Source organism: Caloenas nicobarica, chromosome 22 (assembly GCF_036013445.1).
Source record: "Caloenas nicobarica isolate bCalNic1 chromosome 22, bCalNic1.hap1, whole genome shotgun sequence".
NCBI classification, from domain to species: Eukaryota; Metazoa; Chordata; class Aves; order Columbiformes; family Columbidae; genus Caloenas; species Caloenas nicobarica.
Genome location: NC_088266.1, coordinates 777,300 through 847,275, shown reverse-complemented (window position 1 = coordinate 847,275; position 69,976 = coordinate 777,300). Strand labels below are relative to the sequence as shown.

The 69,976-nt window shown below is 50.9% G+C and overlaps 1 protein-coding gene across 4 annotated transcripts; it reads left to right on the top strand.

Annotated features, from left to right (window-relative positions):
* Positions 1-19,308: 19,308 nt before the first annotated feature.
* On the top strand, positions 19,309-63,459 carry ZBTB40 (zinc finger and BTB domain containing 40). 4 transcript variants are annotated; one of them, XM_065650189.1, is made up of 18 exons: positions 19,309-19,395; positions 27,804-28,592; positions 29,224-29,354; positions 36,577-36,757; positions 37,276-37,418; positions 43,765-43,957; positions 46,561-46,697; positions 47,135-47,324; positions 48,595-48,728; positions 49,699-49,867; positions 55,222-55,629; positions 56,049-56,255; positions 56,993-57,157; positions 57,621-57,835; positions 58,705-58,867; positions 59,631-59,717; positions 60,179-60,399; positions 61,122-63,459. In XM_065650189.1, the coding sequence occupies exons 2-18, from the start codon at positions 27,863-27,865 to the stop codon at positions 61,311-61,313; spliced, it is 3,666 nt and encodes a 1,221-aa protein (XP_065506261.1). In that variant the 5' UTR covers positions 19,309-19,395; positions 27,804-27,862; the 3' UTR covers positions 61,314-63,459. The 4 variants fall into 4 exon arrangements, with proteins under 4 accessions (XP_065506261.1, XP_065506260.1, XP_065506262.1 ...); XM_065650188.1 differs by having other exon boundaries at positions 29,221-29,354; XM_065650190.1 differs by lacking the exon at positions 60,179-60,399 and having other exon boundaries at positions 29,221-29,354; positions 61,122-61,253.
* Positions 63,460-69,976: the final 6,517 nt, after the last annotated feature.

Sequence of the window (69,976 nt, the reverse complement as noted above, 5' to 3'; positions counted from 1 at the left end):
TAGCATGCTGTAAAATGTAGCTTGTCTAGATGGCAACCCAGGGAAAATGTGACAGTAACTGTCAGCAGGAATGTGATGGGTATGAACACCAGGAGAAACATGCTTTCAGAGCGCCCCATGGGAGCATCAGCAGGAGTAATGGGATGTATGTGAGCAACAGCATATTTAGGCAGAATATCAGGAAACATTTCCATCTCAGCTATTAGTTTTATTAGGAAAAGTCTCCCGTGGGAAACTGGAAGCTGCATCACTTGAGTCACTCCGAGCTAAGCACTAGATAACATGAAGCAGAGAACAGGCGTGTATTGGCGGGGGCAGATGGCCCAGATGACCTAATGGTCTTTTTCATCACTACGATTACAATCTAGCCTGGGTAGAGGCTCCTCGCTCATCTCCATCTGACTCAGGGTAATGACAGGCTGGAGAATAACATGTGAGATTGTTCCAGTGTTATTTTCCAGTTTCTTCATTTGAGGTCCATGGGTAAAAGATGGGCTGCAAAGTGACCTCAGCTGAAGTGACAATATTTCCCAGTCCTCTTGCCAGGTTCTCCTTCTCATGGGGTTCGTGTGTGCTGGTGTGGGGGCTGCAGGGTGGCAGGGGCCCCAAGGGCCAGGCCCTGGTTCAGAAACGGGTGCTTAGCAAAGGAGTGGAGGAAATACAAAAACTAAAGCCATCCAGAAAAGCTTCTAGCCTCTCACCAGCTTTGGCCATTTGAGACATAGCTGCTCCAGAGTTGGTTATTGCCTTTTCTCGGTGGTTGCTGGTTTCCTGCGAAGGGATGTTGGGAGGAGTGGTAGATGCAGGATGTGTTGGTGCAGCCAAACAACGAGAAGGGGCTGAGCCCATCTTCCCAGCGCACAGCTCTGCTGGGATGGGGCCAGGAGAGGCCCAGGGATTCATCTCATCCCCAGAGGGAGCCCTCCGAGGAAGGCCGTTCCTCTGAAAGCAAAGCTTTTCTCAGCTCTGCAGACCTCCTGCCGTGGTCCCAGCTGGCCCGGGGTGTGCAGACTGCCACCTGCTTGGCTGACACCCCTGTGCGACCCACGCTGCGTCCTCCTCTCTCCCCCGCAGTGGAGATCTGGGCTTACGCTGGAGAGGGGACCTTCAAACCTGTGGTAGTTCCTCGTTCTGTTATCCTTAACATCTGGGAGATATATACTCCTTCTCAGCTGACTTCACTCTCCCTCCCTCAAATCCCATTTTTAAACTATTCCACCAGAAATACAGCAGCGCATCCCCTTGCAGCCTGCCCAGGCTGTCCCTCGGAGGGCACAGGGCACAGACTGCTCTATGTTGCGCAAAGCTCAGACGAAGCAAGCTGGCGATCTACAAAATGGTTTGCACAGTCTCAGTACACCCTCCCCGCCACATGCGGAGCCAAGGGAGACGTGCAGGTGGACAGAGAACGGTGCTGGGATCACGCTGGTGGCTTTGGAGCCCACCCAGCTCTGCTAAGGCCTCCCAGGTGGCCTCTGGCTTCACAGGGCTTGGGTTTGATATGGCCCTTCGGCAATACAGCTCAAACAGGTACCACCAAGCTGACTTTTCTGTGCTTTTCCCACGACAAAGTACTTCACTGAAGTTCACCTCTTAACATCAAAGATGTTTTAAAGTGCTTTATTAAGGGGCACCATAACCTTTTAAATACTTTGTTAACGAAGAGCCTTGACAGCTAGATGGGAAGTGTTCCCTTGAGATGTGCAGTGAGGGTGAGACCCCAATATCTGCTGCGGGGTAAGGGCAGCGCTCGCCGGAGCCGTTCCCGCGGTGCAGAGCATGGGACACGTGGGGACGTTTCCCCGGCTGCCGTCCATTCCGGGGGGGGTGAGCATCCTGAGCTCGGCTAAGAGGCACATGCATGGATGCTGGAGCAAAAATTTGGGGGGATTTCGATGCTGCATCTCATTGACTCTTGCTGGCTATTGGAAAAATGGGACTTGAACTCTCATTGTCATTAGGCTTTGTGTCACTTTGCTGTCTGGTCTAGGAGCTGCCTGGGATTCTCTACAGCTGGAGAAGAAAGGTGGATCCCTCCAAACGGCATGTCCTGTCAGTATTTCAGACACTTTTCAGCATGGGATGCACTGTCTCTGTCACCCCCCTGATACCTTGCCCAGAACGCAAACTTGGGACTGCTTGTGATGCTTCCTAAAAGTTCTCATTTTAGAAACACCTGACGTCATGCTAGAGAAATCAACTGGAATGGTCTGTACTGTGCAAAGTGATGGCGAAGATTTTCTTTCCCTGTTGGAAGCAACTGGTGTGCTGCAAGCACATGGGAAAAGCTCATTTATGGGATTAATGACGGCACAGAGCGGTTGCCTGGGATGGGATGAAAACTTATCTAAAGAAAAACACAAATGGATACTTGGCGGCATAGGAAGAAATCAAGTTGGAGGGATAAGGGATTCATAGGTACCGGAATACAGAAAACCAGGGACACTTCAGTCCACATTTGATGATTGCTCGATATGAGATGTGCAGGCCACTTCTGACCAGGGAAAACAGGGACTCTGGAGAGGGTTTAGGCCTGAGAACAGAAACTCCCACTGCTGTTGCAAGGCTGAATATGATCTTGAAATGCATGAGTAGGGAATATCACGGAGGTGGCATTACTCCTGCATGTGATTTTAGTGACATCATCACCAAAATGGCACATCCAGGTCTAGTGCTTACACTTGAGAGTGACACTGAAAACTTGGAAAGGACTCAGGAAAGAACTAGAAAATTATCCCAGGGCTAGAAATCATTTTCAGCGAGAGACTAATGGAACATAATCTGTTTAGTTTATCTAGTTTTTAAGACGTGATTTAACCATGGTCTGTGAGAACTGATGTGGGGGAATACTTTGAGTGCAAAGGGCTCTTTAGGAGGGCAGACAAAGACGGAAAAAGATCCAGGGATTGGAAAGAAAAGCTGGTGGTTGTCGGGCTTGAGATAAAGTAACTATTTATAACAGTGGGAATAACTGACCATTAGAACAAGGAGCCCAGAGACGTGGTAAACTCTCCATCCAGTACAGCCTTGAAACAGACCGGCCACTCTTCTGTGAGCATGTGAACTGAAACACAACCTGTTGGTCTTGGTCGACTTAGAAATGTGAATTTTCAGCTAAGAGAACCTGAAATGACCCATGGTGGCAAAGAAGAATACTCTGTCACGTGCTGGCATGGTGGTAGGGCCAGGCTTAGCTCTTCTTGACATTTGCAAAGGCAGCAATCACAAAGCCGAGCTTGCTTTGTGTAAAGTCTTACCTGAGACAGCAAAACTGCTATTTGAACCTCTCTTTTCTGGTACATTCACCCATGTTGATCCTTTCTTCTTTTGTATCAATGCAATGCTCATGGCAGCTCATTCTGGACCTGGCAAATGTGAAAGAATACCTTTCTGCATTTGACTGATATTTTGAAAATACCTTTTGGAAATGCATTTTCATGAGGAGAAAGCTCCTAGGAAGTTATATAGAACAAAACTTCCTGAAACAGGAGTGTTGCGGCTGGGTCTTGCGGCAGTTCAGTTGCTCCTTCTCACATTCAGCACAGCTCACAGCGTCTCCATCATGAATTGGCTGTAGCACTTCTCAGCCCAGCCTGACAAGGTATGGAGGGCAGGATTTCAAGAATGTGCAGATTGTCACCTTTGGTGAGGACCCTGGCTGGTGACCCTTGGAGAGGGGTCTCCCCTTTTTCCTCAGCATGCAATAAAATTCAAATCTCCAAGCACTGCTGGGAGGGAGTCCTCAGGTCTCATTATTCCCAAACTCATTTGGTTCCGCATATGGAAATGTATGTAATCCCCCTACGACGCAGATCTAGAACAACAGCAGAAACAAATTTTATTCTAGAAAAGAAAAAAGTTAAGACTTTCAGGACAAAATTGAAAATAAACTAGCTCAAAGAAAACATGAAACGAGGAAAACCCATGTCTGAACTTCTCCTGACAATGCTCCAGGGTCAGCAGAGGGGACACTGGGTCGTGCAGGTACAGATGCACAGCTCAGGTCTGCATCCCTGCCCAAACGCGGTTTGCTCAGGAACTCCCCAGTCACACTTCAGGGTCAGCAGATACACTCAGACACGTTTTGGGAGCTCGCCCTCCTGCTTCTATCAAGGTTGAATATCATATAGTATCTTTCATGGCTGTGCTGATGAGAACCGTGCTGCACTGCGGCTGGAGCAGCAGCCCAGTCTTTCACCCAGGAGTTAGTGGACTCACCACTTCTCCAGGCGTCTTCTGTGACATCACAACAACCTGTGGTTTCCGAATTAAGGAGAATGTCACTCCTGGGACACACTGCAGGGGCTCCCAGGGCATTGCTGGATTGTCTTACAACAATTACAGCACATAAATAATGTAGCTTTGTTCTGTGGGTATGGGGCCCTCCTCCGTGTCTCACGAGTAGAAGAAGGTCACAGCACTGCCAGGGCAAGATATCTTCTGGCCAGTCAGATGGAGCTTTGCACCCCAAACATCCTTTCTCTGCTGTGAAAGGGCTCAGACAGGTGTTGTGGCAGGAAGGTTGCGTTTGACACTGACGTGACTTGAATTGCAGGCTCCCCACACGGCAGCCAAGCTGACCACCCCGCTGGTCGCCTGCCCAGCAGGAAGGCTGATACAAATAGCAGCTGTGGATGCTGGCACTTGCTGGAGGACAACTCAAACATGCGTCTGTGCTGTTTGCCGGATGCTATTCAGCATCCACCTTCCTTCTGTTTGTAAAGTGTTGGGTCCATCCAATCCATGACTAGAAGCCACCATGTGTGGCCAAGCAGACCACTCAGGCATCTTGGTGAATGAACAACATATAAGCAAAAAATATTCTGAAAATAGTTTGAGGCTAAATACTGTTTGTTCAAGTTATTTGACCGAGACTCCTGAATGAGGAAGTCACTGTCAGGAACTGAGATCACCCTAGGAAGGATTCAGAAGAGAGTGAAATTCATCGGCTCCTTTGTCTCACTGGACAATTGCACCTTTCATCCTTGACCAGTTGCATTTCAAAACGTGTCTCATGCTTAAAGCCAGAGTGGATGTTTTGGTCACACTATTCATCACACTGAAGTCCTGGGCTTAAACTGGACCAGTCAGCTCATCGCTGCAGACAAGGTTTATCCAAGCATGTTACGAAGATTGTGAAGAGTCCTGGATCCTGATACAGATGTGAAGAAACACAGCTGCATGCTTACACACCTGTTTCTGGGCCCTGGGAAGGATTGAGATTTTCTAAATAGCTTCTCTGTGAAACTATGAATGCACTGGGAACTGAGAGATGGAGCCTTCTTCCTAACCCAGAGCAACTTATTTTACCCATCCCTAGTTTTTTCCTACATATCTTTAACGAGCACTACCTTGCAATGGGGTATTCGCAGTAAGATCTGTATCAGTTGGCTGGGAAGACGGTTCATCAATATGATGTTCTAGGTCTGCCTGAACTTCACAACATGCCTCCTATTCAGGTGGGATTCATTTGTAAAGCAGTCTTGATAATTTAGGGGAAATATGTTGGAAAAGGCAGATGGGTCATTTGTGTCTGCAAAGACCCTGAGGAGAAAGAGCTAAAACTGAACAGCCTGCGTGCATCTCTGTATGGCATGCGGTACACAACCTCTGTGATAGGTGTACAGGATTCGTTGACACCGGTGAGTCCCCGCTGGACCTGTGCTGGGACAGGATGTGTCTTCTTGCCCCTGGACCAGGACAGTTCCATCCAGTGCCTGCATTTTCTGTTTGAGGAGGTGTTTGGAGCTGTGACCCACACCTGGGCTGCATCTCCAGCACAGAGAGACACTGCAAGACACAGCACAGGCCACCGGCACTTCAGGGCTGTGCAGGCAAAGATCCAGCTGCCAAGGGTGTTACATGTTTGTAGCTGGATGTGGATGGACTCAGTGCCTGGACATGGACACGGCACACACTTCACCATGTGTCTCCTCCCTGTCAGTAAGATCTTGCCCTCCCAATGGTGAGGGTGGAGGTTATCCTCATGGGCACATCTCTTCCTCCCACTGCTGAGATGCCCCATTAGCTGAGTGCCAACAGATAAAAAAATCCTACACAAGAAAACTGGAACAGGAGAGGGAACAGGAATATAAGAGACACTTCACTGGGTCAGAGCTGCAGCCCGTCTAACCTGCATCTAGCAGGAGCAACAGGAGATGCTGTTCTGGATGAGCCTTCTGCAGCTTGAGCACCTCACGCTTGAGCATCCACAGTCGCTGGGCTTGGGTCAGCAGAAGGCATATCCCAGCCAGTTCCCTCTGACGTTCCCTTCTGGACCTGCTGTCCATTAGCTGCTCTAACCCCTTTCTGACCGTGCTGACAGCATCTCCCTCCACAGCCTCTTGTGGCAGCAAATTCCTGAGGTTTTACTCACTGCATGAAGAAATCTTTCCTCTTCTCTGTTTCACAGTGATATCCTACCAGTTCTACTGCGTGTCCCCAGTTCTTGTCCTTGGGATTTGATTTCATGTTCACTTCGGGATTTTGTAAGCTACAGTCACATTCCCCCCCAGTTTTTTCCTCTCCAAAATGATGAATCCCAAACTTTTCAGTGACTATGGGGAAAACCCGTGTCTGAACTTCTCCTGACAATGCTCCAGGGTCAGCAGAGGGGACACTGGGTCCTGCAGATACAGATGCACAGCTCAGGTCTGCATCCCTCCCCAAACACGGTTTGCTCAGGAACTCCCCAGTCACACTTCAGGGTGACAGACAGACAGACAGACAGACAACTGCTTCAGCCCTTTGCTCACTTTAATTTTTAATTGAATTGCCCTTCCTGTACCAAAGCTAAAGCCCCCAGAATTGTTCCTATCCTCTGTTTAGCTCTGGAGAAGATCTGGACGATCTTCTCTAGCAGCTGTAATTGTGGTGAGTGAACATTCAGCTGCTTGGAAATATATCCTAAAAATACCAAATGCCTTTTTCGTGGTGTTGGCTGTAGTCCTTCAGGATTTATAGTTTCTTTATAAGGTACTGCTCTTGCTCCAGCAACCTGTATTGGCAGTTGAAGAGATAAGTGACCTACTGCTAAAGAAAATCTCAGGAACTCTCTCAGCTCTGCAGAAAGAAAAGGCTGTTGTGGTTTAACCTCAGGCTGAGGAATGGCAAAATTGTGAAGACAACCTCAGATTGAGGTCAAAAATCTCAAGGCCGATGTCCCTGGTGGCTTACCATAAACATGCATTTATTCAATGCTGGGTTGCATGTGGTCCTGGAACATTTGCAGGAGAACAGTTGATGTGTCTTGCTCTGCTTCCAGAGCTGTCTGGAGATCCCAAGTCTTTGCTCTGCAGAAGCACAACTGTGCTTAAGAATCTCTTCTCAAGGCTCACTGCAAAGGTTAAGCTGCATCAAAGGAAGTTGTTTTTCCAGAGTCAGGGTTGAAGGACAGAGCTCTGGTACACAAGCAGGCAGTTTGTGTGGTTGCAATGGTTCATCAGCCCATCCAAAGGGCTTTGGGACAGAGAAAGCAGATATTTATTTGTAAAATTTCTGGTCTCCTGAAATGCTTACTGATGAGTGAATGAATAAAAACCAACTCTCTGCCATGTTTCATCTGCTTCAGCTTCTGCAAAAGCATAGATCTCAGGCACAGCTGAATGGGGTAAGTTCATCTTGAGCACAACATCAAGCTAAGCATCTCCCCAACTTTTATGTTCATCCCACATCTCCTGCTCCTTCCTGCCCCACGTTTTTATGTCCCCACCCTCAGAAAGACCAGGTGGAGCTTGCCTGGGGCTCTTGAGCCTGGTGTCCTGGTGGCAGGACACAGCTCCTGTCCACTGCAATCAGCACAGAGCGTGCAGCAGGCCACAGGGCAGGACGGGGCAGCAGTAGCATGCAGGTCCCTGCTCTCTGCAGCAAACCAGGTGTGCCAGCAGCAGAGGGAAACCACTCCAGAGTGCAGGACCGTGGCACAGGAGCTGCTGTGAAGGGACTCGCCCGACCAGCTGCTGCTCTCTCCTGCAGGCTGAACCATGGCAGGCAAGCACAAAGCACAGACCTGGGGGTCTCTCCTCCCAGGGAAGGAGGTGACCTGCTGACCAGGATCACAACTCGTGCAGAGTCCATTTGCCATGGGCGCAGACCCCAGGGAGCAGCGGGCGGTGGGCGAGGAGATGCCCGTCTGCCCTGTTCCACTGCTCCAAGACCCCTGCACAGATGCAGGTGCAGATGCAGGCCTGTCCCCACGCAGACCCTGTGCAGCATGAGCAGGACACTGACCTCTCCCTGCATAAGGCTGGACACCACGGTCTGTGCTTTGGGACCTGCTGACTCATGTGTCTGACTCACACGAAGGCTGAATTTCCATTGCCCCAAGTTACTGCTCTTTGTCAGCCCCTAAGTCCCCCCACCCACGGGGATCTCTCTGTGGCAGGGAGGCTCTCAGCCCCGCGGCAGGAGAGCAGCAGCTTTACTGAGAGCCAAAAAGTGGCTGAGAAATGACCAAGGGGTTCACAGTTTGGCTGCAGCATGTGCGGAACAGAGCCCTTGCACATGCCTGTTGCCTCTACTCGCTGGGGCAGCGCAGGGGAGCTCGGGAGGCCAATTCCAGCCTCCAGCGTCAGCATCCAGCAGGAGGTTGCCCAGAACAAGCACAGTCTGACTGCACCCACCTGCAGGTACATGGCCCCAGCCCAGGGCTCTGGCCCTGCAGCCACCCAAGGACCAGCCCCACGTGTGCTCTGCTCCGAGCTGGCCATGTGCATCACCCGTGGAGCACCTGGCTGGTGCTGCCCCGTGCTGCAACGCAGCCTTTCTGCTTTCTCCTCTGGAATGGGGCTCATGGGGACACACGGAGCAGCCTGTCTCCCTCCTCAGGAAGGGATGTGGAGCCTTGCCCAGGTGGGAAAAGGGGCTGTGAGATGCAGAGCTCAGGAGGAGAGACAAGAACAAGACTGTGCCAGCTCAGAGCTCACTCTGGCTGCCTGGGAAGAGTGGCTCATCTCGCCTCATGATTTCTAATGCACTCTGTGCTTCAAAACCCAAGTGCAAGAAGAGGATCCACCCCAGGGGCACAGAGAGCAGGACTGGCCCTTCATTTGTCCCTGTTGGTCCCAGGAACAGGGTCTCCTCAGCCCAGCTTTGCTCCCAGCCTGTGCTGCGGCACTGCTGGAGCAGCAAACCCACTGTGTTGAGGAGGGCAGGCTGGTGCACATCCAGATGGTTTGAATTAAGTGGTGGGGATCTCTGGGACACTTCTTGTCCCCAGAACCTCCCGTGCCTGCCGCAGCACCTGCCTGTCCATGCTTCCTTGCAGTTTTCTGGCCAAAATTCCCACCAGATCCCACTAAGATGGAGTTCCGTTCTGTCCCCAGGGCTTGGCCCAGGCTGGGGGCTCTCCTGGGAGGATGACCAAATGCTCGCCAGCCATCTGGTCTGTTGCCCCCACTCCTGCCCTCCCCTAGAGAATGTCACTCTCAGGAAGAAATGTCCACACCTGCCAGGTCAGGGCAAACAGCAAAAGGTCTCCAAACTCCTATAGAGGGGAAGGCTCCTGGTTCACAACTCCCTCCGCAGGCGACCCAGATCAACAAGCATGGGTTTCAGCTGCTTCTGCTAACTCGCTATGGTCACCTCTGTCTTATCTGTACTATCTCCCAGCCAGGCCAGTCTTATCCACACAAACATTGGAGCAGTTGTTGCTACAGAGATGTCCAGCGCTGCTCCCTGAGGGATTACATGGCCCTTAGGGTCTGGCAGCCTGGCAAGATCATGGTAGGATATCCCTTTAGCTCCAAATAAGAGCCCTCCTCTTCATGGATGGGGAGTTTGGATAGTACAGTCGAATGTAAAACCACTTACCATGAGTCAACCACTTTCTTTTTCTGGAGGTTCTCCATCCCAGAAGATCAGGCCAGATCAAGGTCCCTCGTTTCCACCCAGATGTGTCTACCCAGTGACCCTCCACATACAAGAGTGTCCCAGCCCACCAGAACACGTGCCATGCTTCAACCTTTGCTGCTGGAGTAAAAGACCTCCCAAGATTGATTAGAAATGCTATCTCAGTCATATAACCCTCCAACAAACTTTCTGGAGCTTTTCAGGGCACTGGAAATGTTTTGCCAGCCTATTTCCGAGGCTGTCCTCCACTTCTGGATGGTGCAGATACCTGGGAGGCACAGAGGAGGTGCTGGTGGTGGATTCCCACATGGTGACTGTTGGTAGAACAGTGCACACCGTACAGCCAGTGCAGTGTCATTGCTGCCCTGAGCCAGCTCTGCAGCTGCACAACCTGTCCCCAGTGTGTGGAGAGAGGGCTAAAACAGTCAGAGGGCTAAAACCCTTTCCTTGCAAAGAGCTCTGTGACAGACAGACCTTTTCCAGGTCTGCCCTGTCCAGAGAGACCCCAAAATAAATATCCCCGAGGCACTGAGCCCCAGGAGAGAGAGGAGCAGTGAGCAGGACCAGGCTAGTGCTCAGCCCTGCGCACAGGGCAGCCACACAGACCCACGCTGTTGACAGAGCCAAAAATAACTCCAGCATCTCTATTTAATGCTCTTTAGAAAAACCTCCCTCTCTGAAATGGCGAGCTTCCCCAAAGACAGGATTGATATTTATAAATGCTGGGACTTCCGTGACCCAGTGATTTATAGGGGAGCCTGTCAGGCAGGGCTGCAGCCTCGGCCGGGTCTGTGTGCGTTAATAGTGTCATTTCTGCCACTCCCAGGAGGTCTGGGCTGTGCAGGGAGGCTACAGAGCAGGGGCAGCTCACCCAGAGGCTGAATTTTCTGCCCACGTGGAAACACGAATTTTTGAGGAAATTTGGTGCCAGTGCTGACCCAGTCGGGTTGCTGTTGATTGGTGGTACAGCTGCTTTCCCACGTCAGAAAGGGCTGGGGGGTCCTCTGTGGAACCAGAGGGAGCGTTGGGCACCCCTGGACACAGATGTCTCCATCCTCCCGTGCCCAGGATTCAGATCAGCTTTCCTCTTCCAGGAGCCCGTCCTGCCCACATAGAGAAGAGTCTGGAGGCCAGTGCCTCAGCTTTCATGGACATCACCAAAGTTTGAGCCAATAAGGAAAACTGCAAAGAAATAACCATTCTGGGTCAATGTGAACTGTGTTTGCCAGATTGCAACTTTCCAGGACACGAATCAGCCAGTGAACACAATACTCGCCCAGTCTGATCAGATGGCTGTCCCATCCCTCCAGACTGGCTGGCAGGCCCCCTACCCCTCTCACCACAGACGGAGCAATACAGCATGTTTTCCTGGGTGACAAAGACAATTTTTATAACTTCCTTTCCCTCATGCCTTCCCATCCCCTCTAGTGTTCCTATCCAGCTGACTGTGGACTGCTGTAAAAAGCAGATGGGGGTTACATTTAACCCCCAAGACATCTCCATGGCTCGATCTTTGGCACAAACAAACGTCTCAGCAGATGGCAGGGACAACAAGCTGCGGCATGAGGATGGAGAGATGATTGCCAGCAACACCATAACTTGATTTTCCCTGATAAGAAAGCCTCCTCTGCAACACCGCTTCCCAAAATGTCCTTCCTGGCGTTTGGACTGGGATATCCAAGGGATGGCATACGGGCTGCAGGTTGCCTGCATCAGCTAGGGATAGGTCCCACCTTGCCAGATGCCACCCATCAAGACCTCTCCTACTCTGTCTTCATTGATCCCATCACAGGACAGGTCCCAGTCCCTGAGAAAGGACCCTTTTGAAGTGTTTGGGACACTATTCTTCTGTGACAGAAGCCTGGAATCTTCCTATGCAGGTGCAGAGGGCACAGATTTACCTGCGTGGTGAGTGATGGGAGAACATCAAGCCCTCCTCTGTTCTGCAGCTCAACCCTGCTGCCTGGAAGCAGCTCACGATTCAAACCATGGCACTACCTGGGGGGACTGCAGGAGTTTCTGTCCCTTGCTCCTCCAGCAGAAAATGCAAAGCACGGTGGGGGGAAAGCCGAGCTTGCTTTCCGCTCCCAGCCAGCAGCAGGCACAGGTGGGCAGCTGCCTGAGTGCGCTGAGCACCAAAACGGGGCCTGGCAGGAGTCTCTGCCCCAGCAGGAACATGGTCCATGCAGCAACTGGGCTGGGACGTGCAGAGGGACACATGCCACAGAGGACAGTTTGGAGGGAGAGCAGCTAAATCATCAGGCAAGCGCATGGCTGGAGCCCCGCCAGCACCTGCCACCTCTGGAAATAGCTCTTACAGAGAACCAGGTGACAGGCGTGGAGTCCCCTGCCCTGGCGTGATTACGCAGCACACGATACACGAACATGTTGGCAGCAGTCAGTCTAGGGAGAGTTGCAGCAAGGGAGGGAGTGAGATTAATAGGAAAACAAATCAGCACCTAGAAACAGAGCAAACGGACAACATGGAGGGACACAGACCACCGGGGATGCTGGATTGCAGACAAACGCATGCACATGCATGGAGGAAAAATGGGCTGTGAGCAGAGCTGACCACCGGGAGCAGAGACAGGAAAATGAAAGGAAACCCCTTTATTATCTAAATGGGGATACAATTTCTGGAAGAACAGACTCTTCAGCCCAGGAATGGTGTTTGAAGCACTACAACAGCTGAGAGAGGTGTTGATGGGTGCCGTCACCAGAAAAAATGAGAGTATGGAGATACTGCTTTTTACCTAAAGCCAAGACATGGAGAAGAAATAGATACTTGATTCTGGAGCATGGAACTCTGCATCAGCGTGGACCTGTGGAGGTAGTAAAGCGGAACATGTAGGGTAGATGCTGTGAGAAGCAGATCTAACACAGAAGAAAACGATCGATAACGAGTGGTAGCTGCTGGTGTCTGACACGCTGGCCGAGAGCGATGTACAAAGGACACAACGGGACAGGGCAGACAGGAACACGTGTGGCTCTGGGCAGCAGTGGAGGAACAGCTCTGTGCTCGGTGCCCAGTGCAGCCTGCAGCGTGCACATCCTGCAGCAGGGATCCTGCCGAGACAGCAGCTCAGTGCTTTGCCCACAGAGCATCGCTGGACAGGAAGGAGGCTGCACTCAGAAAAGGAGCTGCTGACTGTGTCCTCTGGAAGGGTAGGAACTCACCAGCTCACTGCAGTGCACATGCTGAGCGATCCCCGGTCACCATGATGAAGCCCCTACTGAGATGCTTTGGAAATCAACTCTGAGAAAAAAAAAAAAGAGTTCAAGTTGAGCTGGGCTCAGCTTGCACTGCACATGCTGATGGATCCGCAGCCTTTTAGCTTGTTACAGCACTGGCACAGCTCAAGAGATGTTACAAAGATCCCAACAGAAGCGGGTACTGAGACAGGACAATAATTTGTACAGCAAGGTTGGTGAGATCACAGAAAATCAATGTGACACATGCCAGCAGCTCTTACCAGCAGGTGAGGGGTGACTTCTGGGCCACATTTAGGGTGGGATTTTGCTTAAAAGAGGCCAGGCACTAATACCAGGGGACTGAGGAGCTGACATCATGGACAGATGCCTGGGCATGCTGAGTCGAGGATGAAGGCATGCCTGGAGCACTGCCACGGCTGGATAGTGACGCTCAGCTGAAGGCTGTGCCCCATCCTGAAAGAAATCTCTGCTGCCTCCTGAAACTCCAACCTGTCTGTGGAAACACTGGGAGAAACCTGATCACATTTAGTAACAGATCACAGATATGCGATCGCTGCAATAGCAACCACAGAGTCCAGGAATTAGACTTTCTAGAAGCCAGTGAAGTCAGAATCTGATGGAGAAGGTGAAGACGCACTTTGGGAAGCCTGATGTTCTCAACATGTTCTGCTCAGACACTGAGCCACCACACTCAGCAAGAGTGGACACCGTCTGGCATCCCGTGGGAACCCAGACACAAGAAATCTTTCCCCACACACCACACAGAAGGGAGCAGGAATGGCAAATATCTAGATGGTCTCCCTTGGGAATTGTTGCAATAAAAAGTAACAACGTCAATCGCCAAGGAAGCTGGTGAGACAGAAACCAGAAGTGAGCACTAGGAACTAAGTGTGGGTGCCAGTGGGTCACCTCTTGACTGAAAATTGAGTTTGGCTGGAGAAACACAGCAGTGAAATACTCCAAACCCACTTACAATTCTTGCTTCTCAGTGTGAATGTCCCCTTCTCCTAAAGACCTCACCAGACTCAGTTTTGAGAACAATTTACTTGTAATAACAGGGCAACTCACAGTCTCTGAGTACAACCCTGGAATGTCCTGGCAAAGGCAAGAGGATACGGCAAGAGAGGGGACTGAGACTCCTCTGCCATGACACAGCTGCTCCGCGGGGAGGAGGGGGAAGGTCTGAGGTGGGAGGAAATCTGGAGTTTGGTACATGGAGCGAGCACTTTGCTTGGTAACTCCCAGCGTCTCCTCTGGGACAGCTTGGAGGGGTTGTGCATGGTGTTCCACTCCATTAGTAATTACTTTATGCCAGCACATGTAAATAATTATTCTGGCACTGTTTCCCAGCTGAATGCTGTGCGCAGTCCTTCTGAGCCGCTGTAGCATTGACCCCGGAGCACAGCCGGCTCTGCTGACGCCCGTGGAGGCCGAAAGCAGGAGCGATGAGGTTTGTGTTCACACATGGACAGGCTGCAAGCCCCTGTATCAACAGCACTTTGGAAACTTACAGTATACGTGCAAGGTGAAGTTTATTTCCATGTGATCAAACTCACCGCTTCTCCTCAAGAACTGTCTGTGCAGCCCACCCCTCTCCCTGAAATCAGACACTTAAGAGAAAAGCTTTGGGGTTAAAAAGATGGAAGGGAGAAATGCTTACAAAGGAAGATAAAAGAAGTCTCCATCATTTGATGTTTTCTGCAAAAGATTTTGCCTGAGAGGAGGCGTTCATGTCAAAGTTGTAAACCCCTGTGAACAGTGTCCTTGCAAACTGAAGTGCCTCTGCATCGTATGACAGGAAACAAATCATTCACTCCAGAAATCTGCCATTTTCCAAACTGCAACAGTGCCCTCAAGTGCTCACAGGAGAAGCCGCAAGCCAGGGATGGAGCTTGCTACCAGCCGGGCAGCAGAGCAGAGCAGAGATTATGAACAAGGAGGGGACAGATGTGTTTCTGCGGCCTTGACCTTGGCTCACTGCTGTCCCTGCCTGTGCAAATCTGCCTTACTTCTGTTCCCCTGCGTGGACAGATCTGCACCATGTGATGGTGCGGCTGTCACCAAGAGATGCTCCAAGAGCATCCAAAGCAGATCTGTGGTCTGCGTTGCCCGGAAAAGACGCACACATCAAAAGCTTGTGAAAACAGTGTGGTTTGTGAGCACTGCAGTGATCCCACCCAGCCAGATGCCCCACAGCCGTCCCTCCAGAAGATGTGACCTCCTCTGGGGAGGAGAGGACAGAGTCTTGGTGTTTTGGCTTCGCAGGGGAGGTTCTGTTTCGCCCCCATCTCCTCCCCTGCCATGAGCTTTCCAGGCTGCATGGAGACAGTTTTGGCAGAGCAAGGCAGGACAATCCTTTTTTCTTCAGTGGGCTGCGTCTGAGCAAGAGGGGCTCTTTCAGGGAACAAGAGCTAAGGCCTTTCAGTGTCTGCGGGTCCTCTGCCTACTCCCAGTGTGACAGTGGAGCTGGAGCCACTGTACATGCTCACCTGGGCTCCTCTGTGTGACACACAAGTGACTCCTGGCACAATGATGTACACAGAAACAGCTCACCTCGCTCAGGTCTTCTCCTGTGGGTTGCCTGGAGAGTCACCCGGTAGAGCTTTATCCTACAGTCCTACACTCTGGGGAAACAAAACACTCAGATGGTACATCTCTGCTCACAGGACGTGCTATATGAGAATGAAGATGTTTCCAAGGGACAGCAGGGTGTTACTGTGATGGGAATTGACAAAGGTGTATTGAGACACTGTTCTTGTCCCCTATTTCCTCACCCTTTTCTTATTTGGGGATGCTATTCATAGTCTGGATCATGGCATTGGTTTGATTTACATTGCGTGGCCCCAAGACCTGTTGAGTTAAGCAGCAGAGTGGATACAAACAGGCAGATGGGGAAGGGAACTTCTGGTTTTGCCCCTGTCACCAGAATATCATGGGACTGTCCCCTCTGGCCACTGTACCTTCAGTCCTTGGAGGAAAGCCTGCCTGGCTTCTCTGAAGGCATGTTTGTTGTCCTCTTCCATCACTTCTCATCATGCTGCTGTTCTGTTGTCTCCATACACCACTGTCCATCCCCTCCAAGGCAGGAGACGCAGCTGCTCTCTCAGCCGGCTGCCATTGGCCCCTCAGCCCACCTCAAACCACAGACGCTGCCAAGCAACCATGATTTTGTCTCCAGAGCTGGTTTCAGCAAAAAGCCACCCCCCCATCACCTCTTCCTGCACTACCTTGATCTGGGCAGCAATGGGCATTCAGCTTTTTCCTCTCTCTAGTCCTGGTAAAAAGCTGCTGTCACAGGTGCCTGCTCCAGGTGTTGCTGGAAGTACCACAACACAAAGCCAAAGCTGACACTACACAGGCAGGATCACAAACATGGAACCAAAACCTCATACCCCACTAGACCCCTTTTAGCACCAGAGCCGCAAGTTGCTTCCCCAAGGACCAATTCTCAAGATACCAGAGTCATCAGGACTCTTCTCTGCCATCCTAGACTTTGCAGGAAAGGTTTTGCTGCTCCAGAGAAGGCACCAACTGCAATGCAGAGCTCCTGCACTGCTGTGGGTCATCACTGCCTCAGGCAGCAGGAGACGACGCTGGCAGCAAGTGCAGGTCTGACTGTGGTGAGGGTGGTCTTTCTGGTGTTGCGGGCAGCACTCACTGCCCTTTGTCTCACCGAAGCTCCTTGGCAAGTGCCAGCCTTTCCCCGCGGCTGATGTGGAACAGGTTTTCCATCTGACACAGCCTGGTCATAATCTTCAGGTGCCACAGAGCAACACACACCAGGGCCTTATCAGGGCTTCGGCATCAACTTGCTTTGATCATCGCTGGCCTGGGGATAAAAACAACCAGATCTGGGTTGAGTGCTTTTTCATGGGGGTCTCTTCAGCACACAGAGGAGCTCTCATGAGAAAACTGGTGGAGTGGGAACTGACAGCCATAACAGAGACAACCAGCTACAGAAAACCAGCAAAGAACCACAATCTGAACAGGTTGCCCAGGAACCTCTCTCCACAGCCCCACAAGAAAATGGCCTGTCCCGTTTTTCTCGCTTTCACCAAAAGTGACCTTGAAACCTGCTGCTGCGTTGCCATTTCTGTTCTAACAGCCAGAATAGCTGATGGAGCTGCTCACAGCCGAGGATCCCAGCCAAAAGTCATTTTCCTGGCAAAGGCAGAGGCCCCAGAGCAGTGCAGGTCTCATCGTGATGTTGCGGGTTTCTAATTAACACTCGTTTGCAAGCTGATCTGCCCGACCACATGCCGGCCCCAGCATTTCATAAGCAGCCCTGTGGAGAGGGCTCAACAGTCACCAGGACCCTCAGTCCCAGGCCCTGCCGGCCTGATGCTACCAGCTCACAAACAGCCCGGTCTCAAAGCTACATAGCCGAGGATATTATTGTCCCTATCTCCATGCATTTATCCCGAAATTAGCACTTGTTCATGCAAATGAGTCAGCCCATTAGGCCTCTCCCTCAATCCATCAGTAGATGGCAGCAGACAGCGCCCTGCCAAGCCTGGGAATACAAACGTCAGTGCCCGAATCTGCTGCTTCCCAGCGATTTTTTTTTTTTTCATGCAAAATATGGCCAAAATCTTTCTGCTTCCACAATGACAGGAATCAGACGAAACTTCCCCAGAGCTGTGGGCAGAGGAAGCAGCAGCTTTGAGGTGTTTACGTTGGCCCAACTGTTCAGCTATGAATGCAGAGAACGCCTGGCCGATGTAGCACAGGGGAGGGATCACATCTTCGCTGGCCAGGGTATGATCGCAACAGAGCCAGAGCCAGGCCAGCAGGGACACGCGGTGGCCTGGCTGTTCAACGGCAGGGGCAGTGCCGCTCACTGGGGCCATCTGGAAGCTCCCAGTGCCCCCTGAAACAAAATGCACACAGAGACCCTCTCGGAGTGATGGGCTGGGTCAGATTAATGACAGAGCAAGGTCTGGCTGGGGAAGAACACCACGTGCCCCTGCTATGCCAGTGTGTGTCCAAAGAGAAATACAAACTGGGGTCTCATCGCCTCAGCCCCAGAGCAGGTTGGCCTGTTCCTGCCACACACACGCTAATGCACAGCATACACGCATGGGTCCATGAACAGCACAGTGCCCTTCAGCACCTGGTGGCTCCTTTGCCACTTGCATTTCCTGGGACCAGCCAGACAGCCCAGGGGACCCTGCTGGGACTGCCTGCGGACCCCCAATTCATCTTCTAGGCCTGGTGGCCCTGGTGGGCTCCCCAGCCTGGGGTGCTGGGCTGCAGGTGAGGCTGCCTCGCAGGGGACAACAATGGTGACAGGGCTGCCAGGACAGAGCGGACATCATGCCAGCAGCTGCTGTGCTGCCAAGGGCCAGTGACTGGGTAAGCGCCTGAAGGGGCAGAAGATCAGAACGCACTGCCAGGACCGCGCTATAGAATCATACCATAGAATCATAGAAACATTTTGGTTGGAAAAGACCCTTGAGTCCAACCATAACCTAACTCTAGCACTAAACCATGTCCCCAAGAACCTCATCTATACATCTTCTAAACACCTCCAGGGATGGTGACTCCAGCACTGCCCTGGGCAGCCTGTTCCAATGCCCCACAGCCCTTTGGGGAAGAAATTGTTCCCCAGATCCAACCTCAACCTCCCCTGGCGCAACTTGAGGCCGTTTCCTCTGGTCCTGGCGCTTGTTCCTGGGGAGCAGAGCCCGACCCCCCCTGGCTCCAAGCTCCTTTCAGGCAGGTCAGAGATCAGAAGGTCTCCCCTCAGCTCCTGTTCTCCAGCTGAACCCCCAGCTCCCTCAGCCGCTCCCATCACCCTTGTGCTCCAGCCCCTCACCAGCTCCGTTCCCTTCTCTCAACTCGCTCCAGCACCTCAAAGTCCATCTGCCCCAATCCCCCCCGGGCAGCACCTCCCTCGCCCAGCCCACGGGCGGGTTGATCCAGCAGCTCCCTCACCGGGCTGCCCACCCACGGCCCCGCCCGGCCACCGCCGCCTCCTCAAGGAACGGGCCCCGGCTGTGCCCCGCGAGGGTGACGGCTGACTGACCGCGGGGGCCCGCGGAGGAGCCGCCGTGACCGGCCGCTCCCTCAGGGCGGCCCCGGGGGGAGTCGCGCGTCGGGAGGGCGCGCGCCAGAACTGCGCATGCGCGCGAGGGGGGGGGGGGCGGCGGCACTTTGCGCCTCCGTCACGTGACGCGGGAGCCGGCCCGCTGCGGCTTCAAGATGGCGGCGCGCGGCGCAGAGCGCTGAGGGGGGCGGAGCGGAGGGGCGGCCGTTGTTGAAGCTTTATTGTTCCCGCGGCGGGGGCTGCGGCCGCCGCGCGCCGTGTCCGCCGCGCCGCTCCCAATAAAGGTAACCATGGCGACGGGGGCGCCGGCCGGGCCTGGGCCGCGCTCGGGCCCTTCGCTGCGGCCCTTCGCTGCGGCCTGGGGGGGCTCGGCGGGCAGCTCCCGCTCCCACCCCGCCGGGCTGGGCCCATCTGCCGCCTCCCCCGCCGGGCCCGGCCTCGCTTCCCCACCTCGGGGCCAAACCCGCGCGGGCGGGCCCGGCTGGGCCCGGGCGCTGTTTGTGTCGTCCCGGGGGCAGCGGGACGGGAGCGGCTGTTCCCGCCCGCCGGGAGGGACCGGGCGGACAGGGAGGCTGGAGGGAGCCTGAGGGCGGCCCGCGGCTGCGGCTTGGCCGGGAGGTGGAACCCACGGGACTGCTGTGGGAAATCAGGGGGTGCTCGATGGCTGCACCACGGGCGGCCAGAAATTGCAGGGTTGTTTAAAAACCACGGCGTGTGTCACTTCTGCCAAGGGGAGCTGGGTGATGGCATCGCTGGCAGGGATCTTACGTGACCAAAGGTGCTTCCACCTGAATTTTGGCTCTACCTGTGAGCCAGAGCTGGTGAGCTGGGTACCTCTGACCCCCCAAGGCCGTTTGTCATGGGATGTGCTTTAGGGGCTCTTTGATCTGCATCCCCTTGGGCAGAAGCTGTGAACCTCTCCAGAAAGCTTTTTTAAAGGTAGGCAGGGAAGGGAATTATCTTGTTCTAGAAGGACAAGGAATTACTGGAGAGAGTCCAGTGAGAGCTACAAAGATGCTGAGGGGTCTGGAGCATCTTTGTGCTGAGGAGAGACTGAGAGAGCTGGGGCTGTTGAGCTGGAGAAGAGAAGCTGAGAGGGATCTGATCAATGGGATCAATATCTCAGGGGGGGTGTCAGAGGATGGAGCAGACTCTGTTCAGTGGTGCCCAACGCCAGGGTGAGGGGCAACGGGCACAGACTGAAACACAGGAGGGTCCATGTGAACATGAGGAGAAACTTCTTTGCTGGGAGGTGCCAGAGCCTGGACCAGGCTGCCCAGAGCGGTTGTGGAGTCTACTTCTCTGAGACATTCAAACCCACCTGGACCGACCTGTGTGATCTGCTCTGGTGACCCTGCGTGAGCAGCGCTGGGCTGGGGGATCTCCAGAGTCCTGCAGCCCAACCAGGCTGGGATTGTGTGATTTTTGTTTTGTTTTGTTCTTCCATGGCTTTTGCCACAGCAGATTCCTCTCCTTTCTTTGGACTGCTAATTACATCTCCTCATTGAGATCATCGGTTGGAAGACTGACCCATCAAAAAGCAAATAAATATTTTTTGTTTGCATTGTGGCAAGAAATCAGTGGTATGTTCCATTTTCTTGTGTGATCACCAGCTCAATAGAGGAGGAGGGAGGAGCAGGGCTGCTCCGTTCAGTAGCAGCCTGTTCCCAGGTCGCATTAGACTTAATATGGTAATTTGCCGAGGTGGGTCTGGGTCAATAAAACCCACTCCTCCCCAGAGACAGGCTTGTAGGTGAACCTTGAGGGTAATTTCTTCTAGTGTGGTGGAAAGGAAGGCTGGCACACCTGATTTATTGGCTCAGATAGGACGTAGGGCAGCATGATTCTCTAGGTTTTTGGTTGAGATACCAAGTGTCTTGCATTTGAGGAGGAATCTGGGTTTCAAACCCCAGTCCAAGGACAGGGTGATGCAGGAACAGCGTGTTGGAGTACGGACCAGACCGAGGTCCTCTCCCAGCTGACCACCCCACCTCTGTGCCTGTGCATTCGCTCTTGTTTAATCTCTCCAGTATGTTTTGAGTTGACTGCCGTGACATACTGCTTAAAGAAGGTGCTGAAAATGTTGTTGCCCAGACCAGAGCTCAGTGGTTACAGAAGTCTTCCAGGAGATGAAGGAAGCGAGTTGGCTTCCTGGGTTAAGTGCTGTTAGGCTTTTACATCACTGCATCCTTCCCTGTCTGTGTTATGAAAGCAGCTGCACTCGTGTTTGAAGAGCTGTCGGTCCTTTGGTGTTAATGGAGTTCTGGGGCTGTGGAAGTGTCTCTCTGATGGCCTGAAGCAAGAGGGGACAGCGCTGGAAGTCCAGGTGCCTCCTGGCTTGCTGTCTCAATTGAGCTCAGAGGAATTCTGTGTATTTCACTAACAAGTCTGGGGAATTGGTCCCTGTCTTGGGCTGACCAGGTTTGAAAAGCGTCATTTTAAAGCTTTTTTTTTTCCCCCCTTCGTGTTTGGATCCTTTGTGCCTTTGGATCAAGGCACTTTATGGGTGCATTGTCCCTTGCCTGCGATCGTGTGTAGGGACAAATGTCTTCCACACTTCTGCTGACAGCAAAATAGACTGCAAAAGCTGGTTGAAGTAGTGGTGGATTTTGTTTGTTTTAAAAGGTACTAATAAATTAAAACATGCAATCTTCTCTGATGTAAACCGGCCTGACAAACAAGAGTTTGGATGTCCAGCTTTTGATTTTGAGGATGTTATTAGAACCTGCAAAATACAATTAGCACTTTCAGTGCACTTGGGCACAGTGAGACATGGATGAGCAGCGGCTGGAGCAAACTTCGGCTGCTGCTTTGGGTTTGTGCTGGTTTTCCACTGCGCGATTTTGTTCTCTTGTTGGGGCAGCCCCATTCCAGGGGGGACAGGCAGCAGCCCTTGCTTTGAAGAGTAACAGAAAACTTAGTGTTCAGAGTTGGAGCACACCTATTCATTTTTCAATCTGTTATATTTCCATTTGGAGCATCAGTGCAGACAGACAGCCAAAGCGTTTAGTGGTTTTTGAGTGGTATATTCTGCCTTTAGAGACCGTGGAGCGCTGAATTTAGTCAAAGTGTTGCTTATTTTCCTCTGTTATCTGTCTGCACTGATGTTGTGAACTGAAATAAAATAGATTGAAAAACAAATTGGTGTGCGCTGGCTTCTCATACTGGATTTTACATTATCCTCTGGGAGTGCTGCCTGCTCTGGCCCTTTGGAACACCCCAGAGAAAGGTAATGACTCCTCAGCCTCTTTCAACACTTCAAAAAGTGAATTGCTTTTGGTGGGAGAGGTAAGAAAATTGAATTGCAGTACATGATTTTCTCGCTTTCCAATAGCCCTCTTTGTAAGGTCATCATCTTAGGAACAAGAAAACAGGAAACTGGTAAACACACACAAAAAGTATTCAGATTCTGATTTATGGCTGTCACTGTCCTTAACTCCTCAGAGCTAATGGCAGAGAGCTGCCTGTCGCTTGGAGGCAGCTGTGGTACCCGAGGGACCGCAGGGCCGAGGAACATGAGAGAATGAACCTCGGCTTTGTGTCCTGCTGTGGTTACCGATTTACACAAGTCTTTTGAAACAAGCCTTTGAATAAGTGCAGAGTGGGTGGTGATGGGGGAAGCTCCTCTCACAGGGACAGGGACCCGTCTTGGGCTGGGACCTGCACTTGTCAGTGACCGCTGCAGATTTTAGCTTGAGCAGAAAGGCAAGAGTGCAGGAACAGGAGAGTCGGGCTGCTCCTGTGGGACTCTCCATCAACTCAGACAGAACTGGCATTTACTTAAGACAGAAAAGTCAGTTTCTTCCATTTTGCTTAGTGCCTGCTGTCCACTTATTTTTTTTTCCCTGCCTGCTTTGTTTCAGCTTTTTAGAGCTTGCCCAGACATCGCTTTCTGCTGGTTTTGCAGCAGGTATGCAGGTTGCTTTTGGCGAGCTCAGTTTTCTGGCTGTGCGTTGGGTTGTGCTATGCTGGCAGCAGAGGGAGCACAAGGCTGTGGGTTGATGCCTTTAAAAAGCCCTATGATGGTGTTCCTTTATTTCTTGGCAGCACTGCAATATTTTCTTTTTTAACATTTTCTTTTAAAGCTAAAAAAAGCCTGCCCCTTGTGCATCCTAAGGGAGAATTTCAGGCATGGAACGCTCTCAACCTGGCCACTGAGACACTACTAATCAATGCAGGAAGAGCCTTTGGGCGTTATTTTATTAATGCCAGCAGGTGTGTTGGCCAGCACCTTGGAAAAGCCCTTAATTATGCCAGTGAGGGACGTATAGAATCCTTTTGCTGAGGCCACGATGGCATTAAAAATTCTTTCTGTGCCTTGTGCTGGGCTCTCTGATGGCGTGAGGTGTGCACAGCCCTGGAGCTGCAGGGAAGGGACGGTCTCCTCGGAGCATCTTTGGAGCACCTGTCTCGGTGACGTCTAATTGCTAAAGTGCTCGGTCCTAAATTTCAATTATCTTTTGGTGAACCTAGCGACGTGGATGGCTTTTGAATCTGTTGAATCTGGATCAAAGTAACTCTGTGAAAAATGAAGGGAAATAATTCAATTTGGAAACTGCTTTTCAGTTATGTAGGTAGAATTGGGTGTTTCTCTTTCCTCCTCTGTGAAGAAGCCTTGTGGCTATCAACACATCCTTTTCCTGTTCTAATGTAGCTTAAATAAAAAGATGTGATCCCCTCAAACTGGGGGTATGAGAGGGGAGAAATACGTAGGGAAAAAGAAGAAATAGCTGGAATTGGACAGTGCAGGATAGCGTTTGCTGCAGACCTGTTTTGGTTCTCCCGTCTTGGGCAGTTCAGAATAAGAAGGGGTTTCTTTGCTGCGGTGGGTGTCCTGAGAGCAGTCACAGGTGATAACTGCTGCGTGAGGACAACAGGGGGACGTTTATCTACACCTGGTCAAGCAGGGCCTTGGGAATTTTAGGCACTTTTGAAAATTTGGCTCAAATGGATTGGCTTTGCAGTCTCGCTGGAAGTCTGTGGAATGCAAACTCCTGAGCCGCCTTGGTGTTCTTCCTGGGAAGCTGGCAGGACGAGGCTTAAGATGACCCCTGATGTTCCTCGAAAGATTCATTCTGCAAAGCCTGTTCCCTGTACAGCTCAGAGAACCAAATATCTCTGTCCCCTCTTCTGACTCCAGTGGGCTGATATTTTGGAAGAAGGTGGCGCTCATGTGGTTCAGGTGTCAGAGGCTCCAGAAGAAGCCACTTAAACCATGTTTTGCTTCAAATTTGAAATTCATAAAAAGTCCCCAGTGCATCTGGCTCCAAAGAGGATGCAGAGAAGCAGCTTTAAGCTGAAAAAGTAACAAATGGCTTTTTCTGACCGGTGGTGCTGGCAGAGGCAGGTGGCTCGTGCTCCGTGAGCACTCGGCGCTGCTCAGGTGTTCGTTACCTGCTCTCAGAGATCCCCAGTTCAGCCCCGTCCCCCAGCCAAATCTCCCCAAAGCCATCTAGAAGGTGTCTGTGAGATGGAGCCAGACAAATTCAGGTAAGAAGCAAGGCATGTCATTTAGCCGTTAGGATAACTGTGGCAGTGGAGGGTCCTCCTGCTAAAAATTGGTTCTTATCATGACTGGGCCCCTTGCTGGAAGAGAAGCTTTAGCTGAACCCAAGTTACTGAGTCTGGAGATCCAGGAGGCAGCGACGAATCAGAAATCAGATTGCTGGTGGTCGTCCCTTCTGGCCGTAAGCTTTGAATAAAAACCTGAATTGTGTTCCAAGTAGGGGGCAATTGCCTTGAGGATGGTCTTGGGCATCCACTCGTTAGAAAATGTCTGTTCTCTTTGGCAGATCTTTGGCTCCCTATAATTAAAGAGGTAAAATGTATTTAAACAAATATGTCTGGTCTAATTGCTCAGGACACATTTTCTGAGTTGCTCTAATATGGGAGGTGCTGGTAAGCTGCTTGGGGCTTTACTGTGTTGAGCTGTCATGGGCAAAGATATCTTCTCTCTTCTTGCCAGGAATAGAGGGAGCAGACGGTGCTGCTGCTGCTTCCAGCTTGCCACAGTGGAAGCGATGGGTTTTCTGCAGAAGGCTATTCATGGCAAAGTGAGCAGACATCTCTTCCAGAACATCGATGTTTCCTGCTTGTCCTTTTGTAGGAAGAGCCACAGCTATTATTATTTAACCAGCAGACGCAGTTTCATCTCAGATACTGGAAGTCCTTCAGCTCCAGGGAAGGAGTGGGTGGACTAAAACTGCTGTTACATGGAGCCTGGCAAAAGAAATGGGTCTTTCTTCTCCCACGACCAGCAGCAACTCTGCTGATGGCAGCTCGGTTACTTGTGGTTTTCAGCGGCATGGGAGGAAAGCAGAGCCCACGTGTTCAGTGGGCTGGAAGTGCAGGTGGCCCTGTGCACGGGTGAGGGGTGGATCTGGTACTTGCAGAGCAGCAGAGATGAGCTGCAGAGCACACGGCCTTTGGCAGCGATGCACCCGGGGATGCTGTGGCTCCTTGAAGCAGGATGGGGGGTATCAGCGACTGCTTTGGTTTCCCTGCCTTCCAGAAAAGGACCTGCCTACCCTGTACTCTCACTTTGAAGGTTTTCAGTGGGAGAACATGACACCTCTGCCTTGAGGTGATGTCAAAATCATCTGTGATCTGATGATTGAAAAGCGAGTTCCATAGTACTTTGTCTTTCAAGCACGGGGGAGCTCTTGGCTAAGCAGGAGAGGTCTTGTGCATGGGTGGTATCATCCACTGGCCAGGTGCTCCGTGTCTGCAGCTCTGGTATGAAGCGACGTCTCCTGGCCTCTCCTCCCTTCCCGCAGCCACCGCAGGCAGTGCCGCGCAGGAGGACAGCTGAGATCCCGTTTCCCACGACGTCTGAACTCCAGAGGGGTTGACGTCTTGCGGGACAGAGACACTAGCTCAACCTGCACGCAGCGTCTGCTCACACCTTGCAATTTGGTGCAAGCTGGGAGTTGCTCCGAGCCCTCTTTTGCGCAAGGCAGAACTTCAAGGTGGCGTATGAGCATCGACTCATTAAAGCTCGTGCCCTGATGATAGACAACATTACTTCCGTTCTCTATGAGAGAGTAGGAACCTGGGTGCAAAGATGTTAAGCAGTTGAAGGTCATGTAAATCGTGTCCATCCAGGTGTTCTCCCTCTAATGCTCATGCTGTTTTGTTTTGGCATGATTGCCAGCACCAGTGTTGGGCATCCTAGTGTGTACAAGGCAGTAACATCTTTATCTTGTCTAGCTTAGATAAAAACTCCAGATATCCTGCTGATAAAAATTCTGTTGGCAGATGGCCTATCTGTTCTCCCTCCTGCACCGGGGGAGGGAGGGGAGAGGAGTTAAAAAGAGGCTCTGGTAGATGGGATTAGGGCTGTGGACTTCTGCAAAAAATTACAGTTAGGGGCAAAAGACTTGTAAATTGATGAGTTAGGATGGTGATGTGCTGGGGAGGGAGGTGCCGAAGGCCCTGGGCTGCAAGCAGATCTCTGTCTCCAATGCTTTTGTGCCCCTGCTGATTTAACAGTGATGTCAGGAGAAAACTAATGGATCTCAAACCACTTAGTGCTTTACAGGTAAAACCCAACACCTCAGATTCTGCTCTGTGTTTGGTAGCTGGTCCGAATGGGTCTTCTGCACTGCATCCTCACCTGCCCTTTCGTAACCAGCTGCTGAATTCAGCATCGGTGGCTGATTTCAAGAGTGTTCACACCTCCTTGAACTCTACTAGGGGCACATCAGGGAGTTTCTTCTCCCTTTTTATAACTCCGGGGACTCAGTGCTCATTTCCAAGCTCTTTCTGAAGTGTTAAGGTTTGAACAGTATCTAGACCCTTCAGCTCTATTGCTGAATTTGGAGACTGCATGTTCAGAAGGTTCCGTCTGAATATAAGGAAACCATGGCAAGGACCTTTCCTTTTGTAACCTACACTTAAAAGCAAAGATGCTTCCACCAGTATTTTGGCCCTACTACCTATGAGCCAAAGCCTGTCAGCTGGATACCACTGACCCCCCAAAGCTGTTTCTCATGGGATGTGCTTTAGGGGCTCTTTGATCTGTGTCCCCTTGGGCAGAAGCTGTGAACCTCTCCAGAAAGTCTTTTAAAGGTAGGCAGGGAACAGAATTACCGTGTTCTAGAAGGACAAGGAATTACTGGAGAGAGTCCAGTGAGAGCTACAAAGAAGCTGAGGGGTCTGGAGCATCTTTGTGCTGAGGAGAGACTGAGAGAGCTGGGGCTGTTGAGCTGGAGAAGAGAAGCTGAGAGGGATCTGATCAATGGGATCAATATCTCAGGGGGGGTGTCAGAGGACGGAGCAGACTCTGTTCAGTGGTGCCCAACGCCAGGGTGAGGGGCAACGGGCACAGACTGAAACACAGGAGGGTCCATGTGAACATGAGGAGAAACTTCTTTGCTGGGAGGTGCCAGAGCCTGGACCAGGCTGCCCAGAGCGGGTGTGGAGTCTCCTTCTCTGAGACATTCCAACCCGCCTGGACCGACCTGTGTGATCTGCTCTGGTGACCCTGCGTGAGCAGCGCTGGGCTGGGGGATCTCCAGAGTCCTGCAGCCCAACCAGGCTGGGGTTCTGTGATTCTTTTTGCTGTAACCGCTGATCTCCAGCATAGTAAGCTGCTAAGAGGTGTAAAAACTGGAAAGTAATTTTTGCTTACTCTTTCTGTCTTGTTACTGTCTGAGCAAAGTGCTAACAGGATCCTTTGTTTTTTCGCTAGCTGGGCTTTGTGAAAGGTGTGCAGACCACGGCGAGGGGAGGCCAGTGGGCCCTGGTGCCATGGAGCTTCCCGGTTACAGCCGGCAGCTGCTGCAGCAGCTGTACACGCTCTGCAGAGAGCAGCAGTTCTGCGACTGCGCCATCTTCATTGGGAATGTTCGTTTTGGAGCACACAAGGTGGTTCTGGCTGCTGCCAGCCTGCTTTTTAAATCCTTGTTGGACAGCGCAGACACCATCTCCATCGACGCCTCTGTGGTGACCCCCGAGGATTTTGCGCTCTTGCTGGAGATGATGTACAGTGGCAAACTCCCCCTGGGGAAACACAACTTCACCAAGGTAATCTCCGTGGCAGATAGTCTGCAGATGTTTGATGTGGCTGTTAGTTGCAAAAACTTCCTCAGGGACCTCATCAGCTGCTCATCTCAGGACCAGGTAGTGAGAGAAGTCTCCAGCCAGGCAGCAGACTCATCTGGAAACCCTGCTGAGACTAATAACCTGCCCCAGTCGGAAAAACCTGCTGAAGGAAGAACAGATACCCTCCTCCTTCAGAGAGTTTCCTCTTCTCCTGGACCTGCAGAAGCAGAAATAGAAGCAGATGTTTCTCCTACTGGCCAGGAACTTACCATGGGTCCCACCTGGGTTCACCAGGGTGCAATGGCCAGTGACTCCAGATCCCTCCGGGAGGATTCGGGGTCTCGTTCTGCTCAGCCTGCCCATGCTGAGCAGGGTGACAGTGCAGGAGAGGAGCCTGATGAGCGTCTGGAGGAGAAAGGAGGAGCGAGGGATTTAGGTGAGACTTTACAGGGCTCGGCACAGTGTTGCCTCTTATTTGTAACTGTGTTGACTTGCGTTTTCCTGTGATGGGGAATCTTTTCCGCTATGTTCGTTCTTTTTTGTTTGCCCTGGGTTGGGAGCAGCACCAACACGCATCCCTTTTCTGCAGGGACTTTCTTCCTTTGGCACTGTGCAATACTCTCCTGTGGCCTTTGCAGTTGCTTCACTCCCACCACTTCACCAGAGCCGTAGTGAGCAAAACTTTTTTACCCACCCATGTGGTTGCATGTGCTGTACAGTGGGATCTGTGTTAGTACAAGACTTGAGGTTGATAAAGCAAAATCTGTATGACAGTAAGTGAACAGAGTTGCCTGCTAATGCTACCTTATCCTTTAGACTCCTGTTCAGCATGGGAGGAAAACAGGGGCTGTACTGGGTTTAAAATAAATGTTCCATTTATAACTGGTGTTGAATAAACTGTTGGTTTTCCCTCCAGGCTGCATGATCCTTTAGAAGGGATTTGTGAGTCACAGTTTGCCTATTATAGCCAATGTGCTGGTTACAAACTGATGCCTTTCAATCACATCACGCTTTCTGTGAATCCCTTCAATTAGCAAATAACTAATCTTGTTTCTATCACACAGCAGCAGAGAGCAAAAGCTGTAAACTGGATTTCTTTCTTCGATATGAAAGCGTTTTCTCTGAGGCCCTTTCTGATGCCCGAGCTGTGCTGAAGAGACTAGAAGAGTGCAGAGAAATTGATGCCTCTCAAAAGGAGGTAGGTGTGTTTACTTGGGTAAATGATACAAGATTTTTGTTCACCCTGCTGAGGACTAGAATAGTTTGTGTCCTGTGTAGGAAAGTGTTTCGTGGGAAACAGGGGCTCTGGTGCCTGGTTGTTTGAAGGGCAACACATGCTCACCCGAACAACAGCCAGGAGAGAAGCTTCTACAAGAGCAAGCGGCTCGTATGTGTAGGTAAAGACGTATATGTCCTGCCCTGAAGACATCTTTGTTGTGTTGTAGAAAGCTCCAGCACTGATTTCTCTTCTCCTGTTTTATGGGCTTTTGCTTCAGGAACTGTGTTGATTTGTAAACAACTGGCATATGAGATCCCAAAATAAAGTTCCCGAGCGCTCAGCGAGGCCTTGCTGCTCCATCTGCTCCGCTCTGCGTGCGCCAGGCTGCTCGTGGGGAATGTGATGGGTTCACGGGTGCTGCCCCGCGGCGCTTCTCCGGGCGATGCGCTGCTTTAAAAGCTGTTGTCGCTGTGGAATGGTGCTCGAGTTCCCGTTGGAGGGGAAACCGGAGTCTGGTGCGTGGTCAGTGCTGAAGGATACCCTGGGTTCTGAACGACAGTAGCCAGATCCCAGCTGTTGTACCAGCTCAAAGCTGCTGCAGAAGCAGCAGGTGACACCTGTGTTGGTGCAGGAGGACACGGAACTCGGAGGCGATTGCAGCAGGTCTGGGTGGCATCGTGCTGGCTGCAAACTGCTGTGTGATTGCAGGGCCTGCGAAAAAAGCAGAGTGAGGATGGGACTGTGCTTGCTCCCCTCACCCCGGCTGTTTCTGCTGCACGAACTGCCCTGTGTACCTTTTCTGTACGTGGAAAAATAAGAATGCAACTGTTTTATTGCTGGCTCCTTGGTGGCTCTGTGGTTTTCTGACCTTTGGAAGCTGAGAAATGCTGTTCCGTAGGTTGGGGCTGCGATGCTTTCTAGGTTCCCGTGTGCCTGCTGGCTGGGAAGCTGGCTGGGTTTGAGTCACTTGGTCCCTCCAGTACCCCTGTGACCATGGGACATGGCACATTTTGGCTGTGATGGCATTTTGCTTTTAAAAATGCGAGGCAGCATGTTTATTAGAAAAAACAAAAACAAACCAAAAAACCACAAACAAACCCCAAAAACCAAAAAACCAACACACCAAAACTGTATGACGGCAGGGAGGAGAATTGTCTTGAGTCAGGGAGTGCAGGTTTCTGTTGAGCCTGTAAATGTTTCCGGAGGAAAGCCTGTGTTCCCTTAGCTACTGACCCTACTGATGGTGTTGAATGTAACATCTCTGGGGCTTTGGGAAGGAGATGTGGCTCCTTATTAGTGTTTGCAGCATCAAGCCCAAACCTGGCCGGGCTGACAATTATCCGTGAGTTTGTTGCTCTCAGCAGGACTGTGCGCCCCAAGAAGGATTAGGTTTTTGTAAGTTTGTTCATTGTCTTAATCGGAAGAATATGCCAGGTTTAAGGTTTTACCTATTCTGCACCTTGGCAATTGGAGCAGAGCTGGGAACGGTGTTGTGTGATGTGGATGGGCACTGCCAGGAGGGGTTTGGCAGCTCCACGCACGTGTGCCGGCACAAGCGCCCGAGCACCCCTGCCTTCCCTTGTCCTCTTGTGCTGCCCGCACGGTCGCGGGGCAGAACAGCACCTGCAAAGTGTCCGGGCAAGCGTGCTGCCTCGCATCTGCTCTGCGTAACAGCCCCATTTTCTGTTGCTTTGCAGTAACTGTTGTTTCGTGTTTCTTCAGCACCTCCAGGACCCAGCAGGTGAGGTTCGCAGACCCACGTCTGGCCCTTTGCGCTCCCAAATGAGCTGCTGCAGCAGGAGCCAAGGGAGAGGTTGTGGAGCTCAGAGTCAGTTTGGGTGCCTGACTGCAAAACGGCAGCTGGACAATTTTTCTGCAGCTATAAATAAACGTTGAATAAATGAGAAATGGATTTTCTTTAAGCCTTCGCGAAAAATCACTTCTCAGCTGTGACAAGCATGAAAAGTGTCAGTGCCAGGGCAGCGGGGGGACAGACCACAGCCTCTCGTGAGCCGGGCTCAGCCGGGTCTGTCCCTCTCCGAGCTCCCCGTGGGGCGAGCGGGACCTGTGGGCACCAGCGCCGAACCTGGCTCTGTTTCCAGCAGGTGCAGTGGCTTTTTCTCACAAGGGCCCAGTGTTTTCTTTGGGGGAAACACAGCAGTGTGTTTTTAAAGTCAGGCTTAAAGTGCAAGTTAAGCTTCAAAGAGCCCAGCTTGGGATATCTAATTAAGGCAGAGGTTGTGCCAGTGGTAGATGTCAATAGATTTTTTTTTTTTTTTTTTTTTTTTTCCCCCTGCCCCGTCTCCCTCTGCTTTTTGTATCATATTTTGCCAATCATTTGCTTGAAGTCTCTGAGGTGCCTCGGGGCAAGCGACAGTGGGTCTGGAAGCCGGTGAGATGCCGTTTCCCTGCGCCGAGCAGCCTTGCCGGGTGCGCCTGCCATGCCGCGGGGAGGTCTCCTGCCCCTCTGCACGTCCTTCTGCTCGGGAGCCTTTGCTGGTGGTTTATCTCTATCGACAAGCGGTGATGTGTTTGAGACGGCAAAGCATGGGCAGTGTGGGGGTGTTTGCGGGGGTTTTGTAAACCTGCCGGTTGACACTGAGGCTGTCCTGGTGTTTGGGCTCCTCTGGTTTCACTGGCAATTTGCCTTGGACGTAGCCCCTGTATTTCTGTTCCTTTGCTCATGTGCTGGTCCCTGCACAGGTGCCTTGTTCCCCGTGGTGCTCCTGGCCGCTTCCCGCCGGCGTTGCTGCCTTATGTCCTGCTACCTCCAGTGGAGACTTGTTAGGTCATGAGGTTTTTCCCCAAGGAGATCTGTGATTCAGGGCTTGCTTTGGTGAGAATTGTTGCTTCTTTCGAAGTTTGATGTTATGTTCTGCTCCCTGGGCTGACAAATGTGGCTGCATTGCTTTTCTGTTCAAGGAGATGTGATTTTTGGGGTTGTTTTTGTTTTAGAGTCTCTCTGTGTATCTCACATAAACTATTCCTATCTAATTTGGTTCTGGCCTGGATGAAACCAGCTTGGAAATGAGAACAAGACTGAAATTGCAGTAATTTGGAGAAGCGTAGAAGAGCTTTGCTGGTGTCAAGTCTTATCTTCCTGTGCTCTCTTAGAGAAACTCAATTCAAATTATTGCACAGCTCATTTGTTCCCTCTACTACTGGGTTCAGATGAAGTGGGGGAGTGTTGATTCTCACACGTAGAATAAATGTCACTGTGCTTGTGGATCATTTCCATTGCCTATGGGCCTGTCCAATTATTGTCGTCCTTCGTTTGCAGCTGCAGGGATTTTTGGATGCGACAGAAGAAAGAAGTTTCCCATTATTTTCTGCATCCTGATTAGGAGTGATAGATTGTGAGGGTTTTATTTCACAGTGACAGAGCTGGGGAACTTTTTTCCCTTCTTTCTGGTGTATTCGTGTGGAAGTTTGGGCTGAGTTTTTGTTCGTGTCGTGTGGTCCAAACAGGGGTCAGCGTTCTCCACGGAGCTTTCCTGGTGCTGGGGTTTCCCTCATCAGTCACGTACAAATGCAGGGTTGAAATAAAAGCGCTTTGGATATCTGAACGAGAAACGGGAACCTAGTTTTTCTCTGATTATTGTGTGTGCAGTGATAGCTGACAGACCTCGTGACGCAGTCGTAGCCTCCGAGCTGCTCTGTGCTCCAGTTGTGCAGAGTGAGTCCCTGTGCTGTCTGTCCCACCAACCCTCTGGGTAGCATCTCTGGCCATGCAGGTTTCCAATGGCTTTTTTATATTGGCTTCACCTTATGCGCATCAAGAACCAATCTGTATAAAACCCCAAAGCAGCTTGCGTTCACAGAGGACTGATGATTATGTCGCTGTGGTGCCGGGTTCCCTGTGGTCGGGGTCTCTGCAGCTCTCCTCGGGGAACGGAGGTGGCATTGAGGTGCAGGCACAGGATTTACCACCCTTAGGGGTGAGTCTGGTAACTGAATGTCCCTCGGCTTGTGAGGGCGGCTCCGAAGGGACCTAGCCGCTTCTGTCACCTTCCACAGGTTGCTTTCCAGCCTGTCTCTTGCAAATTCCTCCCCACCCTCCTTTGGGTGGTTGCATTCGCTCTAAAGCCCACGCTTGAGGGAGATCACTCAGTAATTATAGAATCATTTTGGTTGGAAGAGACCCTTAAGATTGAGTCCAACCATAACCTAACTCTAGCACTAAACCATGTCCCCAAGAACCTCATCTATATGTCTTCTAAACCCCTCCAGGGATGGTGACTCCAGCACTGCCCTGGGCAGCCTGTTCCAATGCCCCACAGCCCTTGGGGGAAGAAATTGTTCCCCAGATCCAACCTCAACCTCCCCTGGTGCAACTTGAGGCTGTTTCCTCTGGTCCTGGCGCTTGTTCCTGGGAGCAGAGCCCGACCCCCCCTGGCTCCAAGCTCCTTTCAGGCAGGTCAGAGATCAGAAGGTCTCCCCTCAGCTCCTGTTCTCCAGCTGAACCCCCAGCTCCCTCAGCCGCTCCCATCACCCTTGTGCTCCAGCCCCCTGTGCCCCGCACGGTCTTGGCCATTGCACTCTACATGCACATTGCATGTAGAAGGTACATTACTTGCTCATTTGGTCGAGGTCCTGTCTGAGTCCCAGACGTGCCCCAGCATGACACACCAGTTGGGTTCAGCCCAGCCCAAGGTTGTTCACTGCAGGGCCAGCCACCAGCTGCTCTTCCAGCATCCCTGTCCCCACCCAGAAAAACCTCATGTCATGATAGTGTTGGAGGGCGATGTGGAAGTCCCAGAGGCCGTGTCTTCCTTGGAGCATTGTGGGGTGCTGTGGGGGTTGTGGGGTGGCATGAGGAGGGAGGTCGGTGCCCGGCCGGCAGGACGCAGAGCTCGCTCCGCTCTTGCTGCGCAGGTTGTGGCTCCGCGTGAGCAGCCTCGTGCGTCTTCCCAGCCAAAGCCGCAGGGGACATTGGAGGGAGTGGAAGACAAGGGGCAACGGGGCAGAGCGAGAAGTCCTGCAATGGGACAAAGGGACACAACGGTGTAGGAGTTGATTATGTTAGGAAATAAATCTGGAACGACATGGAAGATGTGGAGATGATAGGGAGATAGGAGACCTACCTCCTGCAGCGTTACCTGCAGATGTTCCTGTTCAGAGCTTCCCTTGGGGCTGCCGTGGACGTGGGGAGGTTCGGCATGAACCGGGGGGGGGGGCTGTTGTGTGGTGTTGGACCAGAGCGGCGCTGAGCTACCGAGTTAGGAGTGTTGTGGCCACCCGAACTGACACCCTCAGCTGGGACCCAACTTCTCGCTGGACATGGAACCTGTTTGATGGTGCAGCTCAAGCTTAAGCCAGATCTTGGTGAGCAGGATTCGCGGCTCAGAGAGCCCGTTTCTTCCTCCAGCCTGGAAGCTGGGGCTGTGCTAATCTGTGCCAATTTGTGCCAATTTGGCCATGAAGGGTTTTCCAAGTGTCCCACACAGTGAAAGCCTAATGGATCAGTCATCACGTGGGCACATTATGACCAAGTGGAAGCTGGGATTCCAGCTAATATCAGTATTTCTCATTTTTTTTTCCAGGATCTTTGGGAATTGTTAGAGCTTGAAAGTAAGTCTAGACTGTGCTGTGTGCTCTTTCAAAACGATGCTAAAATGCTGTTGTTCCCACTGAGCAACGTGTTCAAGGAAAGGTCTTCCAGAAAGAGACTATAAATAGCAGAGCCTTTCAGTTTCTGAAAACTCATTTCCATTAACCAAACCCATGCATTGAGGAAGGGATGTTATCTGGAGCTCTGGGTAGCAACGCTGTGCTGATTTTAATTTAAAATAAAAATTAAAAAGAAAAAAATATTGTGACATTGCAAGTTACTTTTCATCCATATTAGTTAAAAGCTGTATTTGGCAGGGTGCTGAGCACCTTTGGGATGGTGAGAGCCAAGAGGATCATTTTGATCTGGAAGGGGCCAGGTGTGCAAACCTGGAGAACAAACATGATCTGGTAATCAAGTCTCATTACAAATTAATGTTTGCATTAAAAAAATACCTTTAAGCTTGTTCTTCGGCACGTCTGCGGCATCTCCTTTCTTCCTTTGTAACAGAGCCCTTCATGTCCCCGTCTCTCTGTTTGGCAGGAAAAATGCTGTTAGCGGGTGAGAGCTGGGACTCCTGCAGCTTCCCCTCTGTGGGTACTCTTTGCAATAGGTCATTGCACTGTCACGCTGCCCTAATATACGAGCATTTACACCTGCTAGGAAAAGCCAGTCCACCATCCCCCTGGTGCGGCCCCAAGCAGTTGCATTCAGTCTTTTTATCATAGAAATAAAAATGACAATGACAGTGGAAAATGGCCGCTCTCTCTGGAGCTGGGCTAAGCTTTCCACTTCAAAGGTACTTTTGTAGCATCCCTGGAGTCTCTAATAAAGGATGCCTGCTCTGAAAGGCTGGCATCGCTCCTGGAGAGCTGGGACTGTGTGTCTTCAGGGGCAATATTTACAGCGTTAAAGGGCTCCGGGGAAATGGGAGCAAGAGTTACAGCTTATTTCTTTTCCTTTTATTTCCATAACTGCACAGGCATACTTGCCTTTGGTTGCTGTTTGGGGTCACTGGAGTGGATTTTGGAGCCCTGGGCACGATTGCCAGGTGTGCTGAGAGCCCCCAACGCTTGCGTGCCTTCTCTCCAAATCTTTCTTTAGCAGATGCGACTCCGTTGTGACTTGAGGATGGGGGTTCCTGAAAGTTTCACTTAAAATGCTCTCTGCTTTCTGTGCAAGCGAGCTCCTTGTTCTGCACTGAAATCTGGTATCCCCTGCCCTAGCCTTGGGCTTCCAAAGTGACCATATTTAAACCATGTTTTATTAGGTTTCTTAGAATTATTAGCGTTTGACCGTTAGAGGAAGAAATGACGAGATGTTTGGTGCTGGAACCAGCTGCAGTTTGTGGGACTTGCCCTAGAGATAAGGGCTGGCAGGAAGGTTTGCTGCCCTCCTTCCCGGGGCTGGTGGCCGCAGACCACAGCTTCAGTTCAGTGCTGTGTCTGTGTGTGGTGGGGTTTTTCTGCTGTTTTTTGTTTGGTTGGTGGGGTTTTTTGGGGTTGGTTGTTTGTTTGGGTTTTTTGGGGATGTGCGTTTGTTTGTTTTGTCCTCTGAACAAATCCCTGGGATTCTGCTTTTTGTATGGTTTGTGTATGGCAGTTAACTCTGTTATTAAAACCTCCCCTGTGTTTCCCTGCTCTGTTGTAGGCTCTGGCTGCCTGTCTGGCAGAGAGAGGGGACCAGCCGGTGTTCCAGAAGCTGCTGAGCAAAGTGCAGGATGCTCAGACCCTCCTGTCTTTACTGAAGCTGTTTCAAGACACGAATCCCAAGCTGCGAGCGGCTTTGCTGGAGAGGGAAGGGGGCAGTGGAGAAGCCCTGCAGCAAACAGGTAGAGAATTGGGTGCAGCCTCTGGCAAAGCAAGCGGGCGACCTGAAAGCGGATCTCCATAAACCCTGTGACCTTACACGGTTGCAGGAGGTTTATCACGTGCCGGGCAAGATCTCGGAGTGTTTCCGTCCCACAGCAGTGGGGATGGGGCGCAGGGCTCTCCCCGTCACCGCCGGCGGGGCTGGATCGGTGGCGGTGCAGCCAGCGTGGTTGGAGCATGGCTGAGCCTCGGGATCGAAAGCTCCTGTCTTACTTGAGTCTGACACAAAGCAGTGGCCTTGCAAACCTGGTGTTAACCTCCAGCTTGCTTTATGGCTTTGTGCTCTGTTAGATAAATGAGACGTTTTCCTTTCATAGAGTTTAAAGAGAATAGTAAAGTGGTTTTCCTCCACTGCTTGTGCTTGGGATGAGCTTTGCTATTCACTTAGATCTTTCACAGACTCTCGCTTCAGGAGCCTGTCAGTTCCTTCAGACTGACTTGTTTCTTCTCTTGTGTTTCTGAATCCTTTTCCCCCCAGAGAGTGCAGACGAGGGAGAGACGCTGACCGCTCGCTTGCTGGGTCGCAGGCAGGAGCTGATCCAGAGCGTGACACAGCTGAGCCCCATCGTAGAGTTCCTGGAGGCGGCAGAGGAGGGATTCCTGACGGCCACAGAGAAGCGGGTAAAAAAAATCTGAAATAAGGAAACCTCTGTGGGCGAGGCGGGTGTGTGTGTGTCTGCAAGGTGCTGTCTTACCGCGTGGTTTGCCAAGTAACGTGCTGGCCTCACCTGGCAAACTTGCCTCCCCTTTGCACAGCGCGGGCTGCACGTCTGTGTCGTCTCAGGTCCTTCTGCGCTGAACTGCGGGAACAGAGGAAGCTGAGCTGTGAAGGTACCTCCAGAGCGGGATGAACACTGCCTGTCTCACTGCCCTGCAAGGGGAGCTGCGGCACAGGAGGTGCCTGGTGCTCCTTGGAGGCCCTGGAAGTGCCTTTTTGTGAGCCCAGAGAAGGCTCTGTACTGGAGTTTGGTGTCAGCAGAACATCTAAAACCTCTGTGCTGCTTGTCTGCCAGTTATACCCTCATGTACATTGACTTACGTTTCAGCTGACTCTCTCAGCTTTAACTCTTTTACCACGCAGTTTCCTGCAAGAATAGCATATCCACTGACTTTTTTTGATGTATTTAGTGCAGCAGTTGGTGAGGAGGACTGTTGCTTTCCTGTAAGCAGCTGTATTATGCGTGCTGATTTGCAGAAGCCGTAATGGACCAAATATCACATATAAACTGCTTTTTTCTGTGTTTTGGAGGAAGCTGGCTATATCCTACCTGTGCAGCTGTAACTTGCAGGGTGCCCTAGCATGCTGCATCCAGTACACAACTCGCAGACCTCCTGTCCTAGCTCGTCACATCAGTTGGTTCCCCTGACGCAGGGTTATAGCGAGTGGAAAGCACTGTTGCGCTCAGTCACATGAACGATGTCTGCTTTCTGTCTGAGTGAGCCTGACCAGAGCCATGGCATGGCTGAGAACCTCTGCCCACTTTATAAATCCCTCAATCACCTGTTGCTCACTTGCATGTGGTCCTGGACCAAGTGTCTGTTGTGGAGCATCCCTGGGTGTGGGTGCAGCTCGGTACCAGAGAAGGTGCTGCCAGCAGAGGCATCTCCCTCGTCCTCGTGGGCTGGGGTGTGACTGGCAGCTGGTGAATTTTCCCCTCTGAAAGCAGCATGGCAGAGCCTGGAATGGGGGCGTGAGAGGAGAGAGGGAGGTGCGAATGCAGCAAAGGACTCAGCATCTCCTGGGGATATTGTGGCTGTCAGCAGAAACCGTGCAGGGTGCCTGGAGCTGAGCTTGTGGCTGTGAAAGCTGCATCAGCAGTGGGGAGATTAGGATTTTTGGTATATGCCTGTTCATGTTGCAGTGTGGCCTTTCTTTTAAAGGCTGCACCTTTTCCCTGCACTCTTCTTTTGTCTTCATGAAATGAGGTAGTTAAAATGCAGCCATTTTTAATCTCCTCACTGGAAAAAAAACCCAAACAAACAACAGTAAATGAAAACCAAAACCGTTCTGGCACCATAATTCTGCTCCTTGGGCACAGGATACAGCCTATAATTGCATCATTGTATACTATGGGACTCCTGCCTCATTTGGTGAAGGGGTGGTGTTATTCAGTATTTTTTTTTTTTATCCTCTTCAGTCACCGTATGCTGTGTTTGCTGCAGAGCCTCCAAACCCTGCTCCGAATACAAAATCCTTCTCCTCTCTCTGAGATCCCTTTGTGCTCTTTAGCTCACAGGTTCCCAGCAAATAACAAAAGTATTTGGGGAGCTCCCCAGTGAGGCTGGGTGCATCGCTTTGTCCCTGTTGTGACACACGAAAATAAGGCAGAAATTCCCAAGTGTAAACTGACCTTGGGGGATTCCCTTTTTTTCAGGCTTAAAAAAAAAAAAAAATTCTTTTGTTTTATTTCCCCTCAGATAAGTGGAAAAGTACTTAATTATTTCAGAAGTTAAATTGATTTAAATGGTAGGCCTGTGGTGTATGTGCATTTGAGGTCTCTGGTGTCAGGTGCAGTACTGGGAAAACGAACATGGAATTAGCAGCCACCTCTGAAGGTTTCATCTTACCTGATTAATCCAGCGTTGCACTGGAGCTCTGGGCTGGCAGAGGTAGGATCTGGTTCTCCAAGGGTTCGTAAAGGTGAGACTTCCCTCTTTCTTCTTGCAATCACCGCCTCATTAGCTACATATTTATTCACCAAGACAAGCATGAGTTTTACAGCTTTTTTTCTGGGCAACTGGGTTTTTTCTGTGCCTGGTCCAAGCTGCGCATGGAGCAAGTCTGATCTTCTTTGCTGGAAAGCCAGTACATGATGTGTTGTGAAGCCTCTTTGTAAATCCCTGTTTTTCTGAGAAACTTTTTTACCTAGTATTTCTATTTTTTGAGTGCTTAACCTTGTGGCTTTATTAGTGTTTCTGTAATGTGAGGAGGTAAGGATTCGGGTGATGGCTTGGGTGCAGATTCTCACTTAAGAGAAATAAACTTTGATACAAAGGAAGAGCAGGTAACTGCTCGTGCTTGGTGTCCCATGGCTTAGGTCATCGCAGAGCTCAGAGCAACCCGTCCGGTGTACAGCCCTGAATGTGGAGCATCAGAGTAGCTGGTAGAAACAGAATCCCAGAACGGTAGGAGTTGGAAGGGGCCTCTGCAGATCCCCCAGCCCAGCGCTGCTCACGCAGGGTCACCAGAGCAGATCACACAGGTCGGTCCAGGCGGGTTTGAATGTCTCAGAGAAGGAGACTCCACACCCGCTCTGGGCAGCCTGGTCCAGGCTCTGACACCTCCCAGCAAAGAAGATTCTCCTCATGTTCAGAAGGAAACTTCCATGCTTCAGCCTGTGCCTGTTGCCCCTCATCCTATCATTGGGCACCACTGAAAGGAGTCTGCTCCATCCTCTTGACATCCACTCTCGAGATATTTATAAACATTAATCAGATCCCTCTCAGCTTCTCTTCTCCAGCTCAACAGCCCCAGCTCTCTGTCTCTCCTCAGCACAAAGATGCTCCAGACCCCTCAGCATCTTTGTAGCTCTCGCTGGACTCTCTCCAGTAATTCCTCTGTCCTTTTTAAACTGGGGAGCCCAGAACTGGCCCCAGTTCTGCAGATGGGGCCTCCCCAGGGCAGAGCAGAGGGGAGGAACAACCTCCCTGACCTGCTGCTCACACTGCTCCTCACACACCCCAGGTACCATCGGCCTCTTGGCCACACGGGCACATTGGTGGCTCATTGCCAGCCTGTTGTCCCCCAGAACTCCTGCGTCCTTCTCTGCAGAGCTGCTTTCAGCAGGTCAACCCCAACCTGTACTGGTGCCGGGGGTTGTTCCTCCCCAGGTGCAGGACCCTGCACTTGCCCACGTTGGACTTCATCAGGTTCTTCTCGCCCAGTCCAGCCTGGCCAGGTCTGGCTGGATGGCAGCGCAGCCTTCTGGTGTATCACAGAATCATTTTGGTTGGAAGAGACACTTAAGATCATTGAGTCCAACCATAACCTAACTCTAGCACTAAACCATGTCCCTAAGAGCCTCTTCTACATATTTTTTTAAACACCACCAGGGATGGTGACTCCACCGCTGCCCTGGGCAGCCTGTTCCAAAGCTTCACAACCCTTTCCATGAAAAAATGTTTCCTAATGTCCAATCTGAACCTTCCCTGGTGCAACTTGAGGGTTCGTATCAACCCTTCATCCCAGTTTGGTATCATCAGCAAACTTGCTGAGGTTGCACTCAGTCCTTTCGCTCTGTCCAAGCTCTCTTCTAGAGGGGACTTGGGCATTTTAAGCTCTATGCTTTCCCTCCCTTCTGGTTCCAGTGCCTACATGACTCGATGTTCAAACCAAAGTGCTCCAGAGCCAGGACAGGTGTGAATGACAACTCCAGTGAGGTTATCGGCTGTTGCAGGAGCAATCCTAGCTGAACGCACCGAGGGATGGAAAAGTCCTGTTGCAAGCAGGACATGGGTGTGTTTTCTGACTGTCTCAGCTGGCTGTTGTCAAAAAGAGCCGAAAGTGTCAGGACTGTGCCCACCACTGCCAGAGCCATCACTTCTGTGCCTGTCAACACTTGCCTGGGAGCAGCGATAGGTTACAGCATGAGCTCCCCAAAAGATGCTGCTTTTGTACCCTTTTTTTGTGTTCTCTTCTAAGACAACTTCAGACTGAGCGATCCAGAGTCGACTCAGTGTGAATTAGATGGGAAGATGTGTCAAAAGGTTCACTAACGGAGTTTTGGCTATAAAAGGACAGATTTTTAGAAATGAGAGAAACTAATTAATGAGATCAACTGCTTGTAAGAGCACAGGAGGAGCTGTTGAATTAGTCTCTTTTATGTTAAAGGTAGGAGAACTGTCTGAAGTTTGCATCCTCTGTGAGAGGTTATGGACCTGCATGAATGAATAACTCAAGGAAGAGCATTAAAACCTGCAAGGAAAGGCTGAAATGTCCGACAGGCAAAGAAATGTACCTTGGAGGTATGAAGAGAGTCTTGGGGTACATCAGGCTGCTGGGCGTCACAACCCGTATTGAGACAAGCAGCGAACATTTGTCTGATGAAGTAAAGAAAAATGAGATGACCCTGAAACTCGTGAGGGACCTGGGGACAAATGCAGGAGAGACATGGAAACAGAAACATCCTGCAGCTCTGGTGAAACCACAGCTCCAAGGGAACCCTCGGCAGACTGGAGGAGCTGACACGTGGCTGCGAGGGTGACAGCGACGTGTGTTGCTGTATTTTCCAAGTTGAAAGCGGTTCCTATAATTGGTGACGGGGACAGATGTGGGAGAGGGAGCAGGGATGCAGGCAGCCAGCTCTGGGTGCACAGGAACGTGTGTTGGGACAGGCTGGAGGACGCATGTACCTCAAGCACTGTGTATGAACGAGAAAATGGGATAAAATGCAGCAAAGGGTGTTCAAGTAAATTGTTTCTGCCTGACCTGGAATCTTTATTTGATGAGATAAAAATGGGTTTTTCTGCCTCAATTTGGACTTGAGCGAAGCATTTGAATTTCGTGCGAGGAAACTGTTAAACTAGATGAAGTGGTGGTATTAAAATGGGTTGTGTCTTATTGGAGATAACTACAGATTGTGCTGGAGGCAGGACTGACAGCTTGGAGCAAGGTTGCTGGTGGGATTCTTGGCACTTAATATTAACACTAATGTTATTGACACCAAAATATCAAAGCATGCTTAGTAAAACTTGTCAATGAGCAAAGCCGGAATGTTTTGTCCACACAGAGGAGGATCTGCAAAAGAAGAGTTTCATGACTGCAGAACTAAGTAGTGAGAACTGAATGACGTGATAGTACAAAGTGAAGGACGTGCATGTAGATGAAAGAACGAGAACTAAGAATTAAGACCTCATCCGAAATTTCTGTGTGCAGTTCCAGTCTTGTTCAAAAAAGGCCGATTTGTATCGAAGCAGAGACAGATCTGCAGCTGTGGGATCAGGGGAATGGAAAAGCTGTTTTACGAGAGGAGCTGCCTTATTTCGATGAGTGAAAAGAAGACTGAGAGGGAACATGATCGTGCTGTTATAAAGAAATTGGAGAGGAAAGATGGGGTAAACACCTCAGAGAGTTTAGAGGAGCTTTTTAAGCTAAAAGATAATGTTGGCACATGAACAAATGGGTATACACTGGCCATGAATAAATCTAAGCTGAAAATGAGAAGAATCAACAGGGGAATGAGACTGTGGAAGAGCTTTCCAACTGGGGGAAAGGGAGCAAAAATGTAACTAGTTTTAGGACAGATCTTAATAATTTTATTAATGGGACTCTGCAGTGTAGTGCCTACGACATCAGGGAACTGGGCAGGTGACCTGCAGAGTTTCTGCCCGTTCTACATTTCAGATGCTCAGCACAATGGTTGCAGAAGGGACGTCAACCTATGCTTGTCAACTGGCTTCCCTTGTAGGAGCCTCGTAGGTATTAACCCAGCGGACTAGAGCTTTTCCAAGCTACAGTGGTTGCATCTCACATAAGAGATGCCTCGTGTGGCCTTGTCATAGAAATAGTCATTCAATTAATAGGATGCTTATTTAAATAATGATTTCTTTTTCCTCTCCATCCTTGTTTTTCAGTGATAAGCAGAAAAATCGGGCAGACAAGGGAAAAAAGACTGTCAATTTAAAAAGTATTTGCTAAAATATTAAATGACATATTGTTTTAAATCCTGTCTTACAGTCTTTTTTGTTGTTGTTCCCTTTGCAAAAGTGTTTTTGCTCGTTAGCCACTTCCACGAGCTAGACTTGTTGGAAGAACCCACCAGGGCAGTTTTCAAGGTGACACGTGTCAGATGTTCCTGGCACATGTTTAGATATTCCTATAGCACCCTGATCATCTAATCAGCTGGCGCAGCGAATATGGATTTATTGCAGTACTGTGCGCTGTGATACTCTTAGTGTTTCTCTGATCTCTGTTCAACTCCAGGAGTTTGTAGGAAGCTCTCACAAACAGGTTCTTGCTTTGTCGCAGGTGGTTTTGGATTGCTGTGAAGGAGGCTCTCAGAGGGAAGCCATGGACAATCTGCTCAGGAAGGTGGACGAAGAGAAAACCCTGAAAGCAGAAAGTTTGGTCAAACTTCTAGGGGCTGTGAAAGCATCATTCCCTGGTCTGCACCTTCTGCTAGACAATTTGATGACAACAGCAAACATCTCTGATGGCAAAGGTATGGGTACACCCAACCGCAGACACCCGGGGACTCGGTTCATGGAATTGCCAGGAGGTTTGGATGTGTCTGGACTTCAGTGTGCTCTTATAATCTAACTTACATGTAAGGCAGTGGGATGGCCATTTTACGCAGACAAAACTGGTCTGGGAGCACTGGGACAGGAGGACTGTGCCAGCAAGAAGGCCCCTGCTTTGCAATGAGATGAGCAGGGTTGGGCTCCTTCCTTGAATTTGACACTGGTAGGGTAGAAACTAGGATGTCATATCTGGAAAACAGGAAACTGTTCCCTCCAGTGCCAAATTACTTTTGGTTTTCAGTCTCGTAAAAGCAGCAGCATGTGTCTCCATAACAAATAGAACCATTTTCACATAATAAACACTTCATAGTTGAAGACATGTTTAACAACTCTGGTCTATAGGTGACTTAAGTCATGGTACTTGCTGGCTTTGAAAGCAAATATCTAAAACTTCCCCGAAGTTGTAGATGTCTGGACGTTAAATACAGACGGTGTCTTACCTGGTTGCTGTCTTTGTGATTTCCTTGTCACTGAGAGATTGTAGGAAAATTTAGTCAGGCTGTGCTCCTCTTCTAAACCCAGGTAGCGTCTCTGCACATTGTGGTCGTGGTTGTGTTGTTTATTACCTGCCTGTGGTTGTTCAGAGACTCTCGAACCTTCATTTTTTGATGGTGGGACAGCCTTCCAAGTTTGGGTGGGCTTAGGCACACCCCTGAGCAGTTCAGATAGAGAAGAAAATTTCACCAGCTCTGAAGTCACTTAAAAATTAAAAACTAAATTAACATGCAGTGAAATGTAAATGAGTGTTTAATAGAAAGCAAAACTGTGCTCATAATGCTGATAATTTCCTCTGTAACAAACATTCCCGACAGGCAGTTTGCTTTGTCATTTGTTAAGCACGATTGCTTTCTTGAAACACCAGACTCCCAACATGGTTAATTATCTAGTGGTAATACCCATTCTGAGGAGGAGCATTCCTTAATTACATAGAGCTGAATCTACTCAAATTGCAGCTTGAACTAATAGAAGCACAAATATTTCTTGTGGTGGAAATGAAGAGGGAGGGAATGATTTGAGCCACTGGTGGCTTTGAAGTCCTGTGCTGTCCTGCGAGCAGAAGGGACAGTGTCTCGCTGCAGGGCACGCTCTGGTTGTGAAACCCACCTTGATACGGCAGCAAGACTGAGAGTGTGTTCATGACAACTTAAATTTGCGTAATTAGATCAGAAACATTCTGTTGGGAGTAGGGGGAAAATATCTTTATTGTAAACCATCCCCTGATCCATGTGGGGCACATCCAAGTCACACCTAAACCCAATGGAGCTCAGGTGCTTAATGACATTCCCTCAGCTTCACCAGGGAGTTGACTCATGTCTCCAAGAAGTCTTTAACCAGGGAGTTTTTCACATTAGCTCAAAATCTTCCATTGATTAGTCCCACAGCCTGCCAGTGCCTCCTTCACCACGCTGGAGAGCTTTCTCTCCTTGTCTGGCACTGTATGTCTTCTGGGTCCCGGAGACTGTATTTTCTTTTTGCCAAGCTGTGTATATTTAGCTGCTTTTCTCTCAAGTAATGCTGTGCGAATAATAGATTGTTCTGTTTGGTACTGAACCAAAATGATTAAAAGACCTAAGCATACAAACAAAAAATACACACAGGTGTCTTGGATGAACTACAGTTTTTTGGTTTGGTTTCTCCTACAAAAGTATAACTATGCATCTTCTCTAATTTATTAACTCCAACAGTGAAAAAAATCCTTTTTTAGATTAATCTATTTGGAAAATTCCAGTTTTATTTATGAACTAATCTGGCGACAAGTACAATCATATATTGCTTTTGGTACATGGTGTATTTTGCCCAAGTGTCTTCATTATCCTGAATAAACACTGTTCCTCTTTCTTGAATTAGTCCATTATGTCCTGATGCTGGGGTGTCTTTAAAGGGTTGTGGGGTTACTCTGGACTCATTGTTTCTCAGAGGGCAAACCTCAGCAGACCCAGCTTGGAATTAGATATGGGAGGAGGAAGGAATGAGGACCTTGGACCGTCTGGGTGTTTGTAAAGTGTTAGTATGTTTGATAGTCATCCACCGCTGAGATGGAGCGTGTTGCAGAGCTCCTTGGTGGAGTGGCTCAAAGTCTCTCGCTTACAGACTTCTTTCAATGAAACTACAATTAAGAGTCAGTAATGGAGTCTCCTTGATTCCAGGACACCAGAAGAGGCTGATAAACATCTCGAGGTGTTGTCTTCACAGATAGGGCCACATGTTTACCTGCTGAACATGGCTGAAAACTGAGACTTTCTTCTGGGCTCAGACCAGGACTGGGACTTGGAAGACATTTGGGTGCCAGGGATCTATTTCTGTGGGCACGTCTGGGCAGAAAGCATTCTGTGTTGTCTTTGATTTGGAGAAGCTTCGCTTCGTCATGTTCATCCTCTGCTTGAAGGCGAATCCAGGTGTCCTGAGCCCAAGGCTGTGTTAGTGACCCAGGGACTGCCTGCCCTGCTGGTTTTGGTTCCCTCGCGAGCTCTTTGGGAAGGTGCTGCAAGCTGAGCTGTTCTTATTTTCATTCCCTTGCATTCAGCCAAATGTAGCCCAGAGGATTATGGAACCAAACTGTTGAGGCGATACCGAGAAAACTTAGTGGAGCTGCTCACAGACAAACCGGTGCTGCTGCAGGGCATCTCTGCTGCACAGGGCCTGGCTCCTGCGGAGAGAGAGGTAAGCAGAATCCTGTGTGTGCAAGCAAGTAATGAGCTTTATTCCCCATTTGGGATCTCTATTGAGTCCCGAGGACTTGATTTACTCCATCATGCCGTGGTTTGGGGCAGGTCTCCAGCAGGACTTGGTTTAATGGTTCCTTAGTATCCCATAGCGGGAGCGAAGCAGGTAACATATATGAAGCTGAAGGCTGGCAAGTAGGAGTGGCTGATTTGGGCACTGAGGAGAGGTGTTCAGCTTTGGAGTGAGTCGAGGTGTCTGATGTGTTTGGGTGAAGGGCTGGGCTGCCAGGTGGTCACCACCTGAGTTGCAGCCGTGAGCCGGGTCTACAGGGCTGGAGCAAGGGGAGGCTGGGGCTGGGGTGAGCCACGGTCTTGGCTAAACGTGGAGGTGGAGGGGGGATCCCTCGTTAGCACCTCGCTGTGTGTCTTTCCAAGGCGATGGAGCAGGTTGTGAAGCGTGAGGCGGGCGGTTTCGCCTCCCTGGTGTCGGCGGCGCTGGAGGAGCGGTCCCTGTCGGTCTCGGCCGTCTGGCAGCTGCTGCTGGCTGTGCGGGAGCCTGCACCGCTGAACCTGCTCATGGAGGAGATCCGCAAACAACCCGGAGCAGGGGTCTTCTTCCAAGCAGGTAATGTCCTTGGTGTCCCCTACACCCTCCCTTGAGCTTCTCTTGCTGCTGGGGAGAGTTGCTTTCTGACTCCTCACCCTCTCCCTGACCAGGAACCTCTTCTCTCCAACGGGTCTCAACACCCGTGTCCTCGGTGAAACAGTCAATTGGTTGGAATTGCACTTTCTGCAAGTGTGGCTGCTTTGCTTGTGGCTCTGGGTTTTTTAATGAACAAACTGCTTGAGAGCTAACTGCTGTCCTGTGCTGAAAACCAGCGGGAGGCTGATCAGGCTGACAGCGCAGGGGAGCCTGTGTGTGTCCTCCACAGAGCCTCGGCCTCTGCCTTTGGGTTTTCCTACTTGAAAACCTAAACTGTGCTTTTCCCCCAACATTGTTGCCAAAGTTGACAGAATCATAGAATAGTTTGGGTTGAAAGGATGTTCAATGGTCATCTAGTTCAACCCCCTGCCATGAGCAGGGACATCTGCACCAGCTCAGGTTGCTCAGAGCCCCGTCCAGCCCGGCCTGGGATGTCTCCAGGGATGGTTCATCCACCGCCTCTCTGGGCAACCTGGGCCAGGCTCTCACCACCCTCAGGGGCAAAGATTTCTTATATCTAGTCTGAATCTCCCCTCTTTTAATGTAAAACCGTTACATGGCAGTGTGAGGAGTGCTGAGGTTGGTGATGTTGAGGCTGTGCAGAGCCTGGCTCTGCTGGTCCTGGGGACACAGAGCTGGGGTCACCTGCCCATGTGGCACCGACCTGCCTGCAGGCAGATGTGGGACAGCTGTCCCTGTCCGAACTCCTCCACCCCTTTCCTGCTCAGCCCTGAGAAACCAGCACTTCTGGTGCGTGATATATCCAGCCGCCTTTTATGTGGCTCTCCATGGATGGGGCAAATTGTGCTTAGAAACGCCTGTTTCTCCACAAAAGTCAGAACGGGATGTCTATAATTGGGGTAAGGAAGAAATCCTGAGTCTTGGGAGAATCATGCCAGCCTTTCGAGGTTGTCAGCGCCTCTTTCAGCAATGTGCTTTGGAAAACCTGATCTTCTCACCCAAAGTTGGAGAGGTAGTGGGAAGTGAGGGGTTTTATGCTGGACGTCAGTGCTACAATGAGTGTAACCAAAGCTTTTTGCCGCTTTTCGCTGTTTCCTGAGCCCTGGAGAAGTCACTCCTGCTGCTAACAGCTCAGCTTCAGGAGCGGACTGGACAAAGCTAAGCAAAGCTAAGGCCTTCAGGTTCTCCTTGAGTTGTGTGTTTTGAAGTACCTTTTTATTTTCCTCTTCAGTGGCCACCAGTGAGAGCACAGCCATTGAGATCATCCTGCGGCACAGCAAGCTGATCTCGGAGGCCATCCGGCAGAGAACGGACCTGCAGGGCCTGGCGCCAGGGGAGGCGGGTCTCGCAGCAGCGGTGCAGGAGGTACGAGGGGACGCTCCTGGAGCCCGCGCGGTTCGGGGCTCACGGGGTGGACAGGGCTGAGCGTGCTCTGAAAATAAGAGACATGACTTAGGCTGCGGAAGCCTTCCGAAGTTGTAGGTGCCCCTCTGCTGAAGAGACAGCGTGTTCAGTGTTTTATAAAAATTCTACAGGAGATTTTAGGTAAAATAAATTACCAGTGAGATTCTCAGTGAAATATAGGTATTCAAACAAAGAAAAACTGTTTCAGCTCTGCAAGGGTGCTGAAGTCCTAGAGGAAGCAGAGCTGCCAGGGGATGGATTTCCATTTGTTTGGCTGTTCCAGGACATATGAAAATGAAACACTCCTAGACAATGCACTGAGGGTGCCATGACTGGGTAGTGTCCCTGAGTGCCTTGTCTGTTTTGCCCTTGACAAAGAAAATGGACTGTGTTAGTAACGTGCTGGCCTTTTCCACCAAGCAGTCTGTGGTTGCTTGTTTCTGCTTTAGTTGGCTGCTGTTGGCGATCTGGAAGGGTGAGGTACGGATGGGCATGCACAGATCCTCGGCTTGGTTCTCCTTGCGGTGGCTGGCTGAAGCGGGTTTGGGTTTGGAACGGAGAGAAATGGCCCAAGAGAGTTGTGTATGATACACAAGTTTATGAGTTAGGTAAGCTTGTAACGCTGTAAGGCATGGAGGAACTGCTTTTTCCATGGAAAGGTGGTTTTAAATGAGCTAATACCAAACCAGAAAGTCTGAGAATTTAATTTGTTGTGACTTTTTTTTAATCCTGAAATTCTCTCAGCTCATGCCCATACATCAGTGGAGAGGCAAAGACCTGTATGGAAAAGGATTTCTTTTCTGGTTTCTCAAAGCAGCTTCCCAGCAGTAGAGATGAAACAAAGCGGACGTGCCCTCACTGCCAGAACATCTCGACCTTTTACAGCCCAAAATCTCTGTCATGTGTTGTTTCCTTCTTCTTAATTCTCCAGCTCCTGAGTGTTTCTGCTCAGAAGGAAAGTTCAGAGGCCTCCTTGAAAGCGGCTCTGAGTACAGCCCAGGAGAAGTCTGTCCCAGCCATCAAGATCTGTCAGCTGCTGTGCAACGTCCACGAGTCCTTCCCAGACCTGCAACCAGTGATGCAGGAGCTGGGGCACGTAGGTAAGAAAAGCAGAGGCTTTTGTCCTTCGGAGTCTTTTACACACGGTTATGGGAGTCCTGGGCGGTTTGAGTGGCAGCAGACCTCGCTGTCCTGGTGGCCTGAGGTCATTCCACGGAACAATCCGCTGGCCAAATGCTGGGGTTGTACTTGCAGGAGCATTCACAGGGGTGAGCTCTGGATCCCAGCACTGGAGTGGGCATTTCTCCTGCTGGTAAAACACACCAGCTTAAAGGTTTGTACGTTATGAGGGTTGTGGAGATGGTAACTGACCCCAGACTTGTGTTCCTTAGCTGCATTTGCATTTCTCCATCCCAACCCTTGCTCTGGAGGAATTTAAGCAATTTAGTTATATAATTTGTGTCTATATTAGGTTATTTTTCAGAATTTTAATCCTTAACCAGTGGGATTTCTTTGGCTCTTCCCGTACTGTTGGACCTGTATGCACTTGGATTTGTATTACAATCCCTTAACTTTGTGTATGTGTGGGTACTGCACAGGCTGGTTGTGAAAAGGTCACGTCGGAATGCACCGGCCTTGTGCACAGATGACCATGATGGTGCATTTTGTAGTCCCAGACTAGTTTGTGAGTTTGTTTTCTCACTGTGCTTTGGTCTTGCTGTGGATACCCTTCACAGAGCAAATGATCCCCTGGGAGGGTCCCACAGCAGCAGGGGGACGTTATAGACTGTACTAGTTTGGAAAAGGTATGAACAAAGCATATGCAGATCGCAATTTGGTAAACTCCAGAAACAAATGCATAGCAATAATGATGTGTGAGACCCTGCCCTGAGCGGTGGGATGCTTTCCAGCTGAGCAAATTGTATCTCTGCATCCATCATTCTAAGGAAGAATGCTTAACAGAGTTCGGTGCTTTAATGAAACAGAAAACAGAGGGCCAGGAAGCTAACTGCAGGTTTGCATTCTCTTGAAAAGGATGCAAATGCGACTTGTTTATTCTGTTTGCTTGCTTACATTTTTATGGCATTGTGCTTCCCAGTGCATCCAAGTAGAGATTCTTTGGGCTGTGGAGTCCACTGGGATATGCACAGCGTGATTTTTATCCAAGCACAGGCACCGGTTCAGCTCAATCCATCCCTATTTACTCATGGTGCCAGAGCTGCTTGGCTTATGGTGCAGTGCGGAAATATTAGCAGATTGTTAGGTAGCTACAGTAAGCAGCATGTTATTAATGTCTTGTCTTTTTTAGGGGTAGGATGTTTAATTGCTTCGTCTGAAAATTTGGGTCAGGGCCATGATCTGGCTTTGGCACTGAGCATAATTTTATGTTTGACAGTGACAGGCGAAGCTTCCCCATGGGCCGGGAAGGGGGTGACGTGCCCCTCGGTCACTCTCTGCACTCTGGATTCGTTACTTTCCCTGTGTTCTTGAGTCACGAGGAAATGTTGTTGGGGCGGCAGATGAGGCTGGGTGACTCGGAGCAGTGAGCTTGTGGGAGAAACTGAGGCCCTGGATCCCTGTCCTGGCTGGAGGGCTCGGAGGGTGATGGCACATGCTCTGCTCCCCTTTCTTGACTCAGTGGCCTTAGTGGTCTCCCTGAGAAATGTCCTACACTGTAGATCCAGTTTTTATGCCTGGTTCAGATCTAGGTACTCTCTCCTAACTCCACCAAGAGCTGCCACCAGTCCAGTTGGCTTTTTCACCTGGTCACGGCTCTGATGAGGATTTTCAGAGAAAAGAGAATACCTTCTTATCTGCCATTCCTTCCCTGTCTCCATCTGATGCTGCAAACACTTGGCCCACTTCCCCTGACCCTGTCTGACCGTGGAATGTGCCAGGGCTGATGCCCCGATGACTCTGGAGGAGGTAAGCCCACAAAAATTGCACGTGCCTGTGAACGTGCAGCCCACCATAGCTCCTGGGCACCTTGCAGTGCCCACCTGTGGAGTCGGCTGGATTGCCCTGGCAGATGCCGGCTTCTCTGGCACCAATATCAAAGAGAGCAGACTGCTGTTACTAAGTGTCTTTGCAGGGCTTCAAGCCAAGGTTGAGATGAAATCAAGCAAGAAGCAACATCAAAAACAAGAGCCCTGGAAAAATGGTGTTTACTTGCAAAAACATACATTTCGTGTGAAGTGTCCAGAGGAGGACTGCCAGTTACCAGCCCCTTTTTGGCACTGTACAGATCTTTACACTTAACTTCCATATCTTACTTTCTAAGCCAGTCTTCTCCACTCTGATATCGCTGCTTACCAACCCTAAATGTTGCAGGTGGCTTTATGGATCAATAGCTGTGTAGCTCTTGGCATGAGGTACAAATGATAACTGCGGGCCTCATGTTTGAGGGATGTGAGCTTCCACTTGAAACGGAGGAGATCTTACATTTTGGAGGAACATATGTGCTGCATGGAGATGTGTCGAGTTTGCATTTCCACTTGAAAGCAATAGTTTTTACATCTCTACCACCAAAAAAAAAAAAAAAAAAAAAATCCGATACTTAATTCAGGTGAGCAGAGCCACTTGAAAAGCACCAGGCATCCCTATGGAGGAAACTGCCTGCATCCATCCCCCCACACTCAGCACTATCAAAGTAATGGGTTGGTTTCTTCGGAGGTGCAATATGAAATCTGTTGGCTTCTCCTTGGGTCCCTTCTGTAGTCCAAGCACTTGCAAGGATGATATGTGACTCTTCCAGCCAACTCCATACCCTCTGTCCAGCTGCTTTCCAGGTCTCTGTACAGTCACTTCTTGTGAGATCACGTTTGTCAAGATATGCCTCACTTTCAGATGTCGGAAATGTGTCAAGAACTCCAGCAAAAAGGCTTTTCCTCTGCATAGTCTTGTGTTTAAAAAAGACTGTTAGCATCTAACTTTGGACTGGGTCAGCCCCCAGAATTGTTAAACTGTCAGGTTTGCAAGCAAAATGCCATTCTGCGCTATAAAGGTTATGCTTTAAAAGCCACCATGCATGTCAGCAACCATCGGAATGACCTTCCAGATGCAAAGGGGTGGAATTTTCTTCCAGCTTAAGCTGAGGAAGTTTGAGACAGGATGGTCCCACACCCAAGAGATCTTCTGCTTCTGGAGTATAATATTTATCATGAACTGCAGGGAGGTAGAGCAGCCACCAGGATTACAGACTTGGCAAACCACTTACAAAAGAGAAAGAGAACTTGGTATGAAATACACCTTAATTAAAAACAGGGTTTTTCTTCCAGTGCTGCATGTCTTTGCCACCAGAGAATGGAAAGTGATGCAAAGTCCAGGGTCCTAGAGGACCCTGTGGTCAGGAATTCATGTCTGGGCCCTTTGTGGTGCGTGTTTGCCGTCGGGCTCTGTCTGCTCCCAGGGGGCTCAGCCAGGGGCATGGCCAAGGCAGTTTGGTTCTGATGCGCTAAGTTCCTGCCTCTCGAACTTGATGTGCAATCGCTTCTTCAGTCTGGTCTCATTTCTCAGGAGAGCACTTGGGTTCGCCTTCAGGCTTCCTGCGTCTCCAGGGATGTAAGCTGGCTGGGTGTTGTCTGCTGCTCGAGCGAGGTATGAAATGTCGTCTTCACCCATAGGAGAGGTTCTGAGAGACGTCCTGGCTGCCAAGAGGAAAGGAATTCCTGCCCTGACGTGACAGTGCCACATGTCCTTTCCTCTCCTCAGGCAGCAGCCAACCCGTGGTCCTTGATGCTGTTGAAGAAACCTGCAGGTTCAGCATCTGACACCTGACCTTGCTGCCACATCAGCTTTGCGTCATGCAGTTCCGCATGTCTGCCATTCTGCCGTCTCATGGTAGTCAGACTTTGAAAGCCTTTTGAGAGTATATTCCACCATCAGGGAAGGTTCCTCCTGCCACCCAGGGTGTAGATATTACATGAGACTACAGGCTGTAGGTACCTGGCCATTGATTTCACGTGAGCTGCTTCAGCTTTCTTTCAAAACTGATCTCTGGGAGTAGTAGCATCCCCCTGAAGATGGAGAGCTGTTCCTGAAGCCCCTTTATGCATTTCCCCATGAAATGGACTGAAGTTGAGAGCTCCCCTTGCCTTGATACCGTTACAGGCTTGTGCTTACAGCTTTAGGCTAAATGTTTGTAATCCTGAACAACATTTTCACAGGCATGAGAGCAGGAGGACCATGAGCCAGCTCTTGGTGCACTGGAGTCTGTGGCAAAACTCCACTTTGTCTGACTCAGGTTACACCCCTGCTGCCATGACACAACTTCTAGACCTTTCCAGTCCTGGTTTCTTTAGTGCTTGTATCTTTGTCCACATTCCTCCTGCCCAGCAAGATGACCCTTTCTGACATTCAGCATTTCTGGGAGATTTAAAGGTACTTCTTCACTTGGGTCAAAAAACCTGACAGTGATGGTTTTAGGGATGTGGGAAGAGACCTTAGAGGTGAAAGGCATGAATTGCTATCCTGACAGAGCACAACAAACTGGAAACCAATTTGGTTTTCTCCTTTGATGTGTTAGAGGTTGATGGGTCACCACTTGACATCTTGAGATTTCCAAGTCTATTGGAATGTGTCACCTTGTTTCTAGTTGGCTGGAAATCCAGGGCAGTACCGCCGTGCAGGTAGGATGCTTTGTTGAGCTCTTCCCATAGTGAGGAAGGCAGAAATTAAGTTCTGCAAGCATAGGCTGAATTTCCTGTGCATTGGCAAAAGGAGAAGTCTGCACTGGTTTCCATGGCCACACAGTTGCATGGTTCTCATTATAGCAAAGAAGCCAAATATATCTGTTTGTATTTTGATTTCTTCCATACGTGCATTCCCTGTGGGTCTTTTTTGTAGATTGAGATCCTGGGTGTATTTTCCAGCTTGTGCTTTTTGAGATGATGGTGTTACAGGGCTCAGAAAAGCATTAGACTTTGTAAGAAATGGATGTAATGAGCGATCTAAAATACCTCAGGGCCCTAACCAGAAAACTCAAAAGGGTCGTAGTGAGATTATCTGTTCCCTTTCAAAGAGTTTGCACTGGGGAAGTGTTCCTGAGATTTCTTGTAATTAATGACTGGATATCCACTCTCTGTGGCAAATGTAGACAGTATCAGACCTGAGGCTCAGATCTTCAAGCATTTAAGCACAGCTGTAACTTCACGTGTCTGAGCAGGAGACAGGTGCTTGGAAGCAACAGTTTGTACTGCTTGAGGAACAGTCTTTTTGGAAAATCTGGCCCTGGCTCTTGCCATCTAATCCAGCCCCTGGTGTGTGGTGAACTCAAGAACCACTTTTCCATGCATTGTTCCCTGCATGGCCACAGCCACTTTTGAGCAGAGCCAGTGCCACTGTTGTGATGGGACAGCATGTCCGACGTGTGTCAGTTCTTGCTGTGCAGGGAGACCGAGGGGCTGGTGCCCAGTCCCTCCAGTCACCACTGGAACAGGAATTGCTATTTCCGTAGGTCTCTTGACTGAGAGAAATGGAGAGAAACCTGGGATCAGGAAGTGGAAGGTGAACAGTGAATCCCAAGTTGAAGCTCTGGACAAAGATGAGGACAAGGCAGGAGGTGTCGGTGCCAAGGAACCAAAGGAACCCCAGGAAAAAGCTTCTTCCAAGAAGAATTTTGTCTGCAAAGCCTGTGATAAGACCTTCCACTTCTACTGCCGTCTGAAGGTGCACATGAAACGTTGTCGGGTGGCCAGAGGAAAGCAAATCCAGTGTAAGGAGTGCAGCGAGGTCAAGTCAACAAAGAAGGAGCTGGAGAAACATCAGCTGGAGGTCCACGGGGTGGTGGGGACAGCCAAGAAGAAGAAGAAGCGGCTCCCTGTGGCATGCGATATCTGTGGCCGAGAGTTTGCTCATGCCTCAGGTAGGGTTGGTGGGAGTAGGGGTACAGAAGTCTGGACAATACAATAAAGTGATAATCTGAAATCTCCTCCTCCTCCCTGCAGCCCTGTGAGCACTGTGTGTGAGAAACCCAGCTCAGCTCATTTCTCCTGCCCCACTGAGCACAACTGCTTTCTGATTAGTTCTTCCCTAATTGGTTTTCCACATGGCTCATCAAGGAAAAGTGGGGCTACTGGCAAATTTAAAAGCCTCCAAAAATAGTCAAGCTGTTCCAGTTCTGCAGCTGGTTTAGCAGGACAAGGGAGATGAGTCGAGTCTCTTTGCCTCACGATATCCTTGTGGACCTCCGGGCTGGGTGGAGCGGTGTCTCTGCAGTGGGGTCAGGCAGGGCTGGCACTGGGTGCCCCCGCTGTCACCTCGGTGTCCTGCCTGCCTCCCCAGGGATGCAGTACCACAAGCTGACGGAGCACTTCGACGAGAAGCCCTTCTCCTGTGAGGAGTGCGGAGCCAAGTTTGCAGCCAACTCCACGCTGAAGAACCACCTGCGGCTGCACACGGGGGACCGGCCCTTCACGTGCAAGCACTGCCTGATGACCTTCATGCAGGCCTCGGCCCTGGCCTACCACACCAAGAAGAAGCACGCTGAGGGTGAGCCGTCCCCGTGGGAGCCGGCCATGGGCTTGGCTTGCTCCATCCATCACCCCGTGCCCTGTTCCTCCATCTGCCTCCGGGCAGCTTCCCCATCCTTTTGGGGAGCCCCGGGCAGGGGGCTGCTCCCAGATCTCCTTCACCCCCATGGTTTTCCATGCAGTTTCCCTCTCTGCCTTTCACCCATCCCCTTCTCCAGGTCCTCCAATTAGTGAGCCAGTTACCCGTTTGCTCTCCATTAATGGAATCTTCCTTTTCCTCCGCCTTCCTTGATTTTTCTCCTGAGTAGCTCCTCTCTGTCCCCTCACATCTAGACTGCTGTGACACATCATCTGGTTAACCTGCTTTCTCCTGTCCCTCCCTGTGGCTGAATTCCTCATAGATTTTCATGCCAGTGCTTCTCCCGCTCCTGCACCCAGCCCTTTCCAGTACCGAGGCGTAAACATGCTGCAACTGTACAGTTAATTCTGAACATGAGACATGCCAAAATGTAGTACCTCCAGAATTGTGTAGTACCTCCAAATACTTGAGGTCTGTAGTAATTTAATACTCCCTGTGCAGGTGTGGTTTTCTCCAGCACCTCTAGGACCTTTTTGACCCTGCACTGAGATGCTCCGGCTACTCCAGGAAAGCCTGTCTGGTTCGCGATCTCTCCCCTGTCCCTCCGAAATGGGGTGTATTCCAGGCAGAGCTCCTGTCCCGTTAGGTGCAGGCTCTCACCCTGGGTGTCCCCGCAGGGAAGATGTACGCCTGCCAGTACTGCGACGCTGTCTTCGCGCAGTCCATCGAGCTGTCGCGCCACGTCCGGACTCACACAGGGGACAAGCCGTATGTCTGCCGAGAGTGTGGGAAAGGCTTTCGCCAGGCCAACGGGCTCTCCATCCACCTCCGGACCTTCCACAGTGAGTGTGGCCAGCAGCCTCCCTGGCCCGGGCAGCCCATCCTGCAAGGCACAGCCTGTGCGGGATCATGGCAGAGACATCTGTGCCAGCGGAGGCTTCTGTGGGTGTTACTGCTGCCTGCAGGCTGGCTGGGTGTCTCCTGGGGGGATTTTTCCCTCCCAAGAAAAGCAAGACTCTTTAGTGGTTTGGTGCTATGAGTAGGGTTATCCCAGAGAAAACGGTAGGGCTGGTTGCCAGCAAACCATAAGCTGCTCGGAACCCACCACGGCAAGCTGGATGTGAACAGGAGCAGCAACAACATCTGTATGCAAAGCCAAAATTGCAGTGCTTGTTTTCATCTGGGGGAGTAACAAGTGATTCTTTCCCTTTTCTTTCTTCCTCTGTGAATTCTCCTCTTAATTCTTTTATCTTTTTCTCTGATTTCTTTGTGCTCTGTGGTTTTTGTTGCGTTTCTGGGTGGCAGATATCGAAGATCCCTATGACTGCAAGAAGTGCCGGATGAGCTTTGCCACCCTCCAGGAGCACCGCAAGCACATCCACGAAGCCCACTCCCGGGAGTACCACCCCTGCCCCACCTGCTCCAAAGTCTTCAGCGCCCCATCGCTCCTGGAGCGACACATGGTGACCCATGTTGGAGGAAAGCCCTTCAGCTGTGACATCTGTGACAAAGCTTACCAGGTGAGCAAGGATTTGGTCTCGTGCTGGAGGTTGCCATTGCCCGCTTTTGTACCAGGATGTCTCCTGGCCATGTGCACTGAGTGGAGCAGTTTGTGGTCAGCAGAAGGAAAAATTGCACAGAGTTTTGTCATTACCACTTAAAATGATGACTCCTGTCTGCAATTGCTAACCTAAAGATAAGTCAATCTTTTCAGTTTTAGGTCAGTCTGACAAAGATAAGGGTGACTTGCAAAATGCGTGATCAGAGAGACTGACTTTGCAGCTTTAGACATTTTGAAGCCCGCACAATTAGTTGGGTCTTGCTTTAATACATATCTTGAGACTGTTGGATAAAGTGTCCTTTAGCTGAATGTTGCTCATTATATGTCTCTGTGTGCTACAATTTGGCTTTTTTGCACACCGGCTCGCAGAACCCTGTTTTTGGGACAACAAGAGGAGGCAGAGTCTGTAGGGAAAAGGCAAGTCCATGGAGAGAGATGGGCCATGGCTTCAAAGAGCTCCATACCTGCCTGTCTGGACCCTCAGGAGTCTCTTTGACTTAAGTTTCTATCTGCCAAGAAGCGTAGGAATAGAAATACTCAGTGGGAGTGTGCGTGGGAGCACATTCCTGCAAGGGAACAGAAATTCAGTGCAAAAGGGGGTGGGCAGCGAGTGAGATGAGGATGAGGGAGTCGGCAGCATTCAGCTCTTCGGGGCAATGAAGAAACAGAAGTGAGGTGTTGCCTCTTGTCCTGTGCGAGGATGGGCAGGTGTTGTACCTGCTGAGCACAGCCCCACTGTTCCTGTTGCTTTCCACTCAGTCTCTTGCTGTCTTGATACCCCTGGAACAGCTTTGAATTGTAACTATGATTTGATCCTTATCATTGCAGCAGTTGTCAGGGTTATGGTATCACAACCGGACCCACCACCCTGATGTCTTTGCAGCTCAGAACCACCGCTCCTCCAGGTTCTCCTCCCTGCAATGCAGCTCCTGTGACAAAACGTTCTCCAGCACGGCTGCTCACCGAAAGCACGTCAAGGCAGAGCACACAGGTAACGGCCCATTCATTAGTGAACAAAAACATGTGGTGACTGTCGGAAGAGATGTAATAACTCTAATAGGACAAGGCTGCACATCCTGTTTTGCGGCGATGAGGAACGACACATACAGATACAGACAGAGACACACAGACACAGAGTTCTTGTTAGCAGCGAGAGCTGAGCCAGGCTGAGCTGACTTTTAATAACAGTTCTCAATTTATAGGTTTACAGATACAGGCCTGGACCAAGAGGTTAGACAGGACGTTTTTTCAAAAAATGTTATTCCAAACACACCACACTCATGTTGTGACTGTTTTCAGTCACGTTCCCATGCATGTATTTTGGGCGGCGTCCCAACCCACTCATTCACATGCCCATATCCAACATTCACATATCATACATTCAGTTTTCTGACCTGAGATATCATTCTCACTGGCCTGGGCTATCACTCCTAATACTCATAAAAAACACACTTCTGTATAACCTGTCCAAGACCCTTTAGCTGGAACCGCATGTCCTGCTGTTCCCACACTGTTTACCTGCAAATCACAGCAGATTCTTTGTGTCCTGTAGCAGTATCTTCTGGCAAGTCTCATCTCAGCGTCTTGCAGCTCGCTTGCTCTTGGCCTCTCCTTTTCCTGCCATATCTCCCAAGATGATGCTCCTGTCTCTGTGCATGTGTGGTGTTGCTGAAACACTAACAGAGCTCAGGTCTGGCAAGTCTCCTGTAGAAGACCTTGGGTGCACACTTTTCTATTCTTGGCCTCGTTTGCAGATGTGAAGTTCCACGAGTGTGAGACATGCAAGGAGCTCTTCCCCACGCTGGCTCTGCTGCAGGTCCATGTGAAGTGCAGGCACTCAGGTCTGTCAGGTTTGCTGCTTTTCATGTTACCTTGTGAGCAGTGACGACTCATGTCAGCGAGTGATGTCTGAGCTGTAAGTGGGAGAGTGAAGGTGGACATAATATGGAAGCAGAGTGCGAGGAAACAGAAAATATGGCTGAACTGTAAAAGCACTGGTTTTGGTGAAGCTGGGACGTGTTTGTTAAGCGTCTGGGTCCACTGGAGTCAAGGAGGGATCTGGATTTGCTCATTACAGCAGAGAGCTAAGTACGGATGTGGAGACATCAGCACAGAGAAATGAGGAACTGAACCCTGAGCATTGGGGTTTGTGGAGGACAGAGCTAGTGGGAGACTGGAAAAAAAAAAGAGTTTAGCACCAGAAAGATCAGAGAGGGACCTGGGCTTGGGGAGAGCACGTCAAGGAGCCTTTGGCAAGTGGGCAGGCTGAAGCCCAGGCTCAGGGCAGCACTTTTCCCCACAGGCTCCCAGCCGTTTTGCTGCTTGTACTGCTCGGCCTCCTTCCCTGTCCCGGGGGCCCTGCAGAACCATGTCACCAGCCAGCACTTCAAGCAGATGGAGAACACCTTCACCTGTGAGCTCTGCGGGGAGCTCTTCCCCTCCCAGGGTGAGCTGGAGGGGCACTGCAGTGCTGAGCACCCCAAGGTGATCTTCTCCCAAGCCACCACGGCTCAGATTGTGCAGGTAAAGACTCCTCTGTGCTGCAGCCCCCATGGGTGTTTGTCCATCCTTCCTCTCCAACCCTCTTTATTATTCCCAAATCCACCCTGTGGCTCCCATCACTCCCTCTTCTCCCCAGTTCCCCCTTCTTAGAGAGGTCCAAGGTGCGAGGCCCCCAGCCCACCATGCTCTGGGATTTCTGTGCTAGCGCAAGGTGGGCTCGCTGGAGGGGAAGCAGATCAGTCCTGGTTTTCAGGAGCCAAGGAAGAGGAACTGACAATGTGTGCGGAGGTGCCTAGTTACTCAGAGGCTGTTAAAACACAGGTAACACACCCCATGAGATTTAGCTGTTTTGTTGGAGGCCAAATGCTGGGCTTGGCCCCAGATCTCAGCCATTGGTGGAGAACAGCTCCTTGGATGAGGGAGGCAGTGTGCAAGATTCCCTGGACTGGCATTCCTCCAGTGGATAATCACATAGCATTTATTGTCTACAACTGCTTGTGGAGCTAAATTATAGCAATTTTGCGGAGAGAAATATTTAAATTACTCTCCTGTCTTCTCCTCTGCATCATTGGTGTGTGTGGTTTGGTTTTTCCCATTAGTCTCACACCTATTGTAATTGCAGACCTCTGGTGTGAAGCTAAATGTTATTACTAGAGCTGGGGCTGGGAAAGATGTGAGTAGCAAAGTGATCGTGGGGAAGGTGGTGCTGTAAGTGTCTGACTCTCAGGTCGTCTTCCGTGCAGGTGATTCAGACATCGGAGCAAGGAGCAGCAGAGCACATCATCTCTTTTGATGAGGCCCAACTCACTGGCTCCCAAATCTTTGTGACATTGCCTGAATCCCAAGTGAGCCAAGCTGGCTCCGAGCTGGTGGCAGTGACCATGGAGGACTTGTTTGATGACAAAGTCACTCTGATTTGTGAAGAAACCAAGTGAGAATGAGTGATGGGTGCCCGTGCATGGCCCCTGGCATCCACTAGACTCATTCAGAACCTGTGCCGCATTGTGCTTCTCCAGGAGGGAGAGTCAGGGCTGCTTTGGGAAAACAGCCCCGGGTATGCGGCACTGCAGAGGAAGTGTCACGCAGCAAGCACAGCGTAGCCAAGGACAGGAGAGGTCTGGAGACATTTACAAGGGCCTGGGAAGTCTCGCTGCATCCAGCAGCTGCCAGCTCAGGTGAGCTGGACCACCCATCTCTCCCAGCTCAAGAGAAGAAGCAGAGGAAAAGATGAGAACTGGGTGTGTTCACGTGTGTTCCTCCACCGATGTGAACAGAGCAGAGGGGAGGAGACTGGTGCAGGACGCAGCTGGGGTGGCTTGGGTATGTGAAACCAAAGATAAAACTGCCCTGAGAAACTGGGGTGGAGATTTTTATGGTTGAATCAGCGATTTGCTTGCAGGCGTCTGCTGCCCTGCAGGGTAAGGGCTGCTCTGTTTCTTCTGTTGCTCTATCCTGTACGGTTGTGCTGCCTGTTGTGCCAGCCAGAAGAGTCCCCAGTGCAGAGCTGACACTGGGGCATCTGCTCGAGCAGAGGCTTCTCGGGAGTTGTGCTAAATGGCTCCGGAGCTGTTTATGAATCACCTTGCGTAGCACAGATCTGATCCCATCCACGTTTTTGCTGTGCCTGTCCCTTACGAAGGAGGGTCATGGGCAAGTCTGGGCACACACATCATCCTTGCAAGCAAGCAGCCCTGAGGTCTCCCACCCTTCTCTGTCTCACTGAGGAGATGCCAAAGCTGCTGCCTCTGAGGAGGAAGAAGGAGCTGTGCCTGCGTGCCAGGGCCCCTCGTCACGGTATAGATGGGTTGGCACTAATGTGGGTATTTCTGTCTGAGTGTGCAAAAGCTGCTGTGCCTGCACGCAGCCGGTCCCCATGGCGCACAGAGCATTGCTTTGTACCGTGTGTTCATATACTTACTGTAAAGTTTTGCTTCTCCAGTACCAGCACAATGCAACAGCTTCACTGCAGCGCACTGACCCCTTTAAGGCTACATTTCATAAAGATTTTTTTATCCGCAGTTTCCTAAAATATAATCTGATAATTAATGGTTTGCTGAATCCATTATGAAGTGCAATTAGATAGATGCAGGGTTCCTGTGGCTCTGAGGGGACCGGTAGCATTTATCTTCCTTTCCCTCATGCCAAAAGGTTGAACCCTGCCACTGGGTTATTTACATTCGGAGCGGTGATCCCCGCCGCATCCCGCAGCCTGAGGCCCCGCAGCGAGCAGCGCCTGTGTTATCACACTGCCCAGAGACACGGGCGTGCAGGAGATGAACAGATTGGAGTTTTCCAGCAGCATCTTGCACTGGCTGCTCACAGCCACCAGGCAGAGATGGCCACACCGGAGTGTGCCAAGGTGGTTGTGCCAGTGACAGTTTGTTGTTCCTCATACAGCTGGGAGAAAAGAAGTGAACAGCGAGTGGTGACCCCAGGAGAGGGGATTGGTGGAGCTGATGTTCTGCATGGCATTTTTTTCGTGTGTGTGGCAGCAAGCACACGACCCTGTTGAAGTGTTGCACGTGTCAAGGAGTGCTCCCCTCTTCCTCGGTTGCACACAGGGTTTGTCCCCCAGGCTTTGCGGTTACAGTGAAATGGAGGAAGCAGGAGGTTAGGTTGCCACTGAATCCAGGAATGACCAGGAGATGGTGCTCAAGGTCTTGAGGATTAGTGCTAGTGGCCTCTGCACCTGTGCTGAAGCTCCTCTTAGCTGTCCCAGGCCTTACCCAGCTCCTGGGCTGGCAGGTGTGAGAGACCTCGAGCCTCTGCCAAGCTGAAGGACAACTCCAAGCCCTGGACAGGACACCTGCGGTCCCTGGATATTGCTGCTTAAAGAAGAGCCTGAAACTGTGCTGAGACCGCCTGTGGAGAGGGTACAATACATCTGTAACTGAGGTGAAGCGGTGAAAATGCCTGGGACCCCCTTGGCCAGGAGGACAGCAGAGGGGGAACTGCTGAAGACCATCTCATGCCTGCCTGGGAGCAGGAGAGCTGTGCTTGGTGCTTAGGATGAGCACGGGGATGATGACAGAACAAGCAAGTACGTTTGGATGGTCTCAGAGCAGATGTGTTGGGAGGTAAGTGGTGGATTTCATCCCACAGGCTGGTGGAGATGGAAGATGTTCTCCCTTTTCTGGCTCCATGGGGGGTGGAAGCTGTGGAAATCCTGCACAGGCTGGATGAAACTGATCTCTCTTTATTCCTGAAAAACTCTGGAGGAAGACTAAAGGTTTAGCAGGGTTTGGGGAGAAGCTGTCTCATAATGCTTAGCTAGGGAAGAGCATGCAAGTGATGCATTTTGACTTGGATCCGTTTCATCCCTGCTGACCCACTGTTGTCACAGTTGAAGGGGGATGATGTAAATTGCACATCGGGAACAGTTCAGGCTCACGTCTCCTGTTTAGGGCCGTATCTCCTGCCTTTGTGCCCAGCAAGAGCCTGCATGGACGTATCCTCAGCAGAGTCCTGCCAGCAGCACACGCCCAGTGAGAGCTCGGCAGCTGTACAGAGACCATCAAGCATCTCCCATATCATTATGAGAGATAATAACTCAGATTCCTCTGTTCCAGTTCCTTCTTGATGGATGAAATGTGCACGTCAGAGCAAATTGCAGCGCTAGCAACACCGATGTCCTACCCAGAGGGAAGATGCGTTTCCCAGGGCACATCTTGGTCTGGTGTGCACAACGCTGAAGATGCTGATCACTAGTGATTTCTTGTTATGCTGCATATTCTTATTTTCTCTGTAAAAATAAAACATGGAGAATGAAAGATGTAGCTACACAGTGTCATGTGAAACAATTGATTGGAAGGAAACGTGATTTTTGCAGGTCTTCTGCCAGGTGCTGGGTGACCTATTGGGTTACACGAGGTCCTGTGTCCCCCTGGACCTCAGTGCCACCCTCTGTAAGGAAGCAGAGAAGCTCTTGTCAGGTCAGGCTGAAGCATGGGACTGTCCTGCCCTTCGCTGTGTCCTCCTGTCACGGGTGTCAGATGCTTTTGGAAAAAACGTGGAGTGCCTGTAACAGAAGCCTGGGGAGTAATGTCCCATGGAGGGTGTTAGATCAGTTAATGATGTATATATCTCTGTGCATTAATTGGTGCCACTTAGGGTGCACAACTCAGTTTGGGACTGTTAGGAAATCTCTGTTTTCTGCACAACTTTCATTCTGAGCTGGTGTCTGTCCTGTTCACTGAAGGATCCTTTGGAAAAATGCAAGGTACCACTGGGTACAGCAATGGCTGTGAGCAGCCTCAACTTGGCATTTCCCAATCCAAAATGTAACTTCGCAGCCTCAAGGTGGTATTTTAACACAGTATTATATGCAAATTCTGTGCTCTAGGCTTCATTTTTTTTTTTTTTTAAACCCAACCCATCTGTGATGAGGTGCAAAGATGCTGCTGCCTTGCCCAGGAGTGAGGGATGGAGGTGGTGGGAGCGTGGAGAGAGCATGGACATTGCTCGAAGCCTCTCCTGCGGCTTTAGTCTTCCTTTAGTCTTTAGTCTTTCCTTTAGTCTTCCTCCAGAGTTTTTCAGGAATAAAGAGAGATCAGCTTCATCCAGCCTGTGCAGGATTTCCACAGCTTCCAGCCCCCGTGGAGCCAGAAAAGGGAGAACATCTTCCATCTCCACCAGCCTGTGGGATGAAATCCACCACTTACCTCCCAACACATCTGCTCTGAGACCATCCAAATGTACTTGCTTGTTCCGTCATCATCATCACCTCTCCTGGAGCAGAGGAGCAGAGCAGGTACCAGCGTTCTGAAGACCCTCCATGTGAGTCGGGCAAGCCCTGGCAGCCCCTGTGCCCCGGCTGATACTGGTGTCTTGGCAGGTTTCATTACCAGCCTGGCAGGCTGCCAGCACATCCCTGGCAAATTCAAGCACTAGAAAAGGGAAGCGATGTTTTCTATGGCCTCGAGCTCAGCAAATGCTGAGCAGCATTTCACAGGGCAGAGACGAGATGCTTCAGCAGCCAGAGGGAATTCCCTCTCCCGAATATCGGTGGTTTGCTGCAGACGGTGTGAGCTGATGGGCTCAGTAACCTTCTGTAATGGGGAGGAGTGGGCTGGCTAATGGAGAGGGCTTGGGCATCTTTCCAGCATTGGTTAATGCGTCTGATCCCCCAGCACAGTCAGCTGTACAGCGTCTCCTTGCAGTAAGTCACCACAATTCCCATTAAACCAGTAATTCCTTTTATTGAGTCTCCAGCTAGACTTTTGCACATTATGAGAGCACAAGCAGCAGCTCTCACTTTGCCTTCCGTGCACTGTTTATGATCATTCAAAGCAGTTTCCTAAAAATATTTAAGCAAACCTGATAAAGTAAGCTAGCTCTTCATGCACTTAATACAAGACGCGTGGATGCTGTGTAGCGCCCGCCGTATACAGCTCTCATCTACAAGCAGGAGGGCGGCTGGGGAGCACCCATGAGTCAGGTCGTGGCATCTGTTTCTGTGACCTGCAAGGCAACACAAGGTCCTTGCTTGCAAAGTGTGTGGGCAAGAGGCTGGAGGAGCAGCGCGGAGCGGTGGGGATCCACATTGCGGGCACATGAGCACAGTCAAGCTGTGAACATCTTAGGATCGCTAAATGTCAGGCTGTGTGTCTGCGAAGAGGTGATGCTGGCCATGTGGAGAGAAGAGGGGACTCTGGTGGGGATGTCTGGAAGCATTCTGGGGTCTGCTGGTCATAACCGGAGGTGCACGGAGCTGTGAGCGATGTTTGGGGGCTTTAGTAGGTGCTTTTGGCAGGAGGTGTTAACTGCTGTCCCCTGTTCTGAGCATGGCTGTGACTGGATGTCATTCCCGTACAGCCGCTCACCTGCAGCAGCATCTAACAAATAAATGGCAAACTGGTGGCTGTGCAGGCAGCAACTACCAGCATGAGCCAAAAGCTGGAAATTCTGCCTTATTGCATGAGAATGATGAACTCTGGTTGCTCAGCGTGGCTGAGGAGTGACCTGGTGGCAGCTGTCAGCCCCCTGTGCCGGGGACCGTATTTGCTCCTGTCTCTGTGCTCTGGCAAAGTGCTGAAGGGCATCAGCGCTGGTGAGGGTCCATCTGTATAGAGCACAAATACTTGGATTTGCTTTATTTCCCTTCCCCTCCTGGACAGCCTTGAGATGCCCAGCACTGATGGCAGTTCAGACAGTGACCTTTTCACTTCTAACAGGAGCAGTCGATCCCTGGCTTGTTCCCAGGGAGCTCAGGGTCAAGTTTGCTGACCAATATTTCCTTCATCCCCTGGTTCAGGGATACTTTGAGCCCTGCAGCATATGGGAAGCCTGGTCTGGGCAGGCTCTCTGCTTATGTTCTTCTCTGTGCTGGCCAGACCTCCTCCGGCTGCCCCAGAGCCTCTTGCAGATGGGGAGGGCTGGCCAGGATGGTTCTGTTGTGCACATCCTCGCTTGGAGCACCAAGTAGCTGCCAACTAATTGGTTTGTCCAAATAGATTAGATCTAGCTTGGTGCCACGCAAAATTGTCTCAGCCCACAGGTCTTCCAGCCATTGGAGGTTTTCTGCCAGAGATGGAGTTTTCTCTCCTCCTCTTGGCCGTAATGAGGTGAGCAGAGCCCTGCCTCAAGTTTCAAACTGCCTGTGGAGATAATCCATGCCCCTCCAGCTGTGCTGAACCTGCTAATGGGCGTGATGATGGTTTTCCTTGACGTGCAAATCTGCCTTTTTCTGCCCAAGGAGGCCAAGGCCATATGCCACCTACTCCATGGCGTTGGCCTTCTTGGCCAGCACTTTGACAGGGAAGGGTTGAGCTCCGGTCTTTGCCAGCCACCCTCACCCCTCTGCTCCGCTGAGCTTCACATGGATGAGGTCTCTGCAGGTTCACCCAGCTGTCCACCCACCTTCACCACCCACCTTCACCTGGTCTGTCAGTGCCCAGCGCATCTTCCCTGAAGTTCATCCTACAGAGATGGTCATCTCGACGTACACTTGCCATGAGCTGAACCCCATGCAGGGCTTTGTCTGTAGAGACTGCATGTGGATGCACATCTGGGAAGTCTCCAGTTGCTGGCAAATAACTCCCATTCTGGCCTCTGCAGGAGTTACAGTGAAGGCTCTGCACCAGGGGGAAGGTGGGTGCGATGGCTGCAAGGACCCCTTGGCAATTACAAACATGTGGGTGGTTGTCTTTATCCAACTTGTGTTGCTTTCACTTGTTCCAGTCCAAAGGCTACAACTGAGACAGAATTTAGAGCAGGACCACCCTGCCAGTTGATATGTAAAGCCAGAATAATGTTATGTTTGTTTAGCCCATTGCACTTCAAACCTTAAGTTGTTTCTTTTCTCTCTGAGCATTTAATAGCTGTTGTTATTGAGCTGTCCAGTGACACGCAGGGCTTTTTTCAGTGTGCCTATAGATGATAGTGAATTTGGTGATACACAGGAGTAGGTCAGATGATCCCTGTGGTGTGTATGAACTTCCATTTATCAACACTACTCTTCCCTTGCAGCGAAACTGGTCTCTGTTAGCAGTGAATTCCCTCTGCAGCTCCCTACAGCCTCTCTCATCGACTAACCCAGATAATCCTCTGCTATCTGCCACATCTCAGTAGATCTATTAAACACACAAAAGTTCTGGTGTCCTTGTGTGTAACCAGAGTAGGTTGCAAGATTTTAAATCCTCCAGTGCAAGATACTATCAAACTTTTATTGAAAGTCAATAAATAAACCACTTTTACTCGTCCGTTTCTTAACAGTTCAACAGGGCTTTTTTGTTTCAGAGGTGAGGCATTGCTGTTCACTTGATGGGCCATTCAGGTTATTGGTGATACAGCTGACCAGGAGGCGATGCAGCTGGTGGGACCCTGTGGTAGATGATGGGATGTGGGATCCCAGGAGCTTTGCACCATTGGGGTTGGGTCTCCATCTCCTTTGGTGGAGGATGAGGACAAGTAGGACTTTCTTCGGGGCTTCACGGTGACCGACTCTCATGCTGAAGAAGCCAAACCATCAGCTCTGCTGTGTGCCCAAACTCTCTTTGCCTGTGTCCCTTGGGATACGCGCAGCCAAGTGCGGAGCTGCGGCAGGGTCTGTCCCCTGCTCCACTTGGTCTCAGGAGGGCCAGCAGTGCAGGTAGCAGCGAGAGCGCTACTGCTGATACTTCTCGTTGCTTGCGTGTCAGTACCTGTCTCCAACCTTCCCGTTTCTCACTGCAAAAGGCTCTACTGCTCCTGCATGCCTAATGCAAATGTTGCAGGAGGATGATTCAGCACTTGGTGGAGAATTGCGAACACCTGAGAGATTTTTTTGAGTGTCTTGGAGCAGCTATGGGAAGCGACAGGGTGATCAAGGTCTCTGTGCTCCGTGTGTCAGCCCTGTCCCTGTGCAGACGTGGGACGTGGCCCCGGGGCAGCCTGGCATGATGTTGACTGCTGCCTGCCCCTGCCTGGCTCCTTGTCCCCTGCCAAAGCTCTGCAGTCCTGCCAGGGACCCCGAGATCCCCTTTTCCCCTCCAGGGAGCCGGGAGCTCCCCTTGCCAACGTGATTGAACACAATTTCCTTTTTCTGTGTCATGAGCTCGCTCCTGGGGCTGTGATCACACCAGGCACTTACAGGGAGAGGTCTCCTGTTGGGAACAAGGGAACAATCCCTTCCCCTGGGCCAGGGGAGCTGTTACTCAGACCTATAATTTGGGGGGGGGGACTAATCGGTGCTGGTTTAAACATGAAAGAAGCTGGGCTGTCTCCTGCAATGGGAAGCAGAAAGAATCTGAAAGCAGCTGGACCAGTGGCTGCAGGTCGGGGGGATGGATGCAGCCCTGAGCTGGTGATGGGCTCCAACAGGGGCTGTGGGATCTGCTCCACACTCGGGGATGCTGGGGACCCTTAGGGCTGGATATTGACATTTCTGGTGCCCCCGCATCCCCCAGAGCACCTCTGCTGCCCTGGCCCATCGCCCTCCCTGAGCCCACGGCACAGTGCTGCAGGGCTGACAGGTGGTGTTTTGGGGGGCAAACAGACAAAGACCCTTTGGAGACCCCAAAGAGGCCTCTGGGGGCTGCAGCCTTGGCAGTTCACCCTCCAGGAGCTGTGTGGCTCGGGGTCCCTGTGCTGGGGGCGTCTCCCTCCCTGCGCTGCGGGAGCCATCCCCATCCTCTGCTCTCACAGGTTTGGGGCAGGTCTCTGCTCACCAGCGTGTTGCTCCATTTTCTCCTGGCCCTGCCCGCTGTGCCGTGTCCCTCGCTGCCTTCAGTGAGCTCTTTGCGGGCCTCAGGTCTCCCTCCATGCTCTGTGCAGGGGCTGCGTGGGCTGGGCAGACCTGGACCGAGTTTCCCCTGCTCACCCTGGGCAAGTGCAGTCAGAAGAATGATCTGCTGAGACTGAGCAGCTCCCGCCTTGTCCTGGCATCACCGGCCCTGCTGGTGCTGAGCGCAGGAGAACCAGCCTGGAAACCCTCCCTGGAGGCAACAGGGAGGCGCAGAGTCCTCCAGCTGCCGCCCATGGGATGCTCTGGACGAGCATCTCACGGGGATGCATGGGTGCCCTGGAACACCCACCTGCTCTGGGTGGCTCCAGCGAGACAGGGCGGGGTGCAGGGGGTGCTGACACGAGGCTGCGTCGGTGTCCGGTCTCGTAGAAGGAG

Excerpts from the sequence above, each read along its gene's own strand:
- ZBTB40 (XM_065650188.1), top strand. The coding sequence starts at position 27,863 with ATGGAGCTTCCCGGTTACAGCCGGCAGCTGCTGCAGCAGCTGTACACG. Across the intron at positions 36,758-37,275 it reads AGAAGCCCTGCAGCAAACAG|AGAGTGCAGACGAGGGAGAG; the intron begins GTAGAGAATTGG and ends TTTTCCCCCCAG. Across the intron at positions 57,158-57,620 it reads CCACCTCCGGACCTTCCACA|ATATCGAAGATCCCTATGAC; the intron begins GTGAGTGTGGCC and ends TCTGGGTGGCAG.